Genomic DNA, 72,089 nt, shown 5'->3' with positions numbered 1-72,089 from the left:
GGAAATATCCTCAGATGAAATCTGGAAAGAAGTTTTCTGAGAAACTGCTTAGTGTTCTGTTAATTCATCTCACAGAGTAACATCTGTATTTCGTGGATCTCTTTGCTAGCTAAATTTCTGTTGAATCTGAGAACAGATGTTTCGGATCCCTTTGAAGACTCTAGGGCCAAAGGAAATATCCTCCGATAACAAAGAGAAAGAAGCTTTCTGAGAAACATCTTTGCGTTCTGTGAAATCATCGCACAGAGTTACAGCTTTCCCCTCAAGAAGCCTTTCGCTAAGACAGTTCTTGTGGAATTGGCAAAGTGATATTTGGAAGCCCATAGAGGGCTATGGTGAAAAAGGAAACATCCTCAGATGAAATCTGGAAAGAAGCTTCCTGAAAAACTGCTTAGTGTTCTGTTAATTCATCTCACAGAGTTATATCTGTATTTCGTGGATCTCTTTGCTAGCCTTATTTCTGTGGAATCTGAGAACAGATATTTCGGATCCCTTTGAAGACTATAGGGCCAAAAGAAATATCCTCCGATAACAAAGAGAAAGAAGCTTTCTGAGAAACTTCTTTGTGTTCTGTGAAATCATCTCACAGAGTTACAGCTTTCCCCTCAAGAAGCCTTTCGCTAAGACAGTTCTTGTGGAATTGGCAAAGTGATATTTGGAAGCCCATAGAGGGCTATGGTGAAAAAGGAAATATCCTCAGATGAAATCCGGAAAGAAGCTTTCTGAGAAACTGCTCTGTGATGTGTGTCTTCCACTCACAGAGTTACATCTGTATTTCGTGGATCTCTTTGCGAGCCTTATTTCTGTGGAATCTGAGAACAGATATTTCGGATCGCTTTGAAGACTATAGGGCCAAAGGAAATATCCTCCAATAACAAAGGGAAAGAAGCTTTCTGAGAAACTTCTTTGTGTTCTGTGAAATCATTTCACAGAGTTACAGCTTTCCCCTCAAGAAGCCTTTCGCTAAGACAGTTCTTGTGGAATTGGCAAAGTGATATTTGGAAGCCCATAGAGGGCTATGGTGAAAAAGGAAATATCCTCAGATGAAAACCGGAAAGAAGCTTTCTGAGAAACTGCTCTGTGATGTGTGACTTCCACTCACAGAGTTACATCTGTATTTCGTGGATCTCTTTGCTAGCATTATTTCTGTGAAATCTGAGAACAGATATTTCGGATCCCTTTGAAGACTCTAGGGCCAAAGGAAATATCCTCCGATAACAAAGGGAAAGAAGCTTTCTGAGAAACTTCTTTGTATTCTGTGAAATCATCTCACAGAGTTACAGCTTTCCCCTCAAGAAGCCTGTCGCTAAGACAGTTCTTGTGGAATTGGCAAAGTGATATTTGGAATCCCATAGAGGGCTCTGGTGAAAAAGGAAATATCCTCAGATGAAATCTGGAAAGAAGCTTTCAGAGAAACTGCTTAGTGTTCTGTTAATTCGTCTCACAGAGTTACATCTGTATTTCGTGGATCTCTTTGCTAGCCTTATTTCTGTGGAATCTGAGAACAGATATTTCGGATCCCTTTAAAGAGTATAGGGCCAAAGGAAATATCCTCCGATAACAAAGAGAAAGAAGCATTCTGAGAAACTTCTTTGTGTTCTGTGAAATCATCTCACAGAGTTACAGCTTTCCCCTCAAGAAGCCTTTCGCTAAGACAGTTCTTGTGGAATTGGCAAAGTGATATTTGGAAGCCCATAAAGGGTTATGGTGAAAAAGGAAATATCCTCAGATGAAATCCGGAAAGAAGTTTTCTGAGAAACTGCTTAGTGTTCTGTTAATTCATCTCACAGAGTTACATCTGTATTTCGTGGATCTCTTTGCTAGCCTTATTTCTGTTGAATCTGAGAACAGATGTTTCGGATCCCTTTGAAGACTCTAGGGCCAAAGAAAATATTCTCCGATAACAAAGAGAAAGAAGCTTTCTGAGAAACATCTTTGCGTTCTGTGAAATCATCGCACAGAGTTACAGCTTTCCCCTCAAGGAGCCTTTCGCTAAGACAGTTCTTGTGGAATTGGCAAAGTGATATTTGGAAGCCCATAGAGGGCTATGGTGAAAAAGGAAACATCCTCAGATGAAATCTGGAAAGAAGCTTCCTGAAAAACCGCTTAGTGTTCTGTTAATTCATCTCACAGAGTTATATCTGTATTTCGTGGATCTCTTTGCTAGCCTTATTTCTGTGGAATCTGAGAACAGATATTTCGGATCCCTTTGAAGACTATAGCCCCAAAGGAAATATCCTCCGATAACAAAGAGAAAGAAGCTTTCTGAGGAACTTCTTTGTGTTCTGTGAAATCATCTCACAGAGTTACAGCTTTCCCCTCAAGAAGCCTTTCGCTAAGACAGTTCTTGTGGAATTGGCAAAGTGACATTTGGAAGCCCATAGAGTGCTATGGTCAAAAAGGAAATATTCTCAGATGAAATCTGGAAAGAAGCTTTCTGAGAAACTGCTTAGTGTTCTGTTAATTCATCTCACAGAGTTACATCTGTATTTCGTGGATCTCTTTGCTAGCGTTATTTCTATGGAATCTGAGAACAGATATTTCGGATCCCTTTGAAGACTATAGGGCCAAAGGAAATATCCTCCGATAACAAAGAGAAAGAAGCTTTCTGAGAAACTTCTTTGTGTTCTGTGAAATCATTTCACAGAGTTACAGCTTTCTCCTCAAGAAGTCTTTCGCTAAGACAGTTCTTGTGGAACTGGCAAAGTGATATTTGAAAGCCCATAGAGGGCTATGGTGAAAAAGGAAATATCCTCAGATGAAATCTTGAAAGAAGCTTTCTGAGAAACTGCTCTGTGATGTGTGACTTCCACTCACAGAGTTACACCTGTATTTCGTGGATCTCTTTGTCAGCCTTATTTCTGTGGAATCTGAGAACAGATATTTCGGATCCCTTTGAAGACAATAGGGTCAAAGGAAATATCCTCCGATGAAAAAGAGAAAGAAGCTTTCTGAGAAACTTCTTTGTGTTCTGTGAAATCACCTCACAGAGTTACAGCTTTCCCATCAAGAAGCCTTTCACTAAGACACTTCTTGTGGAATTGGCAAAGTGATATTTGGAAGCCCGTAGAGGGCTATGGTGAAAAAGGAAATATCCTCAGATGATATCTGGAAAGAAGCTTTCTGAGAAACTGCTTAGTGTTCTGTTAATTCATCTCACAGAGTTACATCTGTATTTCGTGGATCTCTTTGCTGGCCTTATTTCTGTGGTATCTGAGAATAGATATTTCGGATCCCTTTGAAGACTATAGGGCCAAAGGAAATATCCTCCGATAACAAAGAGAAAGAAGCTTTCTGAGAAACTACTTTGTGTTCTGTGAAATCATCTCACAGAGTTACAGCTTTCCCCTCAAGAAGCCTTTCGCTAAGACAGTTGTTGTGGAATTGGCAAAGTGACATTTGGAAGCCCATAGAGGGCTATGGTGAAAAAGGAAATATCCTCAGATGAAATCTGGAAAGAAGCTTTCTGAGAAACTGCTCTGTGATGTGTGACTTCCACTCACGGAATTACATCTGTATTTCGTGGATCTCTTTGCTGGCCTTATCTCTGTGGAATCTGAGAACAGATATTTCGGATCCCTTTGAAGACTCTAGGGCCAAAGGAAATATCCTCCGATAACAAAGAGATAGAAGCTTTCTGAGAATCTTCTACGTGTTCTGTGAAATCATCTCACAGAGTTACAGATTTCCCCTCAAGAAGACTTTCGCTAAGAGAGTTCTTGTGGAATTGGCAAAGTGATATTTGGAAGCCCATATTGGGCTATGGTGAAAAAGGAAATATCCTCAGATGAAATCTGGAAAGCAGCTTTCTGAGAAACTGCTTAGTGTTCTGTTAATTCATCTCACAGAGTTACATCTGTATTTCGTGGATCTCTTTGCTAGCCTTATTTCTGTGGAATCTGAGAACAGATATTTCGGATCCCTTTCAAGACTATAGGGCCAAAAGGAAATATCCTCCGATAACAAAGAGAAAGAAGCTTACTGAGAAACTTCTTTGTGTTCTGTGAAATCATCTCACAGAGTTACAGCTTTCCCCTCAAGAAGCCTTTCGCTAAGACAGTGGTTGTGGAATTGGCAAAGTGATATTTGGAAGCCCATAGAGGGCTGTGGTGAAAAAGCAAATATCCTCAGATGAAATCTGGAAAGAAGCTTTCTGAGAAACTGCTCTGTGATGTGTCACTTCCACTATCAGTGTTACATCAGTATTTCGTGGATCTCTTTGCTATCCTTTTTTTCTGTGGATTCTGAGAACAGATATTTCGGATCCCTTTGAAGACTATAGGGCCAAAGGAAATATCCTTCGATAACAGAGAGAAAGAAGCTTTCTGAGAAACTTCTTTGTGTTCTGTGAAATCATCTCACAGAGTTACAGCTTTCGCCTCAAGAAGCCTTTCGCTAAGACAGTTCTTGTGGAATTAGCAAAGTGATATTTGGAAGCCCATAGAGGGCTATGTTGAAAAAGGAAATAGCCTCAGATGAAATCTGGAAAGAAGCTTTCTGAGAATCTGCTTAGTGTGGTGTTAATTCATCTCACAGAGTTACATCTGTATTTCGTGGATCTCTTTGCTAGCCTTATTTCTGTGGAATCTGAGAACAGACATTTCGGATCCCTTTGAAGACTCTAGGGCCAAAGGAAATATCCTCCGATAACAAAGAGAAAGAAGCTTTCTGAGAAACTTCTTTGTGTTCTGTGAAATCATCTCACAGAATTACAGCTTTCCCCTCAAGAAGCCTTTCGCTAAGACAGTTCTTGTGAAATTCGCCAAGTGATATTTGGAAGCCCATGGAGGCCTATGGTGAAAAAGGAAATATCCTCAGATGAAATCTGGAAAGAAGCTTTCTGAGAAACTGCTCTGTGATGTGTGACTTCCACTCACAGAGTTACATCTGTATTTCGTGGATCTCTTTGCTAGCCTTATTTCTGTGGAATCTCAGAACAGATATTTTGGATCCCTTTGAAGCCTATAGGGCCAAAGGAAATATCCTCCGAAAACAAAGAGAAAGAAGCATTCTGAGAAATTTCTTTGTGTTCTGTGAAATCATCTCACAGAGTTACAGCTTTCCCCTCAAAGAGCCTTTCGCTAAGAGAGTTCTTGTGGAATTGGCAAAGTGATATTTGGAAGCCCATAGTGGGCTATGGTTAAAAAGGAAATATCCTCAGATGAAATCTGGAAAGAAGCTTTCTGAGAAACTGCTCTGTGATGTGTGACTTCCACTCACAGAGTTACATCTGTATTTCGTGGATCTCTTTGCTAGCCTTATTTTTGTGGAATCTGAGAACAGATATTTCGGATCCCTTTGAAAACTATAGGGCCAAAGGAAATATCCTCCGATAACAAAGAGAAAGAAGCTTTCTGAGAAACTTCTTTGTGTTCTGTGAAATCATCTCACAGAGTTACAGCATTCCCCTCAAGAAGACTTTCGCTAAGACAGTTCTTGTGGAATTGGCAAAGTGATATTTGGAAGCCCATAGAGGGCTATGTTGAAAAAGGAAATATCCTCCGATGAAATCTGGAAAGAAGCTCTCTGAGAAACTGCTCTGTGATGTGTGACTTCCACTCACAGTGTTACATCTGTATTTTGTGGATCTCTTTGCTAGCCTTATTTCTGTGAAATTTGAGAACAGATATTTCGGATCCCTTTGAAGAGTATAGGGCCAAAGGAAATATCCTCCGATAACAAAGAGAAAGAAGCTTTCTGAGAAACTTCTTTGTGTTCTGTGGAATCATCTCACAGAGTTACAGCTTTCCCCTCCAGAAGCCTTTCGCTAAGACAGTTCTTGTGGAATTGGCAAAGTGATATTTGGAAGCCCATAGAGGGCTATGGGGAAAAAGGAAATATCCTCAGATGAAATCTGGAAAGAAGCTTTCTGAGAAACTGCTTAGTGTTCTGTTAATTCATCTCACAGTGTTACATCTGTATTTCGTGGATCTCTTTGCTAGCCTTATTTCTGTGGAATCTGAGAACAGATATTTCGGATCCCTTTGAAGACTTTAGGTCCAAAGGAAATGTCCTCCGATAACAAAGAGAAAGAAGCTTTCTGAGAAACTTCTTTGAGTTCTGTGAAATCATCTCACAGAGTTACAGCTTTCCCCTCAAGAAGCCTTTCGCTAAGACAGTTCTTGTGGAATTGGCAAAGTGATATTTGGAAGCCCATAGAGGGCTATGGTGAAAAAGGAAATATCCTCAGATGAAATGCGGAAAGAAGATTTCTGAGAAACTGCTCTGTGATGTGTGACTTCCACTCACAGAGTTACATCTGTATTTCGTGGATCTCTTTGCGAGCCTTATTTCTGTGGAATCTGAGAACAGATATTTCGGATCGCTTTGAAGACTATAGGGCCAAAGGAAATATCCTCCAATAACAAACGGAAAGAAGCTTTCTGAGAAACTTCTTTGTGTTCTGTGAAATCATTTCACAGAGTTACAGCTTTCCCCTCAAGAAGCCTTTCGCTAAGACAGTTCTTGTGGAATTGGCAAAGTGATATTTGGAAGCCCATAGAGGGCTATGGTGAAAAAGGAAATATCCTCAGATGAAATCCGGAAAGAAGCTTTCAGAGAAACTGCTTAGTGTTCTGTTAATTCATCTCACAGAGTTACATCTGTATTTCGTGGATCTCTTTGCTAGCCTTATTTCTGTGGAATCTGAGAACAGATATTTCGGATCCCTTTGAAGACTATAGGGCCAAAGGAAATATCCTCCGATAACAAAGAGAAAGAAGCATTCTGAGAAACTTCTTTGTGTTCTGTGAAATCATCTCACAGAGTTACAGCTTTCCCCTCAAGAAGCCTTTCGCTAAGACAGTTCTTGTGGAATTGGCAAAGTGATATTTGGAAACCCATAAAGGGTTATGGTGAAAAAGGAAATATCCTCAGATGAAATCTGGAAAGAAGTTTTCTGAGAAACTGCTTAGTGTTCTGTTAATTCATCTCACAGAGTTACATCTGTATTTCGTGGATCTCTTTGCTAGCCTTATTTCTGTTGAATCTGAGAACAGATATTTCGGATCCCTTTGAAGACTCTAGGGCCAAAGGAAATATCCTCCGATAACAAAGAGAAAGAAGCTTTCTGAGAAACATCTTTGCGTTCTGTGAAATCATCGCACAGAGTTACAGCTTTCCCCTCAAGAAGCCTTTCGCTAAGACAGTTCTTGTGGAATTGGCAAAGTGATATTTGGAAGCCCATAGAGGGCTATGGTGAAAAAGGAAACATCCTCAGATGAAATCTGGAAAGAAGCTTCCTGCAAAACTGCTTAGTGTTCTGTTAATTCATCTCACATAGTTATATCTGTATTTCGTGGATCTCTTTGCTAGCCTTATTTCTGTGGAATCTGAGAACAGATATTTCGGATCCCTTTGATGACTCTAGGGCCAAAGGAAATATCCTCCGATAACAAAGAGAAAGAAGCTTTCTGAGAAACTTCTTTGTGTTCTGTGAAATCATCTCACAGAGTTACAGCTTTCCCCTCAAGAAGCCTTTCGCTAAGACATTTCTTGTGGAATTGGCAAAGTGATATTTGGAAGCCCATAGAGGGCTATGGTGAAAAAGGAAATATCCTCAGATGATATCCGGAAAGAAGCTTTCTGAGAAACTGCTCTGTGATGTGTGACTTCCACTCACAGAGTTACATCTGTATTTCGTGGATCTCTTTGCGAGCCTTATTTCTGTGGAATCTGAGAACAGATATTTCGGATCCCTTTGAAGACTATAGGGCCAAAGGAAATATCCTCCAATAACAAAGGGAAAGAAGCTTTCTGAGAAACTTCTTTGTGTTCTGTGAAATCATTTCACAGAGTTACAGCTTTCCCCTCAAGAAGCCTTTCGCTAAGACAGTTCTTGTGGAATTGGCAAAGTGATATTTGGAATCCCATAGAGGGCTATGGTGAAAAATGAAATATCCTCAGATGAAATCTAGAAAGAAGCTTTCTGAGAAACTGCTTAGTGTTCTGTTAATTCATCTCACAGAGTTACATCTGTATTTCGTGGATCTCTTTGCTAGCCTTATTTCTTTGGAATCTGAGAACAGATATTTCGGATCCCTTTGAAGACTATAGGGCCAAAGGAAATATCTCCCGATGACAAAGAGAAAGAAGCTTTCTGAGAAACTACTTTGTGTTCTGTGAAATCATCGCACAGAGTTACAGCATTCCTCTCAAGAAGCCTTTCGCTAAGACAGTTCTTGTGGAATTGGCAAAGTGATATTTGGAAGCCCATAGAGGGCAATGGGGAAAAAGGAAATATCCTCAGATGAAATCTGGAAAGAAGCTTTCTGAGAAACTGCTTAGTGTTCTCTTAATTCATCTCACAGTGTTACATCTGCATTTCGTGGATCTCTTTGCTAGCCTTATTTCTGTGGAATCTGAGAACAGATATTTCGGATCCCTTTGAAGACTTTAGGGCCAAAGGAAATATCCTCCGATAACAAAGAGAAAGAAGCTTTCTGAGAAACTTCTTTGTGTTCTGTGAAATCATCTCACAGAGTTACAGCTTTCCCCTCAAGAAGCCTTTCGCTAAGACAGTTCTTGTGGAATTGGCAAAGTGATATTTGGAAGCCCATAGAGGGCTATGGTGAAAAAGGAAATATCCTCAGATGAAATCCGGAAAGAAGCTTTCTGAGAAACTGCTCTGTGATGTGTGACTTCCACTCACAGAGTTACATCTGTATTTCGTGGATCTCTTTGCTAGCCTTATTTCTGTGAAATCTGAGAACAGATATTTCGGATCCCTTTGAAGACTCTAGGGCCAAAGGAAATATCCTCTGATAACAAAGAGAAAGAAGCTTTCTGAGAAACTTCTTTGTGTTCTGTGAAATCATCTCACAGAGTTACAGCTTTCCCCTCAAGAAGCCTTTCGCTAAGACAGTTCTTGTAGGATTGGCAAAGTGATATTTGGAAGCCCCTAGAGGGCTATGGTGAAAAAGGAAATATCCTCAGATGAAATCTGGAAAGAAGCTTTCAGAGAAACTGCTTAGTGTTCTGTTAATTCATCTCACAGAGTTACATCTGTATTTCGTGGATCTCTTTGCTAGCCTTATTTCTGTGGAATCTGAGAACAGATATTTCGGATCCCTTTGAAGACTATAGGGCCAAAGGAAATATCCTCCGATAACAAAGAGAAAGAAGCATTCTGAGAAACTTCTTTGTGTTCTGTGAAATAATCTCACAGAGTTACAGCTTTCCCCTCAAGAAGCCTTTCGCTAAGACAGTTCTTGTGGAATTGGCAAAGTGATATTTGGAAGCCCATAAAGGGTTATGATGAAAAAGGAAATATCCTCAGATGAAATCTGGAAAGAAGTTTTCTGAGAAACTGCTTAGTGTTCTGTTAATTCATCTCACAGAGTAACATCTGTATTTCGTGGATCTCTTTGCTAGCTAAATTTCTGTTGAATCTGAGAACAGATGTTTCGGATCCCTTTGAAGACTCTAGGGCCAAAGGAAATATCCTCCGATAACAAAGAGAAAGAAGCTTTCTGAGAAACATCTTTGCGTTCTGTGAAATCATCGCACAGAGTTACAGCTTTCCCCTCAAGAAGCCTTTCGCTAAGACAGTTCTTGTGGAATGGGCAAAATGATATTTGGAAGCCCATAGAGGGCTATGGTGAAAAAGGAAACATCCTCAGATGAAATCTGGAAAGAAGCTTCCTGAAAAACTGCTTAGTGTTCTGTTAATTCATCTCACAGAGTTATATCTGTATTTCGTGGATCTCTTTGCTAGCCTTATTTCTGTGGAATCTGAGAACAGATATTTCGGATCCCTTTGAAGACTATAGGGCCAAAAGAAATATCCTCCGAAAACAAAGAGAAAGAAGCTTTCTGAGAAAATTCTTTGTGTTCTGTGAAATCATCTCACAGAGTTACAGCTTTCCCCTCAAGAAGCCTTTCGCTAAGACAGTTCTTGTGGAATTGGCAAAGTGATATTTGGAAGCCCATAGAGGGCTATGGTGAAAAAGGAAATATCCTCAGATGAAATCCGGAAAGAAGCTTTCTGAGAAACTGCTCTGTGATGTGTGTCTTCCACTCACAGAGTTACATCTGTATTTCGTGGATCTCTTTGCGAGCCTTATTTCTGTGGAATCTGAGAACAGATATTTCGGATCGCTTTGAAGACTATAGGGCCAAAGGAAATATCCTCCAATAACAAAGGGAAAGAAGCTTTCTGAGAAACTTCTTTGTGTTCCGTGAAATCATTTCACAGAGTTACAGCTTTCCCCTCAAGAAGCCTTTCGCTAAGACAGTTCTTGTGGAATTGGCAAAGTGATATTTGGAAGCCCATAGAGGGCTATGGTGAAAAAGGAAATATCCTCAGATGAAAACCGGAAAGAAGCTTTCTGAGAAACTGCTCTGTGATGTGTGACTTCCACTCACAGAGTTACATCTGTATTTCGTGGATCTCTTTGCTAGCATTATTTCTGTGAAATCTGAGAACAGATATTTCGGATCCCTTTGAAGACTCTAGGGCCAAAGGAAATATCCTCCGATAACAAAGGGAAAGAAGCTTTCTGAGAAACTTCTTTGTATTCTGTGAAAACATCTCACAGAGTTACAGCTTTCCCCTCAAGAAGCCTGTCGCTAAGACAGTTCTTGTGGAATTGGCAAAGTGATATTTGGAATCCCATAGAGGGCTCTGGTGAAAAAGGAAATATCCTCAGATGAAATCTGGAAAGAAGCTTTCAGAGAAACTGCTTAGTGTTCTGTTAATTCGTCTCACAGAGTTACATCTGTATTTCGTGGATCTCTTTGCTAGCCTTATTTCTGTGGAATCTGAGAACAGATATTTCGGATCCCTTTAAAGAGTATAGGGCCAAAGGAAATATCCTCCGATAACAAAGAGAAAGAAGCATTCTGAGAAACTTCTTTGTGTTCTGTGAAATCATCTCACAGAGTTACAGCTTTCCCCTCAAGAAGCCTTTCGCTAAGACAGTTCTTGTGGAATTGGCAAAGTGATATTTGGAAGCCCATAAAGGGTTATGGTGAAAAAGGAAATATCCTCAGATGAAATCCGGAAAGAAGTTTTCTGAGAAACTGCTTAGTGTTCTGTTAATTCATCTCACAGAGTTACATCTGTATTTCGTGGATCTCTTTGCTAGCCTTATTTCTGTTGAATCTGAGAACAGATGTTTCGGATCCCTTTGAAGACTCTAGGGCCAAAGAAAATATTCTCCGATAACAAAGAGAAAGAAGCTTTCTGAGAAACATCTTTGCGTTCTGTGAAATCATCGCACAGAGTTACAGCTTTCCCCTCAAGGAGCCTTTCGCTAAGACAGTTCTTGTGGAATTGGCAAAGTGATATTTGGAAGCCCATAGAGGGCTATGGTGAAAAAGGAAACATCCACAGATGAAATCTGGAAAGAAGCTTCCTGAAAAACCGCTTAGTGTTCTGTTAATTCATCTCACAGAGTTATATCTGTATTTCGTGGATCTCTTTGCTAGCCTTATTTCTGTGGAATCTGAGAACAGATATTTCGGATCCCTTTGAAGACTATAGCCCCAAAGGAAATATCCTCCGATAACAAAGAGAAAGAAGCTTTCTGAGGAACTTCTTTGTGTTCTGTGAAATCATCTCACAGAGTTACAGCTTTCCCCTCAAGAAGCCTTTCGCTAAGACAGTTCTTGTGGAATTGGCAAAGTGACATTTGGAAGCCCATAGAGGGCTATGGCGAAAAAGGAAATATCCTCAGATGAAATCTGGAAAGAAGCTTTCTGAGAAACTGCTTAGTGTTCTGTTTATTCATCTCACAGAATTACATCTGTATTTCGTGGATCTCTTTGCTAGCGTTATTTCTATGGAATCTGAGAACAGATATTTCGGATCCCTTTGAAGACTATAGGGCCAAAGGAAATATCCTCCGATAACAAAGAGAAAGAAGCTTTCTGAGAAACTTCTTTGTGTTCTGTGAAATCATTTCACAGAGTTACAGCTTTCTCCTCAAGAAGTCTTTCGCTAAGACAGTTCTTGTGGAACTGGCAAAGTGATATTTGAAAGCCCATAGAGGGCTATGGTGAAAAAGGAAATATCCTCAGATGAAATCTTGAAAGAAGCTTTCTGAGAAACTGCTCTGTGATGTGTGACTTCCACTCACAGAGTTACATCTGTATTTCGTGGATCTCTTTGTCAGCCTTATTTCTGTGGAATCTGAGAACAGATATTTCGGATCCCTTTGAAGACAATAGGGTCAAAGGAAATATCCTCCGATGAAAAAGAGAAAGAAGCTTTCTGAGAAACTTCTTTGTGTTCTGTGAAATCACCTCACAGAGTTACAGCTTTCCCATCAAGAAGCCTTTCACTAAGACACTTCTTGTGGAATTGGCAAAGTGATATTTGGAAGCCCGTAGAGGGCTATGGTGAAAAAGGAAATATCCTCAGATGATATCTGGAAAGAAGCTTTCTGAGAAACTGCTTAGTGTTCTGTTAATTCATCTCACAGAGTTACATCTGTATTTCGTGGATCTCTTTGCTGGCCTTATTTCTGTGGTATCTGAGAATAGATATTTCGGATCCCTTTGAAGACTATAGGGCCAAAGGAAATATCCTCCGATAACAAAGAGAAAGAAGCTTTCTGAGAAACTACTTTGTGTTCTGTGAAATCATCTCACAGAGTTACAGCTTTCCCCTCAAGAAGCCTTTCGCTAAGACAGTTGTTGTGGAATTGGCAAAGTGACATTTGGAAGCCCATAGAGGGCTCTGGTGAAAAAGGAAATATCCTCAGATGAAATCTGGAAAGAAGCTTTCAGAGAAACTGCTTAGTGTTCTGTTAATTCGTCTCACAGAGTTACATCTGTATTTCGTGGATCTCTTTGCTAGCCTTATTTCTGTGGAATCTGAGAACAGATATTTCGGATCCCTTTAAAGAGTATAGGGCCAAAGGAAATATCCTCCGATAACAAAGAGAAAGAAGCATTCTGAGAAACTTCTTTGTGTTCTGTGAAATCATCTCACAGAGTTACAGCTTTCCCCTCAAGAAGCCTTTCGCTAAGACAGTTCTTGTGGAATTGGCAAAGTGATATTTGGAAGCCCATAAAGGGTTATGGTGAAAAAGGAAATATCCTCAGATGAAATCCGGAAAGAAGTTTTCTGAGAAACTGCTTAGTGTTCTGTTAATTCATCTCACAGAGTTACATCTGTATTTCGTGGATCTCTTTGCTAGCCTTATTTCTGTTGAATCTGAGAACAGATGTTTCGGATCCCTTTGAAGACTCTAGGGCCAAAGAAAATATTCTCCGATAACAAAGAGAAAGAAGCTTTCTGAGAAACATCTTTGCGTTCTGTGAAATCATCGCACAGAGTTACAGCTTTCCCCTCAAGGAGCCTTTCGCTAAGACAGTTCTTGTGGAATTGGCAAAGTGATATTTGGAAGCCCATAGAGGGCTATGGTGAAAAAGGAAACATCCTCAGATGAAATCTGGAAAGAAGCTTCCTGAAAAACCGCTTAGTGTTCTGTTAATTCATCTCACAGAGTTATATCTGTATTTCGTGGATCTCTTTGCTAGCCTTATTTCTGTGGAATCTGAGAACAGATATTTCGGATCCCTTTGAAGACTATAGCCCCAAAGGAAATATCCTCCGATAACAAAGAGAAAGAAGCTTTCTGAGGAACTTCTTTGTGTTCTGTGAAATCATCTCACAGAGTTACAGCTTTCCCCTCAAGAAGCCTTTCGCTAAGACAGTTCTTGTGGAATTGGCAAAGTGACATTTGGAAGCCCATAGAGGGCTATGGTGAAAAAGGAAATATCCTCAGATGAAATCTGGAAAGAAGCTTTCTGAGAAACTGCTTAGTGTTCTGTTTATTCATCTCACAGAATTACATCTGTATTTCGTGGATCTCTTTGCTAGCGTTATTTCTATGGAATCTGAGAACAGATATTTCGGATCCCTTTGAAGACTATAGGGCCAAAGGAAATATCCTCCGATAACAAAGAGAAAGAAGCTTTCTGAGAAACTTCTTTGTGTTCTGTGAAATCATTTCACAGAGTTACAGCTTTCTCCTCAAGAAGTCTTTCGCTAAGACAGTTCTTGTGGAACTGGCAAAGTGATATTTGAAAGCCCATAGAGGGCTATGGTGAAAAAGGAAATATCCTCAGATGAAATCTTGAAAGAAGCTTTCTGAGAAACTGCTCTGTGATGTGTGACTTCCACTCACAGAGTTACATCTGTATTTCGTGGATCTCTTTGTCAGCCTTATTTCTGTGGAATCTGAGAACAGATATTTCGGATCCCTTTGAAGACAATAGGGTCAAAGGAAATATCCTCCGATGAAAAAGAGAAAGAAGCTTTCTGAGAAACTTCTTTGTGTTCTGTGAAATCACCTCACAGAGTTACAGCTTTCCCATCAAGAAGCCTTTCACTAAGACACTTCTTGTGGAATTGGCAAAGTGATATTTGGAAGCCCGTAGAGGGCTATGGTGAAAAAGGAAATATCCTCAGATGATATCTGGAAAGAAGCTTTCTGAGAAACTGCTTAGTGTTCTGTTAATTCATCTCACAGAGTTACATCTGTATTTCGTGGATCTCTTTGCTGGCCTTATTTCTGTGGTATCTGAGAATAGATATTTCGGATCCCTTTGAAGACTATAGGGCCAAAGGAAATATCCTCCGATAACAAAGAGAAAGAAGCTTTCTGAGAAACTACTTTGTGTTCTGTGAAATCATCTCACAGAGTTACAGCTTTCCCCTCAAGAAGCCTTTCGCTAAGACAGTTGTTGTGGAATTGGCAAAGTGACATTTGGAAGCCCATAGAGGGCTATGGTGAAAAAGGAAATATCCTCATGTGAAATCTGGAAAGAAGCTTTCTGAGAAACTGCTCTGTGATGTGTGACTTCCACTCACGGAATTACATCTGTATTTCGTGGATCTCTTTGCTGGCCTTATCTCTGTGGAATCTGAGAACAGATATTTCGGATCCCTTTGAAGACTCTAGGGCCAAAGGAAATATCCTCCGATAACAAAGAGATAGAAGCTTTCTGAGAATCTTCTACGTGTTCTGTGAAATCATCTCACAGAGTTACAGATTTCCCCTCAAGAAGACTTTCGCTAAGAGAGTTCTTGTGGAATTGGCAAAGTGATATTTGGAAGCCCATATTGGGCTATGGTGAAAAAGGAAATATCCTCAGATGAAATCTGGAAAGCAGCTTTCTGAGAAACTGCTTAGTGTTCTGTTAATTCATCTCACAGAGTTACATCTGTATTTCGTGGATCTCTTTGCTAGCCTTATTTCTGTGGAATCTGAGAACAGATATTTCGGATCCCTTTCAAGACTATAGGGCCAAAAGGAAATATCCTCCGATAACAAAGAGAAAGAAGCTTACTGAGAAACTTCTTTGTGTTCTGTGAAATCATCTCACAGAGTTACAGCTTTCCCCTCAAGAAGCCTTTCGCTAAGACAGTGGTTGTGGAATTGGCAAAGTGATATTTGGAAGCCCATAGAGGTCTGTGGTGAAAAAGCAAATATCCTCAGATGAAATCTGGAAAGAAGCTTTCTGAGAAACTGCTCTGTGATGTGTCACTTCCACTATCAGTGTTACATCAGTATTTCGTGGATCTCTTTGCTATCCTTTTTTTCTGTGGATTCTGAGAACAGATATTTCGGATCCCTTTGAAGACTATAGGGCCAAAGGAAATATCCTTCGATAACAGAGAGAAAGAAGCTTTCTGAGAAACTTCTTTGTGTTCTGTGAAATCATCTCACAGAGTTACAGCTTTCGCCTCAAGAAGCCTTTCGCTAAGACAGTTCTTGTGGAATTAGCAAAGTGATATTTGGAAGCCCATAGAGGGCTATGTTGAAAAAGGAAATAGCCTCAGATGAAATCTGGAAAGAAGCTTTCTGAGAATCTGCTTAGTGTGGTGTTAATTCATCTCACAGAGTTACATCTGTATTTCGTGGATCTCTTTGCTAGCCTTATTTCTGTGGAATCTGAGAACAGACATTTCGGATCCCTTTGAAGACTCTAGGGCCAAAGGAAATATCCTCCGATAACAAAGAGAAAGAAGCTTTCTGAGAAACTTCTTTGTGTTCTGTGAAATCATCTCACAGAATTACAGCTTTCCCCTCAAGAAGCCTTTCGCTAAGACAGTTCTTGTGAAATTCGCCAAGTGATATTTGGAAGCCCATGGAGGCCTATGGTGAAAAAGGAAATATCCTCAGATGAAATCTGGAAAGAAGCTTTCTGAGAAACTGCTCTGTGATGTGTGACTTCCACTCACAGAGTTACATCTGTATTTCGTGGATCTCTTTGCTAGCCTTATTTCTGTGGAATCTCAGAACAGATATTTTGGATCCCTTTGAAGCCTATAGGGCCAAAGGAAATATCCTCCGAAAACAAAGAGAAAGAAGCATTCTGAGAAATTTCTTTGTGTTCTGTGAAATCATCTCACAGAGTTACAGCTTTCCCCTCAAAGAGCCTTTCGCTAAGAGAGTTCTTGTGGAATTGGCAAAGTGATATTTGGAAGCCCATAGTGGGCTATGGTTAAAAAGGAAATATCCTCAGATGAAATCTGGAAAGAAGCTTTCTGAGAAACTGCTCTGTGATGTGTGACTTCCACTCACAGAGTTACATCTGTATTTCGTGGATCTCTTTGCTAGCCTTATTTTTGTGGAATCTGAGAACAGATATTTCGGATCCCTTTGAAATCTATAGGGCCAAAGGAAATATCCTCCGATAACAAAGAGAAAGAAGCTTTCTGAGAAACTTCTTTGTGTTCTGTGAAATCATCTCACAGAGTTACAGCATTCCCCTCAAGAAGACTTTCGCTAAGACAGTACTTGTGGAATTGGCAAAGTGATATTTGGAAGCCCATAGAGGGCTATGTTGAAAAAGGAAATATCCTCCGATGAAATCTGGAAAGAAGCTCTCTGAGAAACTGCTCTGTGATGTGTGACTTCCACTCACAGTGTTACATCTGTATTTTGTGGATCTCTTTGCTAGCCTTATTTCTGTGAAATTTGAGAACAGATATTTCGGATCCCTTTGAAGACTATAGGGCCAAAGGAAATATCCTCCGATAACAAAGAGAAAGAAGCTTTCTGAGAAACTTCTTTGTGTTCTGTGGAATCATCTCACAGAGTTACAGCTTTCCCCTCAAGAAGCCTTTCGCTAAGACAGTTCTTGTGGAATTGGCAAAGTGATATTTGGAAGCCCATAGAGGGCTATGGGGAAAAAGGAAATATCCTCAGATGAAATCTGGAAAGAAGCTTTCTGAGAAACTGCTTAGTGTTCTGTTAATTCATCTCACAGTGTTACATCTGTATTTCGTGGATCTCTTTGCTAGCCTTATTTCTGTGGAATCTGAGAACAGATATTTCGGATCCCTTTGAAGACTTTAGGTCCAAAGGAAATGTCCTCCGATAACAAAGAGAAAGAAGCTTTCTGAGAAACTTCTTTGTGTTCTGTGAAATCATCTCACAGAGTTACAGCTTTCCCCTCAAGAAGCCTTTCGCTAAGACAGTTCTTGTGGAATTGGCAAAGTGATATTTGGAAGCCCATAGAGGGCTATGGTGAAAAAGGAAATATCCTCAGATGAAATGCGGAAAGAAGATTTCTGAGAAACTGCTCTGTGATGTGTGACTTCCACTCACAGAGTTACATCTGTATTTCGTGGATCTCTTTGCGAGCCTTATTTCTGTGGAATCTGAGAACAGATATTTCGGATCCCTTTGAAGACTATAGGGCCAAAGGAAATATCCTCCGATAACAAAGAGAAAGAAGCATTCTGAGAAACTTCTTTGTGTTCTGTGAAATCATCTCACAGAGTTACAGCTTTCCCCTCAAGAAGCCTTTCGCTAAGACAGTTCTTGTGGAATTGGCAAAGTGATATTTGGAAACCCATAAAGGGTTATGGTGAAAAAGGAAATATCCTCAGATGAAATCTGGAAAGAAGTTTTCTGAGAAACTGCTTAGTGTTCTGTTAATTCATCTCACAGAGTTACATCTGTATTTCGTGGATCTCTTTGCTAGCCTTATTTCTGTTGAATCTGAGAACAGATGTTTCGGATCCCTTTGAAGACTCTAGGGCCAAAGGAAATATCCTCCGATAACAAAGAGAAAGAAGCTTTCTGAGAAACATCTTTGCGTTCTGTGAAATCATCGCACAGAGTTACAGCTTTCCCCTCAAGAAGCCTTTCGCTAAGACAGTTCTTGTGGAATTGGCAAAGTGATATTTGGAAGCCCATAGAGGGCTATGGTGAAAAAGGAAACATCCTCAGATGAAATCTGGAAAGAAGCTTCCTGCAAAACTGCTTAGTGTTCTGTTAATTCATCTCACATAGTTATATCTGTATTTCGTGGATCTCTTTGCTAGCCTTATTTCTGTGGAATCTGAGAACAGATATTTCGGATCCCTTTGATGACTCTAGGGCCAAAGGAAATATCCTCCGATAACAAAGAGAAAGAAGCTTTCTGAGAAACTTCTTTGTGTTCTGTGAAATCATCTCACAGAGTTACAGCTTTCCCCTCAAGAAGCCTTTCGCTAAGACATTTCTTGTGGAATTGGCAAAGTGATATTTGGAAGCCCATAGAGGGCTATGGTGAAAAAGGAAATATCCTCAGATGAAATCCGGAAAGAAGCTTTCTGAGAAACTGCTCTGTGATGTGTGACTTCCACTCACAGAGTTACATCTGTATTTCGTGGATCTCTTTGCGAGCCTTATTTCTGTGGAATCTGAGAACAGATATTTCGAATCGCTTTGAAGACTATAGGGCCAAAGGAAATATCCTCCAATAACAAAGGGAAAGAAGCTTTCTGAGAAACTTCTTTGTGTTCTGTGAAATCATTTCGCAGAGTTACAGCTTTCCCCTCAAGAAGCCTTTCGCTAAGACAGTTCTTGTGGAATTGGCAAAGTGATATTTGGAATCCCATAGAGGGCTATGGTGAAAAATGAAATATCCTCAGATGAAATCTAGAAAGAAGCTTTCTGAGAAACTGCTTAGTGTTCTGTTAATTCATCTCACAGAGTTACATCTGTATTTCGTGGATCTCTTTGCTAGCCTTATTTCTTTGGAATCTGAGAACAGATATTTCGGATCCCTTTGAAGACTATAGGGCCAAAGGAAATATCTCCCGATGACAAAGAGAAAGAAGCTTTCTGAGAAACTACTTTGTGTTCTGTGAAATCATCGCACAGAGTTACAGCATTCCTCTCAAGAAGCCTTTCGCTAAGACAGTTCTTGTGGAATTGGCAAAGTGATATTTGGAAGCCCATAGAGGGCAATGGGGAAAAAGGAAATATCCTCAGATGAAATCTGGAAAGAAGCTTTCGGAGAAACTGCTTAGTGTTCTCTTAATTCATCTCACAGTGTTACATCTGTATTTCGTGGATCTCTTTGCTAGCCTTATTTCTGTGGAATCTGAGAACAGATATTTCGGATCCCTTTGAAGACTTTAGGGCCAAAGGAAATATCCTCCGATAACAAAGAGAAAGAAGCTTTCTGAGAAACTTCTTTGTGTTCTGTGAAATCATCTCACAGAGTTACAGCTTTCCCCTCAAGAAGTCTTTCGCTAAGACAGTTCTTGTGGAATTGGCAAAGTGATATTTGGAAGCCCATAGAGGGCTATGGTGAAAAAGGAAATATCCTCAGATGAAATCCGGAAAGAAGCTTTCTGAGAAACTGATCTGTGATGTGTGACTTCCACTCACAGAGTTACATCTGTATTTCGTGGATCTCTTTGCTAGCCTTATTTCTGTGAAATCTGAGAACAGATATTTCGGATCCCTTTGAAGACTCTAGGGCCAAAGGAAATATCCTCTGATAACAAAGAGAAAGAAGCTTTCTGAGAAACTTCTTTGTGTTCTGTGAAATCATCTCACAGAGTTACAGCTTTCCCCTCAAGAAGCCTTTCGCTAAGACAGTTCTTGTAGGATTGGCAAAGTGATATTTGGAAGCCCCTAGAGGGCTATGGTGAAAAAGGAAATATCCTCAGATGAAATCTGGAAAGAAGCTTTCAGAGAAACTGCTTAGTGTTCTGTTAATTCATCTCACAGAGTTACATCTGTATTTCGTGGATCTCTTTGCTAGCCTTATTTCTGTGGAATCTGAGAACAGATATTTCGGATCCCTTTGAAGACTATAGGGCCAAAGGAAATATCCTCCGATAACAAAGAGAAAGAAGCATTCTGAGAAACTTCTTTGTGTTCTGTGAAATAATCTCACAGAGTTACAGCTTTCCCCTCAAGAAGCCTTTCGCTAAGACAGTTCTTGTGGAATTGGCAAAGTGATATTTGGAAGCCCATAAAGGGTTATGATGAAAAAGGAAATATCCTCAGATGAAATCTGGAAAGAAGTTTTCTGAGAAACTGCTTAGTGTTCTGTTAATTCATCTCACAGAGTAACATCTGTATTTCGTGGATCTCTTTGCTAGCTGAATTTCTGTTGAATCTGAGAACAGATGTTTCGGATCCCTTTGAAGACTCTAGGGCCAAAGGAAATATCCTCCGATAACAAAGAGAAAGAAGCTTTCTGAGAAACATCTTTGCGTTCTGTGAAATCATCGCACAGAGTTACAGCTTTCCCCTCAAGAAGCCTTTCGCTAAGACAGTTCTTGTGGAATTGGCAAAGTGATATTTGGAAGCCCATAGAGGGCTATGGTGAAAAAGGAAACATCCTCAGATGAAATCTGGAAAGAAGCTTCCTGAAAAACTGCTTAGTGTTCTGTTAATTCATCTCACAGAGTTATATCTGTATTTCGTGGATCTCTTTGCTAGCCTTATTTCTGTGGAATCTGAGAACAGATATTTCGGATCCCTTTGAAGACTATAGGGCCAAAAGAAATATCCTCCGATAACAAAGAGAAAGAAGCTTTCTGAGAAACTTCTTTGTGTTCTGTGAAATCATCTCACAGAGTTACAGCTTTCCCCTCAAGAAGCCTTTCGCTAAGACAGTTCTTGTGGAATTGGCAAAGTGATATTTGGAAGCCCATAGAGGGCTATGGTGAAAAAGGAAATATCCTCAGATGAAATCCGGAAAGAAGCTTTCTGAGAAACTGCTCTGTGATGTGTGTCTTCCACTCACAGAGTTACATCTGTATTTCGTGGATCTCTTTGCGAGCCTTATTTCTGTGGAATCTGAGAACAGATATTTCGGATCGCTTTGAAGACTATAGGGCCAAAGGAAATATCCTCCAATAACAAAGGGAAAGAAGCTTTCTGAGAAACTTCTTTGTGTTCTGTGAAATCATTTCACAGAGTTACAGCTTTCCCCTCAAGAAGCCTTTCGCTAAGACAGTTCTTGTGGAATTGGCAAAGTGATATTTGGAAGCCCATAGAGGGCTATGGTGAAAAAGGAAATATCCTCAGATGAAAACCGGAAAGAAGCTTTCTGAGAAACTGCTCTGTGATGTGTGACTTCCACTCACAGAGTTACATCTGTATTTCGTGGATCTCTTTGCTAGCATTATTTCTGTGAAATCTGAGAACAGATATTTCGGATCCCTTTGAAGACTCTAGGGCCAAAGGAAATATCCTCCGATAACAAAGGGAAAGAAGCTTTCTGAGAAACTTCTTTGTATTCTGTGAAATCATCTCACAGAGTTACAGCTTTCCCCTCAAGAAGCCTGTCGCTAAGACAGTTCTTGTGGAATTGGCAAAGTGATATTTGGAATCCCATAGAGGGCTCTGGTGAAAAAGGAAATATCCTCAGATGAAATCTGGAAAGAAGCTTTCAGAGAAACTGCTTAGTGTTCTGTTAATTCGTCTCACAGAGTTACATCTGTATTTCGTGGATCTCTTTGCTAGCCTTATTTCTGTGGAATCTGAGAACAGATATTTCGGATCCCTTTAAAGAGTATAGGGCCAAAGGAAATATCCTCCGATAACAAAGAGAAAGAAGCATTCTGAGAAACTTCTTTGTGTTCTGTGAAATCATCTCACAGAGTTACAGCTTTCCCCTCAAGAAGCCTTTCGCTAAGACAGTTCTTGTGGAATTGGCAAAGTGATATTTGGAAGCCCATAAAGGGTTATGGTGAAAAAGGAAATATCCTCAGATGAAATCCGGAAAGAAGTTTTCTGAGAAACTGCTTAGTGTTCTGTTAATTCATCTCACAGAGTTACATCTGTATTTCGTGGATCTCTTTGCTAGCCTTATTTCTGTTGAATCTGAGAACAGATGTTTCGGATCCCTTTGAAGACTCTAGGGCCAAAGAAAATATTCTCCGATAACAAAGAGAAAGAAGCTTTCTGAGAAACATCTTTGCGTTCTGTGAAATCATCGCACAGAGTTACAGCTTTCCCCTCAAGGAGCCTTTCGCTAAGACAGTTCTTGTGGAATTGGCAAGGTGATATTTGGAAGCCCATAGAGGGCTATGGTGAAAAAGGAAACATCCTCAGATGAAATCTGGAAAGAAGCTTCCTGAAAAACCGCTTAGTGTTCTGTTAATTCATCTCACAGAGTTATATCTGTATTTCGTGGATCTCTTTGCTAGCCTTATTTCTGTGGAATCTGAGAACAGATATTTCGGATCCCTTTGAAGACTATAGCCCCAAAGGAAATATCCTCCGATAACAAAGAGAAAGAAGCTTTCTGAGGAACTTCTTTGTGTTCTGTGAAATCATCTCACAGAGTTACAGCTTTCCCCTCAAGAAGCCTTTCGCTAAGACAGTTCTTGTGGAATTGGCAAAGTGACATTTGGAAGCCCATAGAGGGCTATGGCGAAAAAGGAAATATCCTCAGATGAAATCTGGAAAGAAGCTTTCTGAGAAACTGCTTAGTGTTCTGTTAATTCATCTCACAGAGTTACATCTGTATTTCGTGGATCTCTTTGCTAGCGTTATTTCTATGGAATCTGAGAACAGATATTTCGGATCCCTTTGAAGACTATAGGGCCAAAGGAAATATCCTCCGATAACAAAGAGAAAGAAGCTTTCTGAGAAACTTCTTTGTGTTCTGTGAAATCATTTCACAGAGTTACAGCTTTCTCCTCAAGAAGTCTTTCGCTAAGACAGTTCTTGTGGAACTGGCAAAGTGATATTTGAAAGCCCATAGAGGGCTATGGTGAAAAAGGAAATATCCTCAGATGAAATCTTGAAAGAAGCTTTCTGAGAAACTGCTCTGTGATGTGTGACTTCCACTCACAGAGTTACATCTGTATTTCGTGGATCTCTTTGTCAGCCTTATTTCTGTGGAATCTGAGAACAGATATTTCGGATCCCTTTGAAGACAATAGGGTCAAAGGAAATATCCTCCGATGAAAAAGAGAAAGAAGCTTTCTGAGAAACTTCTTTGTGTTCTGTGAAATCACCTCACAGAGTTACAGCTTTCCCATCAAGAAGCCTTTCACTAAGACACTTCTTGTGGAATTGGCAAAGTGATATTTGGAAGCCCGTAGAGGGCTATGGTGAAAAAGGAAATATCCTCAGATGATATCTGGAAAGAAGCTTTCTGAGAAACTGCTTAGTGTTCTGTTAATTCATCTCACAGAGTTACATCTGTATTTCGTGGATCTCTTTGCTGGCCTTATTTCTGTGGTATCTGAGAATAGATATTTCGGATCCCTTTGAAGACTATAGGGCCAAAGGAAATATCCTCCGATAACAAAGAGAAAGAAGCTTTCTGAGAAACTACTTTGTGTTCTGTGAAATCATCTCACAGAGTTACAGCTTTCCCCTCAAGAAGCCTTTCGCTAAGACAGTTGTTGTGGAATTGGCAAAGTGACATTTGGAAGCCCATAGAGGGCTATGGTGAAAAAGGAAATATCCTCAGATGAAATCTGGAAAGAAGCTTTCTGAGAAACTGCTCTGTGATGTGTGACTTCCACTCACGGAATTACATCTGTATTTCGTGGATCTCTTTGCTGGCCTTATCTCTGTGGAATCTGAGAACAGATATTTCGGATCCCTTTGAAGACTCTAGGGCCAAAGGAAATATCCTCCGATAACAAAGAGATAGAAGCTTTCTGAGAATCTTCTACGTGTTCTGTGAAATCATCTCACAGAGTTACAGATTTCCCCTCAAGAAGACTTTCGCTAAGAGAGTTCTTGTGGAATTGGCAAAGTGATATTTGGAAGCCCATATTGGGCTATGGTGAAAAAGGAAATATCCTCAGATGAAATCTGGAAAGCAGCTTTCTGAGAAACTGCTTAGTGTTCTGTTAATTCATCTCACAGAGTTACATCTGTATTTCGTGGATCTCTTTGCTAGCCTTATTTCTGTGGAATCTGAGAACAGATATTTCGGATCCCTTTCAAGACTATAGGGCCAAAAGGCAATATCCTCCGATAACAAAGAGAAAGAAGCTTACTGAGAAACTTCTTTGTGTTCTGTGAAATCATCTCACAGAGTTACAGCTTTCCCCTCAAGAAGCCTGTCGGTAAGACAGTTCTTGTGGAATTGGCAAAGTGATATTTGGAATCCCATAGAGGGCTCTGGTGAAAAAGGAAATATCCTCAGATGAAATCTGGAAAGAAGCTTTCAGAGAAACTGCTTAGTGTTCTGTTAATTCGTCTCACAGAGTTACATCTGTATTTCGTGGATCTCTTTGCTAGCCTTATTTCTGTGGAATCTGAGAACAGATATTTCGGATCCCTTTAAAGAGTATAGGGCCAAAGGAAATATCCTCCGATAACAAAGAGAAAGAAGCATTCTGAGAAACTTCTTTGTGTTCTGTGAAATCATCTCACAGAGTTACAGCTTTCCCCTCAAGAAGCCTTTCGCTAAGACAGTTCTTGTGGAATTGGCAAAGTGATATTTGGAAGCCCATAAAGGGTTATGGTGAAAAAGGAAATATCCTCAGATGAAATCCGGAAAGAAGTTTTCTGAGAAACTGCTTAGTGTTCTGTTAATTCATCTCACAGAGTTACATCTGTATTTCGTGGATCTCTTTGCTAGCCTTATTTCTGTTGAATCTGAGAACAGATGTTTCGGATCCCTTTGAAGACTCTAGGGCCAAAGAAAATATTCTCCGATAACAAAGAGAAAGAAGCTTTCTGAGAAACATCTTTGCGTTCTGTGAAATCATCGCACAGAGTTACAGCTTTCCCCTCAAGGAGCCTTTCGCTAAGACAGTTCTTGTGGAATTGGCAAAGTGATATTTGGAAGCCCATAGAGGGCTATGGTGAAAAAGGAAACATCCTCAGATGAAATCTGGAAAGAAGCTTCCTGAAAAACCGCTTAGTGTTCTGTTAATTCATCTCACAGAGTTATATCTGTATTTCGTGGATCTCTTTGCTAGCCTTATTTCTGTGGAATCTGAGAACAGATATTTCGGATCCCTTTGAAGACTATAGCCCCAAAGGAAATATCCTCCGATAACAAAGAGAAAGAAGCTTTCTGAGGAACTTCTTTGTTTTCTGTGAAATCATCTCACAGAGTTACAGCTTTCCCCTCAAGAAGCCTTTCGCTAAGACAGTTCTTGTGGAATTGGCAAAGTGACATTTGGAAGCCCATAGAGGGCTATGGCGAAAAAGGAAATATCCTCAGATGAAATCTGGAAAGAAGCTTTCTGAGAAACTGCTTATTGTTCTGTTAATTCATCTCACAGAGTTACATCTGTATTTCGTGGATCTCTTTGCTAGCGTTATTTCTATGGAATCTGAGAACAGATATTTCGGATCCCTTTGAAGACTATAGGGCCAAAGGAAATATCCTCCGATAACAAAGAGAAAGAAGCTTTCTGAGAAACTTCTTTGTGTTCTGTGAAATCATTTCACAGAGTTACAGCTTTCTCCTCAAGAAGTCTTTCGCTAAGACAGTTCTTGTGGAACTGGCAAAGTGATATTTGAAAGCCCATAGAGGGCTATGGTGAAAAAGGAAATATCCTCAGATGAAATCTTGAAAGAAGCTTTCTGAGAAACTGCTCTGTGATGTGTGACTTCCACTCACAGAGTTACATCTGTATTTCGTGGATCTCTTTGTCAGCCTTATTTCTGTGGAATCTGAGAACAGATATTTCGGATCCCTTTGAAGACAATAGGGTCAAAGGAAATATCCTCCGATGAAAAAGAGAAAGAAGCTTTCTGAGAAACTTCTTTGTGTTCTGTGAAATCACCTCACAGAGTTACAGCTTTCCCATCAAGAAGCCTTTCACTAAGACACTTCTTGTGGAATTGGCAAAGTGATATTTGGAAGCCCGTAGAGGGCTATGGTGAAAAAGGAAATATCCTCAGATGATATCTGGAAAGAAGCTTTCTGAGAAACTGCTTAGTGTTCTGTTAATTCATCTCACAGAGTTACATCTGTATTTCGTGGATCTCTTTGCTGGCCTTATTTCTGTGGTATCTGAGAATAGATATTTCGGATCCCTTTGAAGACTATAGGGCCAAAGGAAATATCCTCCGATAACAAAGAGAAAGAAGCTTTCTGAGAAACTACTTTGTGTTCTGTGAAATCATCCAACAGAGTTACAGCTTTCCCCTCAAGAAGCCTTTCGCTAAGACAGTTGTTGTGGAATTGGCAAAGTGACATTTGGAAGCCCATAGAGGGCTATGGTGAAAAAGGAAATATCCTCAGATGAAATCTGGAAAGAAGCTTTCTGAGAAACTGCTCTGTGATGTGTGACTTCCACTCACGGAATTACATCTGTATTTCGTGGATCTCTTTGCTGGCCTTATCTCTGTGGAATCTGAGAACAGATATTTCGGATCCCTTTGAAGACTCTAGGGCCAAAGGAAATATCCTCCGATAACAAAGAGATAGAAGCTTTCTGAGAATCTTCTACGTGTTCTGTGAAATCATCTCACAGAGTTACAGATTTCCCCTCAAGAAGACTTTCGCTAAGAGAGTTCTTGTGGAATTGGCAAAGTGATATTTGGAAGCCCATATTGGGCTATGGTGAAAAAGGAAATATCCTCAGATGAAATCTGGAAAGCAGCTTTCTGAGAAACTGCTTAGTGTTCTGTTAATTCATCTCACAGAGTTACATCTGTATTTCGTGGATCTCTTTGCTATCCTTATTTCTGTGGAATCTGAGAACAGATATTTCGGATCCCTTTCAAGACTATAGGGCCAAAAGGAAATATCCTCCGATAACAAAGAGAAAGAAGCTTACTGAGAAACTTCTTTGTGTTCTGTGAAATCATCTCACAGAGTTACAGCTTTCCCCTCAAGAAGCCTTTCGCTAAGACAGTGGTTGTGGAATTGGCAAAGTGATATTTGGAAGCCCATAGAGGGCTGTGGTGAAAAAGCAAATATCCTCAGATGAAATCTGGAAAGAAGCTTTCTGAGAAACTGCTCTGTGATGTGTCACTTCCACTATCAGTGTTACATCAGTATTTCGTGGATCTCTTTGCTATCCTTTTTTTCTGTGGATTCTGAGAACAGATATTTCGGATCCCTTTGAAGACTATAGGGCCAAAGGAAATATCCTTCGATAACAGAGAGAAAGAAGCTTTCTGAGAAACTTCTTTGTGTTCTGTGAAATCATCTCACAGAGTTACAGCTTTCGCCTCAAGAAGCCTTTCGCTAAGACAGTTCTTGTGGAATTAGCAAAGTGATATTTGGAAGCCCATAGAGGGCTATGTTGAAAAAGGAAATAGCCTCAGATGAAATCTGGAAAGAAGCTTTCTGAGAATCTGCTTAGTGTGGTGTTAATTCATCTCACAGAGTTACATCTGTATTTCGTGGATCTCTTTGCTAGCCTTATTTCTGTGGAATCTGAGAACAGACATTTCGGATCCCTTTGAAGACTCTAGGGCCAAAGGAAATATCCTCCGATAACAAAGAGAAAGAAGCTTTCTGAGAAACTTCTTTGTGTTCTGTGAAATCATCTCACAGAATTACAGCTTTCCCCTCAAGAAGCCTTTCGCTAAGACAGTTCTTGTGAAATTCGCCAAGTGATATTTGGAAGCCCATGGAGGACTATGGTGAAAAAGGAAATATCCTCAGATGAAATCTGGAAAGAAGCTTTCTGAGAAACTGCTCTGTGATGTGTGACTTCCACTCACAGAGTTACATCTGTATTTCGTGGATCTCTTTGCTAGCCTTATTTCTGTGGAATCTCAGAACAGATATTTTGGATCCCTTTGAAGCCTATAGGGCCAAAGGAAATATCCTCCGAAAACAAAGAGAAAGAAGCATTCTGAGAAATTTCTTTGTGTTCTGTGAAATCATCTCACAGAGTTACAGCTTTCCCCTCAAAGAGCCTTTCGCTAAGAGAGTTCTTGTGGAATTGGCAAAGTGATATTTGGAAGCCCATAGTGGGCTATGGTTAAAAAGGAAATATCCTCAGATGAAATCTGGAAAGAAGCGTTCTGAGAAACTGCTCTGAGATGTTGGACTTCCCCTCAGAGTTACATCTGTATTTCGTGGATTTCCTTGCTAGCCTTACCTGTGGAATCTAAGAACAGATATTTCGGATCCCATCGAAGACACTAGGGCCAAAGGAAATATCCTCCGATAACAAAGAGAAAGAAGCTTTCTGAGAAACTTCTTTGTGTTCTGTGAAATCATCTCACAGAGTTACAGACTGCGCCTCAAGAAGCCTTTCGCTAAGACAGTTTTTGTGGAATTGGCAAAGTGATATTTGGAAGCCCTTAGAGGGATATGGTGAAAAAGGAAATATCCTCAGATGAATTCTGGAAAGAAGCTTTCTGAGAAACTGCTCTGTGATGTGTCACTTCCACTTACAGAGTTACATCTGTATTTCGCGAATCTCTTTGCTAGCCTTTTTTCTGTGGTATCTTAGAACAGATATTTCGGATCCCTTTGAAGACTATAGGGCCAAAGGAAATATCCTCCGATAACAAAGACAAAGAAGCTTTCTGAGAAACTTCATTGTTTTCTGTGTAATCATCTCACAGAGTTACAGCTTTCCCCTCAAGAAGCCTTTCGCTAAGACAGTTCTTGTGGAATTGGCAAAGTGATATTTGGAAGCCCATAGAGGGCTATGGTGAAGAAGGAAATATCTTCAGATGAAATCCGGAAAGAAACTTTCTGAGAAACTGCTTAGTGTTCTGTTTATTCATCTCACAGAGTTACATCTGTATTTCGTGGATCTCTTTGCTAGCCTTATTTCTGTGGAATCTGCGAACAGATATTTCAGATCACTTTGAAGACTATAGGGTCAAAGGAATTATCCTCCGATAACAAAGAGAAAGAAGGTTTCTGAGACACTTCTTTGTGTTCTGTGAAATCCCCTCACAGACTTACAACTTTCCCCTCAAGAAGCCTTTCGCTAAGACAGTTCTTGTGGAATTGGCAAAGTGATATTTGGAAGCCCATAGCTGGCTATGGTGAAAAAGGAAATATCCTCCGGTGAAATCCGGAAAGAAGCTTTCTGAGAAACTGCTTAGTGTTCTGTTAATTCATCTCACAGAGTTACATCTGTATTTCGTGGATCTCTTTGCTAGCCTTATTTCTGTGGAATCTGAGAACAGATATTTCGGATCCCTTTGAAGACTCTAGGGCCAAAGGAAATATCCTCCGATAAAAAAGAGAAAGAAGCTTTCTGAGAAACTTCTTTGTGTTGTGTGAAATCAACTCACAGAGTTACAGCTTTCCTCTCAAGAAGCCTTTCGCTAAGACAGTTCTTGTGGAATTGGCAAAGTGATATTTGGAAGCCCTTAGAGGCCTATGGTGAAATAGGAAATATCCTCAGATGAAATCTGGAAAGAAGCTTTCTGAGAAACTGCTTAGTGTTCTGTTAATTCATCCCACAGAGTTACATCTGTATTTCGTGGATCTCTTTGCTAGCCTTATCTGTGGAATCTGAGAACAGATATTTCGGATCGCTTTGAAGACACTAGTGCCAAAGGAAATATCCTCCGATAACAAAGAGAAAGAAGCTTTCAGAGAAACTTCTTTGTGTTCTGTGAAATCATCTCACAGAGTTACAGGTTTCCCCTCAAGAATCCTTTCGCTAAGACAGTTCTTCTGGAATTGGGAAAGTGATATTTGGAAGCCCATAGAGGGCTATGGTGAAAAAGGAAATCTCCTCAGATGAAATCCGGTAAGAAGCTTTCTGAGAAAATGCTTAGTGTTCTGTTAATTCATCTCACAGAGTTACATCTGTATTTCGTAGATCTCTTTGCTAGCCTTATTTCTGTGGAATCTGAGAACAGATATTTCGGATCCCTTTGAATACTCTAGGGCCAAAGGAAATATCCTCCGATAACAAAGAGAAAGAAGCTTTCTGAGAAACTTCTTTGTGCTCTGTGAAAGAATCTCACAGAGTTACAGCTTTCCCCTCAGGAAGCCTTTCTCTAAGACAGTTCTTGTGGAATTGGCAAAGTGATATTTGGAAGCCCATAGAGGGCTATGGTCAACAAGGAAATATCCTCAGATGAAATCCGGAAAGAAGCTTTCTGAGAAACTGCTTAGTGTTCTGTTAATTCATCCCAAAAAGTTACATCTGTATTTCGTGGATCTCTTTGCTAGCATTATTTCTGTGGAATCTGAGAACAGATATTTCGGATCGCTTTGAAGAATATTGGGCCAAAGCAAATATCTTCCGATAACAAAGAGAAAGAATCTTTCAGAGAAACTTCTTTGTGTTCTGTGAAATCATCTCACAGAGTTACAGCTTTCCCCTCAAGAAGCCCTTCACTAAGACAGTTCTTGTGGAATTGGCAGAGTGATATTTGGAATCCCATAGAGGGCTATGGTGAAAAAGGAAATATCCTCAGATGAAATCCGGAAACAAGCTTTCTGAGAAACTGCTTAGTGTTGTGTTAATTCATCTCACAGAGTTACATCTGTATTTCGTGGATCTCTTTGCTATCCTTATTTCTGTGGAATCTGAGAACAGATATTTCGGATCCCTTTGAAAACTCTAGGGCCAAAGGAAATATCCTCCGATAACAAAGAGAAAGAAGCTTTCTGAGAAACTTCTTTGTGTTCTGTGAAATCATCTCACAGAGTTACAGCTTTCCCCTCAAGAATCCTTTCGCTAAGACAGTTCTTGTGGAAATGGGAAAGTGATATTTGGAAGCCCATAGAGGGCTGTGTTGAAAAAGGAAATATCCTCAGATGAAATATGGAAAGAAGCTTTCTGAGAAATTGCTCTGTGATGTGTGACTTCCACTCTCAGAGTTACATGTGTATTTCGTGGATCTCTTTGCTAGCCTTATTTCTGTGGAATTTGAGAACAGATATTTCGGATCCCTTTGAAGACTACTGGGCCAAAGGAAATATTCTCCGGTAACAAAGAGAAAGAAGCTTTCTGAGAAACTTCTTTGTGTTCTGTGAAATCATGCCACAGAGCTACAGCTTTCCCCGCAAGAAGCCTTTCAGTAAGAGAGTTCTTGTGGAATTGGAAACGTGATATTTGAAAGCCCATAGAGGGCTATGGTGAAAAAGGAAATATCCTCAGATGAAATCTGGAAAGAAGCTTTCTGAGAAACTGCTTAGTGTTCTGTTAATTCATTTCACAGAGATACATCTGTATTTCGTGGATCTCTTTGTTAGCCTTATTTCTGTGGAATCTGAGAAAAGATATTTCGGGTCCCTTTGAAGACTCTAGGGCCAAAGGAAATACCCTCCGATTACAAAGAGAAAGAAGCTTTCAGAGAAACTTCTTTGTGTTCTGTGAAATCATCTCACAGAGTTACAGCTTTCCCCTCAAGAAGCCTTTCGCGACGTCAGTTCTTGTGGAATTGGCAAAGTGATATTTCGAAGCCCATAGAGGGCTATGGTGGAAAAGGTAATATCCTCAGATGAAATCTGGAAAGAAGGGTTATGAGAAACTGCTCTGTGATGTGTGACTTCCACTCACAGAGTTACATCTGTATTTCGTGGATCTCTTTGCTAGCCTTATTTCTGTGGAAACTGAGAACAGATATTTCGGACCCCTTTGAAGGCTACAGGGCCAAAGGAAATATACTCCGATAACGAAGAGAAGGAAGCTTTCTGAGAAACTTCCTTGTGTTCTGTGAAAGAATCACACAGAGTTACAGCTTTCCCCTCAGGAAGCCTTTCTCTAAGAGAGTTCTTGTGGAATTGGCAAAGTGATATTTGGAAGCCCATAGAGGGCTATGGTGAAAAAGGAAATCTCCTCAGATGAAATCCGGAAAGAAGCTTTCTGAGAAACTGCTTAGTGTTCTGTTAATTCATCTCACAGAGTTACATCTGTATTTCGTGGATCTCTTTGCTAGCCTTATTTCTGTGGAATCTGAGAACAGATATTTCGGATCCCTTTGAAGACTCTAGGGCCAAAGGAAATATCTTCCGATAACAAAGAGAAAGAATCTTTCAGAGAAACTTCTTTGTGTTCTGTGAAATCATCTCACAGAGTTACAGCTTTCCCCTCAAGAAGCCTTTCACTAAGACAGTTCTTGTGGAATTGGCAAAGTGATATTTGGAAGCCCTTAGAGGGCTATGGTGAAAAAGGAAATATCCTCCGATGAAATTCGAAAAGAAGTTTTCTGAGAAACTGCTTAGTGTTCTGTTAATTCATCTCACAGAGATACATCTGTATTTCGTGGATCTCTTTGCTAGCCTTATTTCTGTGCTATCTGAGAACAGATATTTCGGATCCCTTTGAAGACTATTGGGCCAAAGGAAATATCCTCCGATAACAAGGAAAAAGAAGCTTTCTGAGAAACTTCTTTGTGTTCTGTGAAATCATGCCACAGAGTTACAGCTTTCCCCTAAAGAAGCCTTTCGCTAAGACAGTTCTTGTGGAATTGGCAAAGTGATATTTGGAAGCCCATAGAGGGCTATGGTGAAAAAGGAAATATCCTCAGATGAAATCTGGAGAGAAGCTTTCTGAGAAACTGCTCTGTGATGTGTGACTTCAACTCACAGAGTTACATCTGTATTTCGTGGTCTCTTTGCTATCCTTATATCTGTGCAATCTGAGAACAGATATTTCGGATCCCTTTGAAGACTATTGGACCAAAGGAAATATCTTCCGATATAAAAGAGAAAGAAGCTTTCTGAGAAACTTCTTTGTGTTCTGTGAAATCATGTCACAGAGTTACAGCTTTCCGCTCAAGAAGCGTTTCGCTAAGACAGTTCTTGTGGAATTGGCAAAGTGGTATTTGGAAGCCCAAAGAGGGCATTGGTGAAAAAGGAAATATCCTCAGATGAAATCTGGAAAGAAGCTTTCTGAGAAACTGTCTAGTGTTCTGTTAATTCATCTCACCGAGTTACATCTGTATTTCGTGGATCTTTTTGCTAGCCTTATTTCTCTGGGATCTGAGAACAGATATTTCGGATCTCTTTGAAGACTCTAGGGCCAAAGGAAATATCCTCCGATAACAAAGAGAAAGAAGCTTTCTGAGAAACTTCTTTGTGTTCTGTGAAATCATCTCACAGAGTTACAGCTTTCCCCTCAAGAAGCCTTTCGCTAAGACAGTTCTTGTGGAATTGGCAAAGTGATATTTGGAGGCCCATACAGGGATATGGTGAAAAAGGATATATCCTCAGATGAAATCTGGAAAGAACGTTTCTGAAAAACTGCTCTGTGATGTGTGACTTCCACTCACAGAGTTACATCTGTATTTCGTGGATGTCTTTGCTAGCCTTATTTCTGTGGAATCTGAGAACAGATATTTCGGATCCCTTTGAAGACTCTAGGGCCAAAGGAAATATCCTCGGATAACAAAGAGAAAGAAGCTTTCTGAGAAACTTCTTTGTGTTCTGTGAAATCATGTCACAGAGTTACAGCTTTCCCCTCAAGAAGCCTTTCGCTAAGACAGTTCTTGTGGAATTGGCAAAGTGATATTTGGAAGCCCATAGAGGACTATGGTGAAAAAGGAAATATCCTCAGATGAAATCTGGAAAGAAGCTTTCTGAGAAACTGCACTGTGATGTGTGCCTTCCACTCACAGAGTTACTTCTGTATTTCGTTTATCTCTTTGCTAGCCTTATCTGTGGAATCTGAGAACAAATATTTCGGATCCCTTTGAAGACTATAGGGCCGAAGGAAATATTCTCCAATAACAAAGAGAAAGAAGCTTTCTGAGAAACTTCTTTGTGTTCTGTGAAATCACCTCACGGAATTACAGCTTTCCCCTCAAGAAGCCTTTCGCTAAGAGAGTTCTTGTGGAATTGGCAAGGTGATATTTGGAAGCCCATAGAGGGCTATGGTGAAAAAGGAAATATCCTCAGATGAAACCTGGAAAGAAGCTTTCTGAGAAACTGCTCTGTGATGTGTGTCTTCCACTCACAGAATTACATCTGTATTTCGTGGATCTCTTTGCTAGCCTTATTTCTGTGGAATATGAGAACAGATATTTCGGATCCCTTTGAAGACTATATGGCCGAAGGAAATATCCTCCGATAACAAAGAGAAAGAAGGTTTCTGAGAACCTTCTTTGTGTTCTGTGAAATCACCTCACAGAATTACAGCTTTCCCCTCAAGAAGCCTTTCGCTAAGACAGTTCTTGTGGAATTGGCAAAGTGATATTTGGAAGCCCATAGAGGGCTATGGTCAAAAAGGAAATATCCTCAGATGAAATCCGGAAAGAAGTTTTCTGAGAAACTGCTTAGTGTTCTGTCTATTCATCTCACAGAGTTACATCTGTATTTCTTGGATCTCTTTGCTAGCCTTATTTCTGTGGAATCTGAGAACAGATATTTCGGATCTCTTTGAATACTATAGGGCCAAAGGAAATATCCTCCGATAACAAAGAGAAAGAAGCTTTCTGAGAAACTTCTTTGTGTTCTGTGAAATCATCTCACAGAGTTACAGCTTTCCCCTCAAGAAGCCTTTCGCTAAGACAGTTCTTATGGAATTGACAAAGTGTTATTTGGAAGCCCATGCAGGGCTATGGTGAAAAAGGAAATATCCTCAGATGAAATCCGGAAAGAAGCTTTCTGAGAAACTGTTTAGTGTTCTGTTAATTCATCTCACAGAGTTACATTTGTATTTCGTGGATCTCTTTGCTAGCCTTTTTTCTGTGGGATCTGAGAACAGATATTTCGGATCCCTTTGAAGACTCTAGGGCCAAAGGAAATATCCTCCGATAACAAAGAGAAAGAAGCGTTCTGAGAAACTTCTTTGTGTTCTGTGAAATTATCTCACAGAGATACAGCTTTCCCCTCAAGAAGCCTTTCGCTAAGACAGTTCCTGTGGAAATGGCAAAGTGATATTTGGAAGACCATAGAGGGCTACGGTAAAAAGGAAATATCCTGAGATGAAATCCGGAAAGAAGCTTTCTGAGAAACTGCTCTGTGATGTGTCACTTCCACTCACAGAGTTACATCTGTATTTCGTGGATCTCTTTGCTAGCCTTTTTTCTGTGGAATCTGAGAACAGATATTTCAGATCCCTTTGAAGATTATAGGGCCAAAGGAAATATGCTCCGATAACAAAGAGAAAGAAGCTTTCTGAGAAACTTCTTTGTGTTCTGTGAAATCATCTCACAGAGTTACAGCGTTCCCCTCAAGTAGCCTTTCGCTATGACAGTTCTTGTGGAATTGGCAAAGTGATATTTGGAAGCCCATAGGGGGCTATGGTGAAAAAGGATATATCCAAAGATGATATGCGGAAAGAAGATTTCTGAGAATCTGCTTAGGGTTCTGTTAATTCATCTCATAGAGTTACATCTGTATTTCGTGGATCTCTTTGCTAGCCTTATTTCTGTGGGATCTGAGAACAGATATTTCGGATCCCTTTGAAGACTATAGGGCCAAAGGAAATATCCTCCGATAACAAAGAGAAAGAAGCTTTCTGAGAAACTTCTTTGTGTTCTGTGAAATCATCTCACAGAGTTACAGCTTTCCCCTCAAGAAGCCTTTTGCTAAGACAGTTCTTGTGGAATCGGCAAAGTGATATTTGGAAGCCCATAGAGGGCTATGGTCAAAAAGGAAATATCCTCAGATGAAATCCGGAAAGAAGTTTTCTGAGAAACTGCTTAGTGTTCTGTTAATTCATGTCAGAGAGTTACATCTGTATTTCGTGCATCTCTTTGCTAGCCTTATTTCTGTGAGATCTGAGAACAGATATTTCGGATCCCTTTGAAGACTAAAGGGCCAAAGGAAATATCCTCCGATAACAAAGAGAAAGAAGCTTTCTGAGAAACTTCTTTGTATTCTATGAAATCATCTCACAGAGTTACGGCTTTCCCCTCAGAAGCCTTTCGCTAAGACAGTTCTTGTGGAATTGGCAAAGTGATATTTGGAAGCCCTTAGAGGGCTATGGTGAAAAAGGAAATATGCTCAGATGAAATCTGGAAAGAAGCTTTCTGAGAAACTGCTCTGTGATGTGCAACTTCCACTCACAGAGTTACATCTGTATTTCGTGGATCTCTTTGCTAGCCTTTTTTCTGTGGAATCTGAGAACAGATATTTCGGATCCCTTTGAAGAGTATAGGGACAAAGGAAATATCCTCCGATAACAAAGAGAAAGAAGGTTTCTGAGAAACTTCTTTGTGTTCTGTGAAATCATCTCACAGAGTTACTGCTTTCCCCTCAAGAAGCCTTTCGCTAAGACAGTTCTTGTGGAATTGGCAAAGTGATATTTGGAAGCCCATAGAGGGCTATGGTGAAAAAGGAAATATCCTCAGATGAAATCTGGAAAGAAGCCTTCTGAGAATGCGCTTAGTGTTGTGTTAATTCATCTCACAGAGTTACATCTGCATTTAGTGGATCTCTTTGCTAGCCTTATTTCTGTGGAATCTGAGAACAGACATTTCGGATCCCTTTGAAGACTCTAGGGCCAAAGGAAATATCCTCTGATAACAAAGAGAAAGAAGCTTTCTGAGGAACTCCTTAGTGTTCTGTTAATTCATCTCACAGAGTTACATCTGTATTTCGTGGATCTCTTTGCTAGCCTGTTTTCTGTGGGATCTGAGAACAGGTCTTTCGGATCCCTTTGAAGACACTAGGGAAAAAGGAAATATCCTCCGATAAGAAAGAGAAAGAAGCTTTCTGAGAAACTTCTTTGTGTTCTGTGAAATAATCTCACAGAGATACAGCTTTCCCCTCAAGAAGCCTTTCGCTAAGACAGTTCATGTGGAATTGGCAAAGTGATATTTTGAAGCCCATAGAGGGCTAAGGTGAAAAAGGAAATATCCTCAGATGAAATCAGGAAAGAAGCTTTCTGAGAAACTGCTCTGTGATGTGTGACTTCCACTCAACGAGATACATCTGTATTTCGTGGATCTCTTTCCTAGCCTTATTTCTGTGGGATCTGAGAACAGATATTTCGGATCCCTTTGAAGACTGTAGGGCCAAAGGAATTATCCTCCGATAACAAAGAGAAAGAAGCTTTCTGAGATACTTCTTTGTGTTCTGTGAAATCATGTCACAGAGTTACAGCTTTCCCCTCAAAAAGGCTTTCTCTAAGACAGTTCTTGTGGAATTGGCAAAGTGATATTTGGAAGACCATAGAGGGCTATGGTGAAAAAGGAAATATCCTCAGATGAAATCCGGAAAGCAGCTTTCTGAGAAACTGCTTAGTGTTCTGTTAATTCATCTCACAGAGTTACATCTGTACTTCGTGGATCTCTTTGCTAGACTTATTTCTGTGGAATCTGAGAACAGATATTTCGGATGCCTTTTAATACTATGTGGCCAAAGGAAATATCCTCCGATAACAAAGAGAAAGAAGCTTTCTGAGAAACTTCTTTTTTTTCTGTGAAATCATCTCACAGAGTTACAGCTTTCCCCTCAAGAAGCCTTTCGCTAAGACAGTTCTTGTGGAATTGGCAAAGTGATATTTGGAAGCCCATAGAGGGCTAAGGTGAAAAAGGAAATATCCTCAGATGAACTCTGGAAAGAAGCTTTCTGAGAAACTGCTCTGTGATGTGTGACTTCCACTCAACGAGTTACATCTGTATTTCGTGGATCTCTTTGCTAGCCTTATTTCTGTGGAATCTGAGAACAGACATTTCGGATTCCCTCGAAGATTATAGGGCCAAAGGAAGTATCCTCCGATAACAAAGAGAAAGAAGCTTTCTGAGAAACTTCTTTGTGTTCTGTGAAATCATCTCACACAGTTACAGCTTTCCCCTCAAGAACCTTTGGCTAAGACAGTTCTTGTGGAATTGGGAAAGTGATATTTGGAAGCCCATAGAGGGCTATGGTGAAAAAGGAAATATCCTCAGATTAAATCCGGAAAGAAGCTTTCTGAGAAACTGCTAAGTGTTCTGTTAATTCATCTCACAGAGTTACATCTGTATTTCGTGGATCTCTTTGCTAGCATTTTTTCTGTGGAATCTGAGAAAAGGTATTTCGGATCCCTTTGAAGACTCTTGGGAAAAAGGAAATATCCTCCGATAAGAAAGAGAAAGAAGCTTTCTGAGAAACTTCTTTGTGTTCTGTGAAATAATCTCACAGAGATACAGCTTTCCCCTCAAGAAGCCTTTCGCTAAGACAGTTCTTGTGGAATTGGCAAAGTGATATTTCGAAGACCACAGAGGGCTACGGTAAAAAGGAAATATCCTGAGATGAAATCTGGAAAGAAGCTTTCTGAGATACTGCTCTGTGATGTGTGACTTCCACTCACAGAGTTACATCTGTATTTCGTGGATCTCTTTGCTAGCCTTTTTTCTGTTCAATCTGAGAACAGATATTTCGGATCCCTTTGAAGACTATAGGGCCAAAGGAAATATCCTCCGATAACTAAGAGAAAGAAGCTTTCTGAGAAACTTCTTTGTGTTCTGTGAAATCAACTCACAGAGTTACAGCTTTCCGCTCAAGAAGACTTTCGCTAAGACAGTTCTTGTGGAGTGAGCAAAGTGATATTTTGAAGCCCATCGAGGGCTATGGTGAAAAAGGAAATATCCTCAGATGAAATCTGGAAAGAAGCTTTCTGAGAATCTGCTTAGTGTTGTGTTAATTCATCTAACAGAGTTACAACTGTATTTAGTGGATCACTTTGCTAGCCTTATTTCTGTGGAATCTGAGAACAGACATTTCGGATCCCTTTGATGACTCTAGGGCCAAAGGAAATATCCTCCGATAACAAAGTGAAAGAAGCTTTCTGAGAAACTTCTTTGTGTTCTGTGAAATCATCTCACAGAGTTACAGCTTTCCCCTCAAAGAGCCTTTCGCTAAGACAGTTGTTGTGTAATTGGCAAAGTGATATTTGGAAGCCCATAGTGGGCTATGTTTAAAAAGGAAATATCCTCACATAAAATCTGGAAAGAAGCTTTCTGAGAAACTGCTCTGTGATGTGTGACTTCCACTCACAGAGTTACATCTGCATTTCGTGGATCTCTTTGCTAGTCTTATTTCTGTGTAATCTGAGAACAGATATTTCGGATCCCTTTGAAGACTATAGGTCCAAAGGAAATATCCTCTGATAACAAAGAGAAAGAAGCTTTCTGAGAAACTTCTTTGTGTTCTGTGAAATCATCTCACAGAGTTACAACTGTCCCCTCAGGAAGCCTCTCGCTAAGACAGTTCTTGTGTAATGGGCAAAGTGATATTTGGAAGCCCTTAGAGGGCTATGGTGAAAAAGGAAATATCCTCAGATGACATACGGAAAGATGCTTTCTGAGAAACTGCTTAGTGTTCTGTTAATTCATCTCACAGAGTTACATCTGTATTTCGTGGATCTCTTTGCTAGCCTTATTTCAGTGGAATCTAAGAACAGATATTTCGGATCCCTTTGAAGACTATAGGGCCAAAGGAAATATCCTCTGATAACAAAGAGAAAGAAGCTTTCTGAGAAACTTCCTTGTGTTCTGTGAAATCATCTCACAGAGTTACAGCTTTCCCCTCAAGAAGCCTTTCGCTATGACAGTTCTTGTGGAATTGGCAAAGTGATATTTGGAAGCCCATAGAGGGCTATGGTGAAAAAGGAAATATCCTCAGATGAAATCCGGAAAGAAGCTTTGTGAGAAACTGCTTATTGTTCTGTAAATTCATCTCACAGAGTTACATCTGTATTTCGTGGATCTCTATGCTAGCCTTATTTCTGTGGGATCTGGGAACAGATATTTCGGATCCCTTTGAAGACTATAGGGCCAAAGGAAATATGCTCCAATAACAAAGAGAAAGAAGCTTTCTGAGAAACTTCTTTGTGTTCTGTGAAATCATGTCACAGAGATACAGCTTTCCCCCCAGGAAGCATTTCGCTAAGACAGTTCTTGTGGAATTGGCAAAGTGATATTTGGAAGCCCATAGAGGGCTAAGGTGAAAAAGGAAATATCCTCAGATGAAATCTGGAAAGAGGCTTTCTGAGAATCTGCTTAGTGTTTTTTTAATTCATATAACAGAGTTACATCTGTATTTAGTGGATCTCTTTGCTAGCCTTATTTCTGTGGAATCTGAGTACAGATATTTCGGATCCCTTTGAAGACTCTAGGGCCAAAGGAAATATCCTCCGATAACAAAGAGAAAGAAGCTTTCTGACAAACTTCTTTGTGTTCTGTGAAATCTTCTCACAGAATTACAGCTTTCCCCTCAAGAAGCCTTTCGCTAAGACAGTCCTTGTGGAATTGGCATAGTGATATTTGGAAGCTCATGGAGGGCTAAGGTGAAAAAGGTAATATCCTCAGATGAAATCTGGAAACAAGCTTTCTGAGAAACTGCTCTGTGATGTGTGACTTCCACTCAACGAGTTACATCTGTATTTCGGGGATCTCGTTGCTAGCCTTATTTCTGTGGAATCTGAGAACAGATATTTCGGATCCCTTTAATACTATATGGCTAAAGGAAATAACCTCCGATAACAAAGAGAAAGAAGCTTTCTGAGAAACTTCTTTGTGTTCTCTGAAATCATCTCACAGAGTTACAGCGTTCCCCTCAAGAAGCCTTTCGCTAAGACAGTTGTTGTGGAATAGGCAAAGTGATATTTGGAAGCCCATAGAGGGCTATGATGAAAAAGGAAATATACTCAGATGAAATCTGGAAAGAAGCTTTCTGAGAAACTGCTCTGTGATGTGTGACTTCAACTCACAGAGTTACATCTGTATTTCGTGGCTCTCTTTGCTAGCCTTATTTCTGTGTGATATGAGAACAGATATTTCGGATCCCTTTGAAGACTATAGGGCCAAAGGAATTATCCCCCTATAACAAAGAGAAAGAAGCTTTCTGAGAAACTTCTTTGTGTTCTGTGAAATCATGTCACAGAGTTACAGCTTTCCCCTCAAAAAGCCTTTCGCTAAGACAGTTCTTGTGGAATTGGCAAAGTGATATTTGGAAGCTCATAGAGGGCTATGGTGAAAAAGGAAATATCCTCAGATGAAATCCGGAAAGAAGCTTTCTGAGAAACTGCTTAGTGTTCTGTTAATTCATCTCACAGAGTTACATCTGTATGTCGTGGATCTCTTTGCTAGCCTTATTTCTGTGGAATCTGAGAACAGATATTTCGGATCCCTTTTAATACTATATGGCCAAAGGAAATATCCTCCGATAACAAAGAGAAAGAAGCTTTCTGAGAAACTTCTTTGTGTTCTGTGAAATCATCTCACAGAGATACAGCTTTCCCCTCAAGAAGCCTTTCGCTAAGACAGTTCTTTTGGAAATGGCAAAGTGATATTTGGAAGACCATAGAGGGCTACGGTAAAAAGGAAATATCCTGAGATGAAATCTGGAAAGAAGCTTTCTGAGAAACTGATCTGTGATGTGTCACTTCCACTCACAGAGTTACATCTGTATTTCGTGGATCTCTTTGCTAGACTTTTTTCTGTGCAATCTGAGAACAGATATTTCGGATCCCTTTGAAGACTATAGGGCCAAAGGAGTTTTCCCCGGATAACAAAGAGAAAGAAGCTTTCTGAGAAACTTCTTTGTGTTCTGTGAAATCATGTCACAGAGTTACAGCTTTCCCCTCAAAAAGGCTTTCGCTGGGACAGTTCTTGTGGAATTGGCAAAGTTATATTTGGAAGCCCATAGAGGGCTACGGTGAAAAAGGAAATATCCTCAGATGAAATCCGGAAAGAAGCTTTCTGAGAAACTGCTTAGTGTTCTGTTAATTCATCTCACAGAGTTACATCTGTGTTTCCTGGATCTCTTTGCTAGCCTTATTTCTGTGGAATCTGAGAACAGATATTTCGGATCCCTTTGAAGCCTATAGGGCCAAAGGAAATATCCTACGAAAACAAAGAGAAAGAAGCTTTCTGAGAAATTTCTTTGTGTTCTGTGAAATCATCTCGCAGAGTTACAGCCCTCCCCTCAAAGAGCCTTTCGCTAAGACAGTTCTTGTGGAATTGGCAAAGTGATATTTGGAAGCCCATAGTGGGCTATGGTTAAAAAGGAAATATCCTCAGATGAAATCTGGAAAGAAGCTTTCTCAGAAACTGCTCTGTGATGTGTCACTTCCATTCACAGAGTTACTTCTGTATTTAGTGGATCTCTTTGCTAGCCTTATATCTGTGGAATCTGAGAACAGATATTTCGGATCCCTTTGAAGACTATAGGGCCAAAGCAAATATCCTCCGATAACAAAGAGAAAGAAACTTTCTGAGAAACTTCTCTGTATTCTCTGAAATCATCTCACAGAGTTACAGCTTTCCCCTCAAGAAGCCTTTCGCGAAGACAGTTCTTGTGGTATTGGCAAAGTGATATTTGGAAGTCCATAGAGGGCTATGGTGAAAAAGGAAATATCCTCAGATGAAATCTGGAAAGAAACTTTCTGAGAAACTGCTCTGTGATGTGTCACTTCCACTAACAGTGTTACATCAATATTTCGTGGATCTCTTTTCTATTCTTTTTTCTGTGGATTCTGAGAACAGATATTTCGGATCCCTTTGAAGACTATAGGGCCAAAGGAAGTATCGTCCGATAACAAAGAGGAAGAAGCTTTCTGAGAAACTTCTTAGTGTTCTCTGAAATCATCTCACAGAGATACAGCTTTCCCCTCAAGAAGCCTTTCGCTAAGACAGTTCTTGTGGAATTGGCAAAGTGATATTTGGAAGATCATAGAGGGCTACGGTAAAAAGGAAATATCCTGAGATGAAATCTGGAAAGAAGCTTTCTGAGAAACTGCTCTGTGATGTGTCACTTTCACTCCCAGAGTTACATCTGTATTTCGTGGATCTCTTTTCTTGCATTTTTTCTGTGCAATCTGAGAACAGATATTTCGGATCCCTTTGAAGACTATAGGGCCAAAGGAATTATCCCCCGATAACAAAGAGAAAGAAGCTTTTTGAGAAACTTCTTTGTGTTCTGTGAAATCATGTCACAGAGTTACAGCTTTCCCCTCAAAAAGCCTTTCGCTAAGACAGTTCTCGTGGAATTTGCAAAGTGATATTTGGAACCACTAGAGGGCTATGGTGAAAAAGGAAATATCCTCAGATGAAATCCGGAAAGAAGCTTTCTGAGAAACTGCTTAGTGTTCTGTTAATTCATCTCACAGAGTTACATCTGTATTTCGTGGATCTCTTAGCTAGCTTTATTTCTGTGGAATCTGAGAACAGATATTTCGGATCCCTTTGACGACTATAGGGCCAAAGGAAATGTCCTCCGATAACAAAGAGAAAGAAGCTTTCTGAGAAACTTCTTTGTGTTCTGTGAAATCATCTCACAGAGTTACAGCTTTCCCCTCAAGAAGCCTTTCGCTATGACAGTTCTTGTGAAATTGGCAAAGTGATATTTGGAAGCCCATAGAGGGCTATGGTGAAAAAGGAAATATCCTCAGATGAAATCCGGAAAGAAGCTTTCTGTGAAACTGCTTATAGTTCGGTTAATTCATCTCACAGAGTTACATCTGTATTTCGTGGATCTCTTTGCTAGCCTTATTTCTGTGTGATCTGAGAACAAATATTACGGATCCCTTTGAAGACTACAGGGACAAAGGAAATATCCTCCGATAACAAAGAGAAAGAAGCTTTCTGAGAAACTTCTTTGTGTTCTGTGAAATCATCTCACAGTATTACAGCTTTCTCCTCAAGAAGCCTTTCGCTAAGACAGTTCTTGTGGAATTCGCAAAGTGATATTTGGAAGCCCATAGAGGCCTATGGTGAAAAAGGAAATATCCTCAGATGAAATCTGGAAAGAAGCTTTCTGAGAAACTGCTCTGTGATGTGTCACTTCCACTCACAGAGTTACATCTGTATTTCGTGGATCTCTTTGCCAGCCTTATTTCTGTGGAATCTGAGAACAGATATTTTGGATCCCTTTGAAGGCTATAAGGCCAAAGGAAATATCCTCCGAAAACAAAGAGAAAGAAGCTTTCTGAGAAATTTCTTTGTGTTCTGTGAAATCATCTCACAGAGTTACAGCTTTCCCCTCAAAGAGCCTTTCGCTAAGACAGTTCTTGTGGAATTGGCAAAGTGATATTTGGAAGCCCATATTATGCTATGGTTAAATAGGAAATATCCTCAGATGAAATCTGGAAAGAAGATTTCTGAGAAACTGCTCTGTGATGTGTCACTTCCATTCACAGAGTTACAACTGTATTTCGTGGATCTCTTAGATAGCTTTATTTCTGTGGAATCTGAGAACAGATATTTCGGATCCCTTTTAGTACTATATGGCCAAAGGAATTATCCTCCGATAACAAAGAGAAAGAAGCTTTCTGAGAAACTTCTTTGTGTTCTGTGAAATCATCTCACAGAGATACAGCTTTCCCCTCAAGAAGCCTTTCGCTAAGACAGTTCTTGTGGAATTGGCAAAGTGATATTTGGAAGACCATAGAGGGCTACGGTAAACAGGAAATATCCTGAGATGAAATCTGGAAAGAAGCTTTCTGAGAAACTGCTCTGTAATGTGTCACTTCCACTCACAGAGTTACATCTGTATTTCGTGGATCTCTTTGCTAGACTTTTTTCTGTGCAATCTGAGAACAGATATTTCGGATCCCTTTGAAGACTATAGGGCCAAAGGAAATATCCTCCGATAACAAAGAGAAAGAAACTTTCTGAGAAACTTCTTTGTGTTCTGTGAAATCGTCTCACAGAGTTACAGCTTTCCGCTCAAGAAGACTTTCGCTAAGACAGTTCTTGTGGAAATAGCAAAGTGATATTTGGAAGCCCATCGAGGGCTATGGTGAAAAAGGAAATATCCTCAGATGAAATCTGGAAAGAAGCTTTCAGAGAAACTGCTCTGTGATGTGTGACTTCCACTCAACTAGTTACATCTGTATGTCGTGGATCTCTTTGCTAGCCTTATTTCTGTGGAATCTGAGAACAGATATTTCGGATCCCTTTGAAGACTATTGGGCCAAAGGATATATCCTCCGATAACAAAGAGAAAGAAGCTTTCTGAGAAATTTTTGTGTTCTGTGAAATCATCTCACAGAGTTACAGCTATCCCCTCAAGAAGCCTTTCGCTAAGACAGTTCTTGTGGAATTGGCAAAGTGATATTTGGAAGCCCATAGAGGGCTATGGTGAAAAAGCAAATATCCTCAGATGAAATCTGGAAAGAAGCTTTCTGAGAAACTGCTCTGTGATGTGTCACTTCCACTAACAGTGTTACATCAGTATTTCGTGGATCTGTTTGCTATCCTTTTTTTCTGTGGATTCTGAGAACAGATATTTCGGATCCCTTTGAAGACTATAGGGCCAAAGGAAATATCCTCCGATAACAAAGAGAAAGAAGCTTTCTGAGAAACTTCTTTGTGTTCTGTGAAATCATCTCACAGAGTTACAGCTTTCCCCTCAAGAAGCCTTTCGCTAAGACAGTTCTTGTGGAATTGGCAAAGTGATATTTGGAAGCCCATAGAGGGCTATGGTGAAAAAGGAAATATCTTCACATGAAATCCGGAAAGAAGCTTTCTGAGAAATTGCTTAGTGTTCTGTTAATTCATCTCACAGAGTTACATCTGTATTTCGTGGATCTCTTTGCTAGCCTTTTTTCTGTGGGATCTGAGAACAGGTATTTCGGATCCCTTTGAAGACTCTAGGGCCTAAGGAAATATCCTCTGATAACAAAGACAAAGAAGCTTTCTGAGAAACTTCTTTGTGTTCTGTGAAATCATCTCACAGAGATACAGCCTCCCGCTCAAGAAGCCTTTCGCTAAGACAGTTCTTGTGGAATTGGCAAAGTGATATTTGGAAGCCCATAGAGGGCTAAGGTGAAAAAGGAAATATCCTCAGATGAAATCTGGAAAGAAGCTTTCTGAGAAACTGCTCTGTGATGTGTCACTTACACTAACCGTGTTACATCAGTATTTCGTGGATCTCTTTGCTATCCTTTTTTCTGTGGATCCTGAGATCAGATATATCGGATCCCTTTGAAGACTATAGGGCCAAACGAAATATCCTCTGATAACAAAGAGAAAGAAGCTTTCTGAGAAACTTCTTTGTGTTCTGTGAAATCATCTCACAAAGTTACAACTTTCACCTCAAGAAGCCATTCGCTAAGACAGTTCTTTTTGAATTGGCAAAGTGATATTTGGAAGCCCATAGAGGGCTAAGGTGAAAAAGGAAATATCCTCAGATGACATCTGGAAAGATGCTTTCTGAGAAACTGCTTAGTGTTCTGTTAATTCATCTCACAGAGCTACATCTGTATTTCGTGGATCTCTTTGCTAGCCTTATTTCTGTGGGATCTGAGAACAGATATTTCGGATCCCTTTGAAGACTCTAGGGCCAAAGGAAATATCCTCCGATAACAAAGAGAAAAAAGCTTTCTGAGAAACGCCTTTGTGTTCTGTGAAATCATCTCACAGAGGTACAGCTTTCCCCTCAAGAAGCCTTTCGCTAAGACAGTTCTTGTGGAATTGGCAAAGTGATATTTGGAAGCCCATAGAGGGCTAAGGTGAAAAAGGAAATATCCTCAGATGAAATCTGGAAAGAAGCTTTCTGAGAAACTGCTCTGTGATGTGTGACTTCCACTCACAGAGTTACATCTGTATTTCATGGATCTCTTTGCTAGCCTTATTTCTCTGGATCTGAGAATAGATATTTCGGATCCCTTTGAAGACTATAGGGCCAAAGGAAATATCCTCCGATAACAAAGAGAAAGAAGCTTTCTGAGAAACTTCTTTGTGTTCTGTGAAATCATCTCACAGAGTTACAGCTTTCCCCTCAAGAAGCCGTTCGCTATGACAGTTCTTGTGGAATTGGCAAAGTGATATTTGGAAGCCCATAGAGGGCTATGGTGAAAAAGGAAATATCCTCAGATGAAATCCGGAAAGAAGCTTTCGGAGAAACTGCTTAGTGTTCTGTTAATTCATCTCACAGAGTTACATCTGTATTTCGTGGATCTCTTAGCTAGCTTTATTTCTGTGGAATCTGAGAACAGATATCTAGGATCCCTTTTAGTACTATATGGCCAAAGAAATATCCTCCGATAACAAAGAGAAAGAAGCTTTCTGAGAAACTTCTTTGTGTTCTGTGAAATCATCTCACCGGGATACAGCTTTGCGCTCAAGAAGCCTTTCGCTAAGACAGTTCTTGTGGAATTGGCAAAGTGATATTTGGAAGACCATAGAGGGCTAAGGTAAAAAGGAAATATCCTTAGATGAAATGTGGAAAGAAGCTTTCTGAGAAACTGCTCTGTGATGTGTGACTTCCACTCACAGAGTTACATCTGCATTTCGTGGATCTCTTTGCTAGCCTTCTTTCTGTGGAATCTGAGAACAGATATTTCGGATCCCTTTGAAGACTATAGGGCCAAAGGAAATATCCTCTGATAACAAAGAGAAAGAAGCTTTCTGAGAAACTTCTTTGTGCTCTGTGAAATCATCTCACAGAGTTACAGCTTTCCCCTCAAGAAGCCTTTCGCTAAGACAGTTCTTGTGGAATAGGCAAAGTGATATTTGGAAGCCCATAGAGGGCTATGTTGAAAAAGGAAATATCCTCAGATGACATACGGAAACATGCTTTCTGAGAAACTGCTTAGTGTTCTGTTAATTCATCTCACAGAGGTACATCTGTATTTCCTGGATCTCTTTGCTAGCCTTATTTCTGTGGGATCTGAGAACAGATATTTCGGATCCCTTTGAAGACTATAGGGCCTAAGGAAATATCCTCCGATAACAAAGAGAAAGAAGCTTTCTGAGAAACTTCTTTGTGTTCTGTGAAATCATGTCACAGAGTTACAGCTTTCCCCCCAAGAAGCATTTCGCTAAGACAGTTCTTGTGGAATTGGCAAAGTGATATTTGGAAGCCCATAGAGGGCTATGTTGAAAAAGGAAATATCCTTATATGAAATCTGGAAAGAAGCTTTCTGAGAAACTGCTCTGTGATGTGTCACTTCCACTAACAGTGTTACATCTGTATTTCGTGGATCTCTTTGCTATCCTTTTTTCTGTGGATTCTGAGAACAGATATTTCGAATCCCTTTGAAGACTATAGGGACAAAGGAAGTATCCTCCGATAACAAAGAGAAAGAAGCTTTCTGAGAAACTTCTTTGTATTCTGTGAAATCATCTCACAGAGTTACAGCTTTCCCCTCAAGAAGCCTTTAGCTAAGACAGTTCTTGTGGAATTGTCAAAGTGATATTTGGAAGCCCTTAGAGGGCTATGGTGAAAAAGGAAATATCATCAGATGAAAACTGGAAAGAAACTTTCTGAGAAACTGCTCTGTGATGTGGGACTTCCACTCACAGAGTTACATCTGTATTTCGTGGATCTCTTTGCTAGCCTTCTTTCTGTGGAATCTGAGAACAGATATTTAGGATCCCTTTGAAGAGTATAGGGCCAAAGGAAATATCCTCCGCTAACAAAGAGAAAGAAGCTTTCTGAGAAACTTCTTTGTATTCTGTGAAATCATCTCACAGGGTTACAACTTTCACCTCAAGAAGCCTTTCGCTAAGACAGTTCTTGTGGAATTGGCAAAGTGATATTTGGAAGCCCATAGAGGGCTATGGTGAAAAAGGAAATATCCTCAGCTGACATCCGGAAAGATGCTTTCTGAGAAACTGCTTAGTGTTCTGTTAATTCATCTCACAGAGTTACATCTGTATTTCTTGGATCTCTTTGCTAGCCTTATTTCTGTGGAATCTGAGAAGAGATATTTCGGATCGCTTTGAAGACTATAGGGCCAAAGGAAATATCCTCCGATAACAAAGAGAAAGAAGCTTTCTGAGAAACTTCTTTGTGTTCTGTGAAATCATCTTACAGAGTTACAGCTTTCCCCTCAAGAAGCCTTTCGCTAAGACAGTTTTTGTGGAATTGGCAAAGTGATATTTGGAATCCCATAGAGGGCTATGGTGAAAAAGGAAATATCCTCAGATGAAATCCGGAAAGAAGCTTTCTGAGAAACTGCTTAGTGTTCTGCTAATTCATCTCACAGAGTTACATCTGTATTTCGTGGATCTCTTTGCTAGCCTTTTTTCTGTGGGATATGAGAACAGATATTTCGGATCCCTTTTAGTACTATATGGCCAAAGGAAATATCCTCCGATTATAAAGAGAAAGAAGCTTTCTGAGAAACTTCTTTGTGTTCTGTGAAATCATCTCACAGAGATACAGCTTTCCCCTCAAGAAGCCTTTCGCTAAGACAGTTCTTGTGGAATTGGCAAAGTGATATTTGGAAGACCATAGAGGGCTAGGGTAAAAAGGAAATATCCTGAGATGAAATCTGGAAAGAAGCTTTCTGAGAAACTGCTCTGTGATGTGTCACTTCCACTCACAGAGTTACATCTGTATTTCGTGGATCTCTTTGCTAGATTTTTTTCTGTGCAATCTGAGAACAGATATTTCGGATCCCTTTGAAGACTATAGGGCCAAAGGAAATATCCTCCGATAACAAAGAGAAAGAAATTTTCTGAGAAACTTCTTTGTGTTCTGTGAAATCATCTCACAGAGTTACAGCTTTCCGCTCAAGAAGACTTTCGCTAAGACAATTCTTGTGGAATTAGAAAAGTCATATTTGGAAGCCCATCGAGGGCTATGGTGAAAAAGGAAATATCCTCAGATGAAATCTGGAAAGAAGCTTTCTGAGAATCTGCTTAGTGTTGTGTTAATTCATCTCACAGAGTTACATTTGTATTTAGTGGATCTCTTTGCTAGCCTTATTTCTGTGGAATCTGAGAACAGACATTGCGGATCCCTTTGAAGACTCTAGGCCCAAAGGAAATATCCTCCGATAACAAAGAGAAAGAAGCTTTCTGAGAAACTTCTTTGTGTTCTGTGAAATCATCTCACAGAGTTACAGCTTTCCCCTCAAGAAGCCTTTTGCTAAGACAGTTCTTGTGGAATTGGCAAAGTGATATTTGGGAGCCCATAGAGGGCTATGGTGAAAAAGGAAATATCCTCAGATGAAATCTGGAAAGAAGCTTTCTGAGAAACTGCTCTATGATGTGTCACTTCCACTCACAGAGTTACAACTGCATTTCGTGGATCTCTTTGCTAGCATTATATCTGTGGAATCTGAGAACAGATATTTCGGATCCCTTTGAAGACTATAGGGCCAAAGGAAATATCCTCTGATAATAAAGAGAAAGAAGCTTTTTGAGAAACTTCTTTGTGTGCTGTGAAATCATGTCACAGAGTTACAGCTTTCCCCTCAAAAAGCCTTTCGCTAAGACAGTTCTTGTGGAATTTGCAAAGTGATATTTGGAAGCCCATAGAGGGCTATGGTGAAAAAGGAAATATCCTCAGATGAAATCCGGAAAGAAGCTTTCTGAGAAACTGCTTAGTGTTCTGTTAATTCATCTTACAGAGTTACATCTGTATTTCGTGGATCTCTTAGCTAGCTTTATTTCTGTGGAATCTGAGAACAGATATTTCGGATCCCTTTTAGTACTATATGGCCAAAGGAAATATCCTCCGATAACAAAGAGAAAGGAGCTTTCTGAGAAACTTCTTTGTGTTCTGTGAAATCATCTCACAGAGATACAGCTTTCCCCTCAAGAAGCCTTTTGCTAAGACAGTTCTTGTGGAATTGGCAAAGTGATATTTGGGAGCCCATAGAGGGCTATGGTGAAAAAGGAAATATCCTCAGATGAAATCTGGAAAGAAGCTTTCTGAGAAACTGCTCTATGATGTGTCACTTCCACAAACAGTGTTACATCAGTATTTCGTGGATCTTTTTGCTATCCTTTTTTCTGTGGATCCTGAGAACAGATATTTCGGATCCCTTTGAAGACTATAGGGCCAAACGAAATATCCTCTGATAACAAAGAGAAAGAAGCTTTCTGAGAAACTTCTTTGTGTTCTGTGAAATCATCTCACAGAGTTACAACTTTCACCTCAAGAAGCCATTCGCTAAGACAGTTCTTGTGGAATTGGCAAAGTGATATTTGGAAGCCCATAGAGGGCTAAGTTGAAAAAGGAAATATCCTCAGATGACATCTGGAAAGATGCTTTCTGAGAAACTGCTTATTGTTCTGTTAATTCATCTCACGGAGTTACATCTGTATTTCGTGGATCTCTTTGCTAGCCTTATTTCTGTGGGATCTGAGAACAGATATTTCGGATCCCTTTGATGACTCTAGGGCCAAAGGAAATATCCTCCGATAACAAAGAGAAAGAAGCTTTCTGAGAAACGCCTTTGTGTTCTGTGAAATCATCTCACAGAGGTACAGCTTTCCCCTCAAGAAGCCTTTCGCTAAGACAGTTCTTGTGGAATTGGCAAAGTGATATTTGGAAGCCCATAGAGGGCTAAGGTGAAAAAGGAAATATCCTCAGATGAAATCTGGAAAGAAGCTTTCTGAGAAACTGCTCTGTGATGTGTGACTTCCACTCACAGAGTTACATCTGTATTTCGTGGATCTCTTTGCTAGCCTTATTTCTCTGGATCTGAGAATAGATATTTCGGATCCCTTTGAAGACTATAGGGCCAAAGGAATTATCCCCCGATAACAAAGAGAAGGAAGCTTTTTGAGAAACTTCTTTGTGTTCTGTGAAATCATGTCACAGAGTTACAGCTTTCCCCTCAAAAAGCCTTTCGCTAAGACAGTTCTTGTGGAATTGGCAAAGTGATATTTGGAAGCCCATAGAGGGCTATGGTGAAAAAGGAAATATCCTCTGATGAAATCCGGAAAGAAGCTTTCTGAGAAACTGCTTAGTGTTCTGTTAATTCATCTCACAGAGTTACATCTGTATTTCGTGGATCTCTTAGCTAGCTTTATTTCTGTGGAATCTGAGAACAGATATTTCGGATCCCTTTTAGTACTATATGGCCAAAGGAAATATCCTCCGATAACAAAGAGAAAGAAGCTTTCTGAGAAACTTCTTTGTGTTCTGTGAAATCATCTCACAGAGATACAGCTTTCCCCTCAAGAAGCCTTTCGCTAAGACAGTTCTTGTGGAATTGGCAAAGTGATATTTGGGAGCCCATAGAGGGCTATGGTGAAAAAGGAAATATCCTCAGATGAAATCTGGAAAGAAGCTTTCTGAGAAACTGCTCTATGATGTGTCACTTCCACAAACAGTGTTACATCAGTATTTCGTGGATCTCTTTGCTATCCTTTTTTCTGTGGATCCTGAGAACAGATATTTCGGATCCCTTTAAAGACTATAGGGCCAAACGAAATATCCTCTGATAACAAAGAGAAAGAAGCTTTCTGAGAAACTTCTTTGTGTTCTGTGAAATCATCTCACAGAGTTACAACTTTCACCTAAAGAAGCCATTCGCTAAGACAGTTCTTGTGGAATTGGCAAAGTGATATTTGGAAGCCCATAGAGGGCTAAGGTGAAAAAGGAAATATCCTCAGATGACATCTGGAAAGATGCTTTCTGAGAAACTGCTTATTGTTCTGTTAATTCATCTCACAGAGTTACATCTGTATTTCGTGGATCTCTTTGCTAGCCTTATTTCTGTGGGATCTGAGAACAGATATTTCGGATCCCTTTGAAGACTCTAGGGCCAAAGGAAATATCCTCCGATAACAAAGAGAAAGAAGCTTTCTGAGAAACGCCTTTGTGTTCTGTGAAATCATCTCACAGAGGTACAGCTTTCCCCTCAAGAAGCCTTTCGCTAAGACAGTTCTTGTGGAATTGGCAAAGTGATATTTGGAAGCCCATAGAGGGCTAAGGTGAAAAAGGAAATATCCTCAGATGAAATCTGGAAAGAAGCTTTCTGAGAAACTGCTCTGTGATGTGTGACTTCCACTCACAGAGTTACATCTGTATTTCGTGGATCTCTTTGCTAGCCTTATTTCTCTGGATCTGAGAATAGATATTTCGGATCCCTTTGAAGACTATAGGGCCAAAGGAATTAACCCCCGATAACAAAGAGAAGGAAGCTTTCTGAGAAACTTCTTTGTGTTCTGTGAAATCATCTCACAGGGATACAGCTTTGTCCTCAAGAAGCCTTTCGCTAAGACAGTTCTTGTGGAATTGGCAAAGTGATATTTGGAAGACCATAGAGGGCTACGATAAAAAGGAAATATCCTTAGATGAAATCTGGAAAGAAGCTTTCTGAGAAACTGCTCTGTGATGTGTCACATCCACTCACAGAGTTACATCTGTATTTCGTGGATCTCTTTGCTAGACTTTTTTCTGTGCAATCTGAGAACAGATATTTCGGATCCCTTTGAAGACTATAGGGCCAAAGGAAATATCCTCCGATAACAAAGAGAAAGAAACTTTCTGAGAAACTTCTTTGTGTTCTGTGAAATCATCTCACAGAGTTACAGCTTTCCCCTCCAGAAGCCTTTCGCTAAGACAGTTCTTGTGGAATGGGCAAAGTGATATTTGGAAGCCCATAGAGGGCTATGGTCAAAAAGAAAATATCCTCAGATGACATACGGAAGGATGCTTTCTGAGAAACTGCTTAGTGTTCTGTTAATTCATCTCACAGAGTTACATCTGTATTTCGTGGATCTCTTTGCTAGCCTTATTTCTGTGGGATCTGAGAACAGATATTTCGGATCCCTTTGAAGACTATAGGGCCAAAGGAAATATCCTCCGATAACAAAGAGAAAGAAGCTTTCTGAGAAACTTCTTTGTGTTCTGTGAAATCATCTCACAGAGTTACAGCTTTCCCCCCAAGAAGCATTTCGCTAAGACAGTTCTTGTGGAATTGGCAAAGTGATATTTGGAAACCCATAGACGGCTAAGGTGAAAAAGGAAATATCCTCAGATGAAATCTGGAAAGAAGCTTTCTGAGAAACTGCTCTGTGATGTGTGACTTCCACTCAACTAGTTATACCTGTATTTCGTGGATCTCTTTGCTAGCCTTATTTCTGTGGAATCTGAGAACAGATATTTCGGATCCCTTTGAAGACTATAGGGCCAAAGAAAATATCCTTCGATAACAGAGAGAAAGAAGCTTTCTGAGAAACTTCTTTGTGTTCTGCGCAATCATCTCACAGAGTTACAGCTTTCCCCTCAAGAAGCCTTTCGCTAAGACAGTTCTTGTGGAATTGGCAAACTGATATTTGGAAGCCCATAGAGAGCTATGGTGAAAAAGGAAAAATCCTCAGATGAAATCCGGAAAGAAGCTTTCTGAGAAACTGCTTAGTGTTCTGTTAATTCAACTCACAGAGTTACATCTGTATTTCGTGGATCTCTTTGCTAGCCTTTTTTCTGTGGGATATGAGAACAGGTATTTCGGATCCCTTTGAAGACTCTAGGGCCAAAGGAAATATCCTCCGATAACAAAGAGAAGGAGGCTTTCTGAGAAACTTCTTTGTGTTCTGTGAAATAATCTCACAGAGATACAGCTTTCCCTTCCAGAAGCCTTTCACTAAGACAGTTCTTGTGGAATTGGCAACGTGATATTTGGAAGACCATAGAGGGCTACGGTAAAAAGGAAATATCCTGAGATGAAATCTGGAAAGACGTTTTCTGAGAAACTGCTCTGTGATGTGTCACTTCCACTCACAGAGTTACATCTGTATTTCGTGGATCACTTTGCTAGCCTTTTTTCTGTGCAATCTGAGAACAGATATTTCGGATCCCTTTGAAGACTATAGGGCCAAAGGAAATATCCTCCGATAATAAAGAGAAAGAAGCTTTCTGAGAAACTTCTTTGTATTCTGTGAAATCATCTCACAGAGTTACAGCTTTCCCCTCAGGAAGCCTTTCGCTAAGACAGTGCTTGTGGAATTAGCAAAGTGATATTTGGAAGCCCATAGAGGGCTATGTTGAAAAAGGAAATATCCTCAGATGAAATCTGGAAAGAAGCTTTCTGAGAATCTGCTTAGTGTTGTGTTAATTCATCTCACAGAGTTACATCTGTATTTCGTGGATCTCTTTGCTAGCCTTATTTCTGTGGAATCTGAGAACAGACATTTCGGATCACTTTGAAGACTCTAGGGCCAAAAGAAATATCCTCCGATAACAAAGAGAAAGAAGCTTTCTGAGAAACTTCTATGTGTTCTGTGAAATCATCTCACAGAATTACAGCTTTCCCCTCAAGAAGCCTTTCGCTAAGACAGTTCTTGTGGAATTCGCAAAGTGATATTTGGAAGCCCATGGAGGCCTGTGGTGAAAAAGGAAATATCCTCAGATGAAATCTGGAAAGAAGCTTTCTGAGAAACTGCTCTGTGATGTGTGACTTCCACTCACAGAGTTACATCTGTATTTCGTGGATCTCTTTGCTAGCCTTATTTCTGTGGAATCTCAGAACAGATATTTTGGATCCCTTTGAAGCCTATAGGGACAAAGGAAATATCCTCCGAAAACAAAGAGAAAGAAGCTTTCTGAGAAATTTCTTTGTGTTCTGTGAAATCATCTCACAGAGTTACAGCTTTCCCCTCAAAGAGCCTTTCGCTAAGAGAGTTCTTGTGGAATTGGCAAAGTGATATTTGGAAGCCCATAGTGGGCTATGGTTAAAAAGGAAATATCCTCAGATGAAATCTGGAAAGAAGCTTTCTGAGAAACCGCTCTGTGATGTGCACTTCCAGTCACAGAGTTACAACTGTATTTCCTGGATCTCTTAGCTAGCCTTATATCTGTGGAATCTGAGAACAGATATTTCGGATCCCTTTGAAGACTATAGGGCCAAAGGAAATATCCTCCGATAACAAAGAGAAAGAAGCTTTCTGAGAAACTTCTTTGTATTCTGTGAAATCATCTCACAGAGTTACAGCTTTCCCCTCAAGAAGCCTTTCGCTAAGAGAGTTCTTGTGGAATTGGCAAACTGATATTTGGAAGCCCATAGATGGCTATGGTGAAAAAGGAAATATCCTCTGATGAAATCTGGAAAGAAACTTTCTGAGAAACTGCTCTGTGATGTGTGACTTCCACTCACAGAGTTACATCTGTATTTCGTGGATCCCTTTTCCAGCCTTATTTCTGTGGAATCTGAGAACAGATATTTCGGATCCCTTTGAAGACTATAGGGCCAAAGGAATTATCGTCCGATAACAAAGAGAAAGAAGGTTTCTGAGAAACTTCTTTGTGTTCTGTGAAATCATGTCACAGAGTTACAGCTTTCCCCTCAAGAAGCCTTTCGCTAAGACAGTTCTTGTGGAATTGGCAAAGTGATATTTGGAAGCCTATAGAGGGCTATGGTGAAAAAGGAAATATCCTCAGATGAAATCCGGCAAGAAGGTTTCTGAGAAACTGCTTAATGTTCTGTTAATTCATCTCACAGAGTTGCATCAGTACTTCGTGGATCTCTTTGCTAGCCTTATTTCTGTGGAATCTGAGAACAGATATTTCGGATCCCTCTTAATACTATATGGCTAAAGGAAATATCCTCCGATAACAAAGAGAAAGAAGCTTTCTGAGAAACTTCTTTGTGTTCTCTGAAATCATCTCACAGAGTTACAGCTTTCCCCTCAAGAAGCCTTTCGCTAAGACAGTTCTTGTGGAATTCGCAAAGTGATATTTGGAAGCCCATAGAGGGCTATGGTGAAAAAGGAAATATCCTGAGATGAAATCTGGAAGGAAGCTTTCTGAGAATCTGCTTAGTGTTGTGTTAATTCGTCTCACAGAGTTACTTCTGTATTTAGTGGATCTCTTTGCTAGCCTTATTTCTGTGGAATCTGAGAACAGAGATTTCGGATCCCTTTGAAGACTCTAGGTCCAAAGGAAATATCCTCAGATAACAAAGAGAAAGAAGCTTTCTGAGAAACTTCTTTGTGTTCTGTGAAATCATCTCACAGAATTACAGCTTTCCCCTCAAGAAGCCTTTCGCTAAGACAGTTCTTGTGGAATTCGCAAAGTGATATTTGGAAGCCCATAGAGGGCTATGGTAAAAAAGTAAATATCCTCAGATGAAATCCGGAAAGAAGCTTTCTGAGAAACTGCTCGGTGATGTGTGACTTCCACTCACAGACTTACATCTGTATTTCGTGGATCTCTCTGCTAGCCTTATTTCTGTGGAATCTGAGAACAGATACTTTGGATCCCTTCGAAGCCTTTAGGGCCAAAGGAAATATCCTCCGAAATCAAAGAGAAAGAAGCTCTCTGAGAAACTTCTTTGTGTTCTGTGAAATCATCTCACAGAGTTACAGCTTTCCCCTCAAGAAGCCTTACGCTATGACAGTTCTTGTGGAATTGGCAAAGTGATATTTGGAAGCCCATAGAGGGCTATGGTGAAAAAGGAAATATCCTCAGATGAAATCCGGAAAGAAGCTTTCTGAGAAACTGCTTATTGTTCTGTTAATTCATCTCACAGCGTTACATCTGTATTTCGTGGATCTCTTTGCTAGCCTTATTTCTGTGGAATCTGAGAACAGATATTTCGGATCCCTTTGAAGACTATAGGGCCAAAGGAATTATCCTCGATAACAAAGAGAAAGAAGCTTTCTGAGAAACTTCTTTGTGTTCTGTGAAATGATCTCACAGAGTTACAGCTTTCCCCTCAAGAAGCCTTTCGCCAAGACAGTTCTTGTGGAATTGGCAAAGTGATATTTGGAAGTCCATAGAAGGCTGTGGTGAAAAAGGAAATATCCTCAGATGAAATCTGGAAAGAAGCTTTCTGAGAAACTGCTTAGTGTTCTGTTAATTCATCTCACAGAGTTACGTCTGTATTTCGTGGATCTCTTTGCTAGCCTTATTTCTGTGGAATCTGAGAACAGATATTTCGGATCCCTTTGAAGACTATAGGGTCAAAGGAAATATCCTCCGATAGCAAAGAGAAAGAAGCTTTCTGAGAAACTTCTTTGTGTTCTGTGAAATCATCTCACAGAGTTACAGCTTTCCCCTCAAGAAGCCTTTCGCTAAGACAGTTCTTGTGGAATTGGCAAAGTGATATTTGGAAGCCCATAGAGGGCTATGGTGAAAAAGGAAATATCCTCAGATGAAATCTGGAAAGAAGCTTTCTGAGAAACTTCTCTGTGATGTGTGACTTCCACTCACAGAGTTACATCTGTATTTCGTGGATCTCTTTGCTAGCCTTATTTCTGTGGAATCTGAGAACAGATATTTCGGATCCCTTTGAAGACTATAGGGCCAAAGGAAATATCCTCCGATAACACAGAGAAAGAAGCTTTCTGTGAAACTACTTTGTGTTCTGTGAAATCATCTCACAGAGTTACAGGTTTCCCCTCAAGAAGCCTTTCGCTAAGACAGTTCTTCTGGAATTGGCAAAGTGATATTTGGAAGCCCATAGAGGGCTATGGTTAAAAAAGGAAATATCCTCAGATGAAATCTGGAAAGAAGATTTCTGAGAATCTGCTTAGTGTTCTGTTAATTCATCTCACAGAGTTACATCTGTATTTCGTGGATCTCTTTGCTAGCCTTATTTCTGTGGAATCTGAGAACAGATATTTCGGATCCCTTTGAAGATTATAGGGCCAAAGGAAATATCCTCCGATAACAAAGAGAAAGAAGGTTTCTGAGAAACTTCTTTGTGTTCTGTGAAATCATCTCACAGAGTTACAGCTTTCCCCTCAAGAAGCCTTTCGCTAAGACAGTTCTTGTGGAATTGGCAAAGTGATATTTGGAAGCCCATAGAGGGCTGTGGTGAAAAAGGAAATATCCTCAGATGAAATCCGGAAAGAAGCTTTCTGAGAAACTGCTTAGTGTTCTGTTAATTCATCTCACAGAGTTACATCTGTATTTCGTGGATCTCTTTGCTAGCCTTATTTCTGTGGGATCTGAGAACAGATATTTCGGATCCCTTTGAAGACTATAGGTCCAAAGGAATTATCCTCCGATAACAAAGAGAAAGAAGGTTTCTGAGAAATTTCTTTGTCTTCTGTGAAATCATGTCACAGAGGTACAGCTTTCCCCTCAAAAAGCCTTTCGCTAAGACAGTTCTTGTGGAATTGGCAAATTGATATTTGGAAGCCCATAGAGGGCTGTGGTGAAAAAGGAAATATCCTCAGATGAAATCCGGAAAGAAGATTTCTGACAAACTGCTTAATGTTCTGTTAATTCATCTCACAGAGTTACATCTGTATTTCGTGGATCTCTTTGCTAGCCTTATTTCTGTGCAATCTGAGAACAGATATTTCGGATCGCTTTGAAGACTATAGGGCCAAAGGAAATATCCTCCGATAACAAAGAGAAAGAAGCTTTCTGAGAAACTTCTTTGTGTTCTGTGAAATCATCTCACAGAGTTACAGCTTTCCCCTCAAGAAGCCTTTGGCTAAGACAGTTTTTGTGGAACTGGCAAAGTGATATTTGGAAGCCCATAGAGGGCTATGGTGAAAAAGGAAATATCCTCAGATGAAATCCGGAAAGAAGCTTTCTGAGAATCTGCTTAGTGTTGTGTTAATTCGTCTCACAGAGTTACTTCTGTATTTAGTGGATCTCTTTGCTAGCCGTTTTTCTGTGGAATCTGAGAACAGAGATTTCGGATCCCTTTGAAGACTCTAGGTCCAAAGGAAATATCCTCCAATAACAAAGAGAAGAAGCTTCCTGAGAAACTTCTTTGTGTTCTGTGAAATCATCTCACAGAATTACAGCTTTCCCCTCAAGAAGCCTTTCGCTAAGACAGTTCTTGTGGAATTCGCAAAGTGATATGTGGAAGCCCATAGAGGGCTACGGTAAAAAAGGAAATATCCTCAGATGAAATCCGGAAAGAAGCTTTCTGAGAAACTGCTCGGTGATGTGTGACTTCCACTCACAGAGTTACATCTGTATTTCGTGGATCTCTTTGCTAGCCTTATTTCTGTGGAATCTGAGAACAGATATTTTGGATCCCTTTGAAGCCTGTAGGGCCAAAGGAAATATCCTCCGAAATCAAAGAGAAAGAAGCTTTCTGAAAAACTTCTTTGTGTTCTGTGAAATCATCTCACAGAGTTACAGCTTTCCCCTCAAGAAGCCTTTCGCTAAGACAGTGGTTGTGGAATTGGCAAAGTGATATTTGGAAGCCCATAGAGGGCTGTGGTGAAAAAGCAAATATCCTCAGATGAAATCTGGAAAGAAGCTTTCTGAGAAACTGCTCTGTGATGTGTCACTTCCACTATCAGTGTTACATCAGTATTTCGTGGATCTCTTTGCTATCCTTTTTTTCTGTGGATTCTGAGAACAGATATTTCGGATCCCTTTGAAGACTATAGGGCCAAAGGAAATATCCTTCGATAACAGAGAGAAAGAAGCTTTCTGAGAAACTTCTTTGTGTTCTGTGAAATCATCTCACAGAGTTACAGCTTTCGCCTCAAGAAGCCTTTCGCTAAGACAGTTCTTGTGGAATTAGCAAAGTGATATTTGGAAGCCCATAGAGGGCTATGTTGAAAAAGGAAATAGCCTCAGATGAAATCTGGAAAGAAGCTTTCTGAGAATCTGCTTAGTGTGGTGTTAATTCATCTCACAGAGTTACATCTGTATTTCGTGGATCTCTTTGCTAGCCTTATTTCTGTGGAATCTGAGAACAGACATTTCGGATCACTTTGAAGACTCTAGGGCCAAAGGAAATATCCTCCGATAACAAAGAGAAAGAAGCTTTCTGAGAAACTTCTTTGTGTTCTGTGAAATCATCTCACAGAATTACAGCTTTCCCCTCAAGAAGCCTTTCGCTAAGACAGTTCTTGTGAAATTCGCCAAGTGATATTTGGAAGCCCATGGAGGCCTATGGTGAAAAAGGAAATATCCTCAGATGAAATCTGGAAAGAAGCTTTCTGAGAAACTGCTCTGTGATGTGTGACTTCCACTCACAGAGTTACATCTGTATTTCGTGGATCTCTTTGCTAGCCTTATTTTTGTGGAATCTGAGAACAGATATTTCGGATCCCTTTGAAAACTATAGGGCCAAAGGAAATATCCTCCGATAACAAAGAGAAAGAAGCTTTCTGAGAAACTTCTTTGTGTTCTGTGAAATCATCTCACAGAGTTACAGCATTCCCCTCAAGAAGACTTTCGCTAAGACCGTTCTTGTGGAATTGGCAAAGTGATATTTGGAAGCCCATAGAGGGCTATGTTGAAAAAGGAAATATCCTCCGATGAAATCTGGAAAGAAGCTCTCTGAGAAACTGCTCTGTGATGTGTGACTTCCACTCACAGTGTTACATCTGTATTTTGTGGATCTCTTTGCTAGCCTTATTTCTGTGAAATTTGAGAACAGATATTTCGGATCCCTTTGAAGACTATAGGGCCAAAGGAAATATCCTCCGAATACAAAGAGAAAGAAGCTTTCTGAGAAACTTCTTTTTGTTCTGAGAAATCATGTCACAGCGTTACAGCTTTCTCTTCAAGAAGCCTTTCGCTAAGACAGTTCTTGCGGAATTCGCAAAGTGATATGTGGAAGCCCATAAAGGGCTACGGTAAAAAAGGAAATATCCTCAGATGAAATCCGGAAAGAAGCTTTCTGAGAAACTGCTCGGTGATGTGTGACTTCCACTCACAGAGTTACATCTGTATTTCGTGGATCTCTTTGCTATCCTTATTTCTGTGGAATCTGAGAACAGATATTTTGGATCCCTTTGAAGCCTGTAGGGCCAAAGGAAATATCCTCCGAAATCAAAGAGAAAGAAGCTTTCTGAGAAACTTCTTTGTGTTCTGTGAAATCATCTCACAGAGTTACAGCTTTGCCCTCAAGAAGCCTTTCGCTATGACAGTTCTAGTGGAATTGGCAAAGTGATATTTGGAAGCCCATAGAGGGCTATGGTGAAAAAGGAAATATCCTCAGATGAAATCCGGAAAGAAGCTTTCTGAGAAACTGCTTATTGTTCTGTTAATTCATCTCACAGAGTTACATCTGTATTTCGTGGATCTCTTTGCTAGCCTTATTTCTGTGGAATCTGAGAACAGATATTTTGGATCCCTTTGAAGACTATAGGGCCAAAGGAAATATCCTCGATAACAAAGAGAAAGAAGCTTTCTGAGAAACTTCTTTGTGTTCTGTGAAATGATCTCACAGAGTTACAGCTTTCCCCTCAAGAAGCCTTTCGCTAAGACAGTTCTTCTGGAATTGGCAAAGTGATATTTGGAAGTCCATAGAGGGCTATGGTGAAAAAGGAAATATCCTCAGATGAAATCTGGAAAGAAGCTTTCTGAGAAACTGCTCTGTGATGTGTGACTTCCACTCACAGAGTTACATCTTTATTTCGTGGATCTCTTTCCTAGCCTTATTTCTGTGGAATCTGGAACAGATATTTCGGATCCCTTTGAAGACTATAGGGCCAAAGGAAATATCCTCCGATAACAAAGAGAATGAAGCTTTCTGAGAAACTTCTTTGTGTTCTGTGAAATCATCTCACAGATTTACAGCTTTCCCCTCAAGAAGCCATTCGCTAAGACAGTTCTTGTGGAAATGGCAAAGTGATATTTGGAAGCCCATAGAGGGCTATGGTGAAAAAGGAAATATCCTCAGATGAAATCTGGAAAGAAGCTTTCTGAGAAACTGCTTAGTGTTCTGTTAATTCATCTCACAGAGTTACATCTGTATTTCGTGGATCTCTTTGCTAGCCTTATTTCTGTGGCATCTGAGAACAGATATTTCGGATCCCTTTGAAGACTCTAGGGCCAAAGGAAATATCCTCCGATAACAAAGAGAAAGAAGCTTTCTGAGAAACTTCTTTGTGTTCTGTGAAATCATCTCACAGAGTTACAGCTTTCCCCTCAAGAAGCCTTTCGCTAAGACAGTGGTTGTGGAATTGGCAAAGTGATATTTGGAAGCCCATAGAGGGCTGTGGTGAAAAAGCAAATATCCTCAGATGAAATCTGGAAAGAAGCTTTCTGAGAAACTGCTCTGTGATGTGTCACTTCCACTATTAGTGTTACATCAGTATTTCGTGGATCTCTTTGCTATCCTTTTTTTCTGTGGATTCTGAGAACAGATATTTCGGATCCCTTTGAAGACTATAGGGCCAAAGGAAATATCCTTCGATAACAGAGAGAAAGAAGCTTTCTGAGAAACTTCTTTGTGTTCTGTGAAATCATCTCACAGAGTTACAGCTTTCGCCTCAAGAAGCCTTTCGCTAAGACAGTTCTTGTGGAATTAGCAAAGTGATATTTGGAAGCCCATAGAGGGCTATGTTGAAAAAGGAAATAGCCTCAGATGAAATCTGGAAAGAAGCTTTCTGAGAATCTGCTTAGTGTGGTGTTAATTCATCTCACAGTGTTACATCTGTATTTCGTGGATCTCTTTGCTAGCCTTATTTCTGTGGAATCTGAGAACAGATATTTCGGATCCCTTTGAAGACTTTAGGGCCAAAGGAAATGTCCTCCGATAACAAAGAGAAAGAAGCTTTCTGAGAAACTTCTTTGTGTTCTGTGAAATCATCTCACAGAGTTACAGCTTTCCCCTCAAGAAGCCTTTCGCTAAGACAGTTCTTGTGGAATTGGCAAAGTGATATTTGGAAGCCCATAGAGGGCTATGGTGAAAAAGGAAATATCCTCAGATGAAATCCGGACAGAAGATTTCTGAGAAACTGCTCTGTGATGTGTGACTTCCACTCACAGAGTTACATCTGTATTTCGTGGATCTCTTTGCGAGCCTTATTTCTGTGGAATCTGAGAACAGATATTTCGGATCGCTTTGAAGACTATAGGGCCAAAGGAAATATCCTCCAATAACAAACGGAAAGAAGCTTTCTGAGAAACTTCTTTGTGTTCTGTGAAATCATTTCACAGAGTTACAGCTTTCCCCTCAAGAAGCCTTTCGCTAAGACAGTTCTTGTGGAATTGGCAAAGTGATATTTGGAAGCCCATAGAGGGCTATGGTGAAAAAGGAAATATCCTCAGATGAAATCCGGAAAGAAGCTTTCAGAGAAACTGCTTAGTGTTCTGTTAATTCATCTCACAGAGTTACATCTGTATTTCGTGGATCTCTTTGCTAGCCTTATTTCTGTGGAATCTGAGAACAGATATTTCGGATCCCTTTGAAGACTATAGGGCCAAAGGAAATATCCTCCGATAACAAAGAGAAAGAAGCATTCTGAGAAACTTCTTTGTGTTCTGTGAAATCATCTCACAGAGTTACAGCTTTCCCCTCAAGAAGCCTTTCGCTAAGACAGTTCTTGTGGAATTGGCAAAGTGATATTTGGAAGCCCATAGAGGGCTATGGTGAAAAAGGAAATATCCTCAGATGAAATCTGGAAAGAAGCTTTCTGAGAAACTTCTCTGTGATGTGTGACTTCCACTCACAGAGTTACATCTGTATTTCGTGGATCTCTTTGCTAGCCTTATTTCTGTGGAATCTGAGAACAGATATTTCGGATCCCTTTGAAGACTATAGGGCCAAAGGAAATATCCTCCGATAACACAGAGAAAGAAGCTTTCTGTGAAACTACTTTGTGTTCTGTGAAATCATCTCACAGAGTTACAGGTTTCCCCTCAAGAAGCCTTTCGCTAAGACAGTTCTTCTGGAATTGGCAAAGTGATATTTGGAAGCCCATAGAGGGCTATGGTTAAAAAAGGAAATATCCTCAGATGAAATCTGGAAAGAAGATTTCTGAGAATCTGCTTAGTGTTCTGTTAATTCATCTCACAGAGTTACATCTGTATTTCGTGGATCTCTTTGCTAGCCTTATTTCTGTGGAATCTGAGAACAGATATTTCGGATCCCTTTGAAGATTATAGGGCCAAAGGAAATATCCTCCGATAACAAAGAGAAAGAAGGTTTCTGAGAAACTTCTTTGTGTTCTGTGAAATCATCTCACAGAGTTACAGCTTTCCCCTCAAGAAGCCTTTCGCTAAGACAGTTCTTGTGGAATTGGCAAAGTGATATTTGGAAGCCCATAGAGGGCTGTGGTGAAAAAGGAAATATCCTCAGATGAAATCCGGAAAGAAGCTTTCTGAGAAACTGCTTAGTGTTCTGTTAATTCATCTCACAGAGTTACATCTGTATTTCGTGGATCTCTTTGCTAGCCTTATTTCTGTGGGATCTGAGAACAGATATTTCGGATCCCTTTGAAGACTATAGGTCCAAAGGAATTATCCTCCGATAACAAAGAGAAAGAAGGTTTCTGAGAAATTTCTTTGTCTTCTGTGAAATCATGTCACAGAGGTACAGCTTTCCCCTCAAAAAGCCTTTCGCTAAGACAGTTCTTGTGGAATTGGCAAATTGATATTTGGAAGCCCATAGAGGGCTGTGGTGAAAAAGGAAATATCCTCAGATGAAATCCGGAAAGAAGATTTCTGACAAACTGCTTAATGTTCTGTTAATTCATCTCACAGAGTTACATCTGTATTTCGTGGATCTCTTTGCTAGCCTTATTTCTGTGCAATCTGAGAACAGATATTTCGGATCGCTTTGAAGACTATAGGGCCAAAGGAAATATCCTCCGATAACAAAGAGAAAGAAGCTTTCTGAGAAACTTCTTTGTGTTCTGTGAAATCATCTCACAGAGTTACAGCTTTCCCCTCAAGAAGCCTTTGGCTAAGACAGTTTTTGTGGAACTGGCAAAGTGATATTTGGAAGCCCATAGAGGGCTATGGTGAAAAAGGAAATATCCTCAGATGAAATCCGGAAAGAAGCTGTCTGAGAATCTGCTTAGTGTTGTGTTAATTCGTCTCACAGAGTTACTTCTGTATTTAGTGGATCTCTTTGCTAGCCGTTTTTCTGTGGAATCTGAGAACAGAGATTTCGGATCCCTTTGAAGACTCTAGGTCCAAAGGAAATATCCTCCAATAACAAAGAGAAGAAGCTTCCTGAGAAACTTCTTTGTGTTCTGTGAAATCATCTCACAGAATTACAGCTTTCCCCTCAAGAAGCCTTTCGCTAAGACAGTTCTTGTGGAATTCGCAAAGTGATATGTGGAAGCCCATAGAGGGCTACGGTAAAAAAGGAAATATCCTCAGATGAAATCCGGAAAGAAGCTTTCTGAGAAACTGCTCGGTGATGTGTGACTTCCACTCACAGAGTTACATCTGTATTTCGTGGATCTCTTTGCTAGCCTTATTTCTGTGGAATCTGAGAACAGATATTTTGGATCCCTTTGAAGCCTGTAGGGCCAAAGGAAATATCCTCCGAAATCAAAGAGAAAGAAGCTTTCTGAAAAACTTCTTTGTGTTCTGTGAAATCATCTCACAGAGTTACAGCTTTCCCCTCAAGAAGCCTTTCGCTAAGACAGTGGTTGTGGAATTGGCAAAGTGATATTTGGAAGCCCATAGAGGGCTGTGGTGAAAAAGCAAATATCCTCAGATGAAATCTGGAAAGAAGCTTTCTGAGAAACTGCTCTGTGATGTGTCACTTCCACTATCAGTGTTACATCAGTATTTCGTGGATCTCTTTGCTATCCTTTTTTTCTGTGGATTCTGAGAACAGATATTTCGGATCCCTTTGAAGACTATAGGGCCAAAGGAAATATCCTTCGATAACAGAGAGAAAGAAGCTTTCTGAGAAACTTCTTTGTGTTCTGTGAAATCATCTCACAGAGTTACAGCTTTCGCCTCAAGAAGCCTTTCGCTAAGACAGTTCTTGTGGAATTAGCAAAGTGATATTTGGAAGCCCATAGAGGGCTATGTTGAAAAAGGAAATAGCCTCAGATGAAATCTGGAAAGAAGCTTTCTGAGAATCTGCTTAGTGTGGTGTTAATTCATCTCACAGAGTTACATCTGTATTTCGTGGATCTCTTTGCTAGCCTTATTTCTGTGGAATCTGAGAACAGACATTTCGGATCACTTTGAAGACTCTAGGGCCAAAGGAAATATCCTCCGATAACAAAGAGAAAGAAGCTTTCTGAGAAACTTCTTTGTGTTCTGTGAAATCATCTCACAGAATTACAGCTTTCCCCTCAAGAAGCCTTTCGCTAAGACAGTTCTTGTGAAATTCGCCAAGTGATATTTGGAAGCCCATGGAGGCCTATGGTGAAAAAGGAAATATCCTCAGATGAAATCTGGAAAGAAGCTTTCTGAGAAACTGCTCTGTGATGTGTGACTTCCACTCACAGAGTTACATCTGTATTTCGTGGATCTCTTTGCTAGCCTTATTTTTGTGGAATCTGAGAACAGATATTTCGGATCCCTTTGAAAACTATAGGGCCAAAGGAAATATCCTCCGATAACAAAGAGAAAGAAGCTTTCTGAGAAACTTCTTTGTGTTCTGTGAAATCATCTCACAGAGTTACAGCATTCCCCTCAAGAAGACTTTCGCTAAGACAGTTCTTGTGGAATTGGCAAAGTGATATTTGGAAGCCCATAGAGGGCTATGTTGAAAAAGGAAATATCCTCCGATGAAATCTGGAAAGAAGCTCTCTGAGAAACTGCTCTGTGATGTGTGACTTCCACTCACAGTGTTACATCTGTATTTTGTGGATCTCTTTGCTAGCCTTATTTCTGTGAAATTTGAGAACAGATATTTCGGATCCCTTTGAAGACTATAGGGCCAAAGGAAATATCCTCCGAATACAAAGAGAAAGAAGCTTTCTGAGAAACTTCTTTTTGTTCTGAGAAATCATGTCACAGCGTTACAGCTTTCTCTTCAAGAAGCCTTTCGCTAAGACAGTTCTTGCGGAATTCGCAAAGTGATATGTGGAAGCCCATAAAGGGCTACGGTAAAAAAGGAAATATCCTCAGATGAAATCCGGAAAGAAGCTTTCTGAGAAACTGCTCGGTGATGTGTGACTTCCACTCACAGAGTTACATCTGTATTTCGTGGATCTCTTTGCTATCCTTATTTCTGTGGAATCTGAGAACAGATATTTTGGATCCCTTTGAAGCCTGTAGGGCCAAAGGAAATATCCTCCGAAATCAAAGAGAAAGAAGCTTTCTGAGAAACTTCTTTGTGTTCTGTGAAATCATCTCACAGAGTTACAGCTTTGCCCTCAAGAAGCCTTTCGCTATGACAGTTCTAGTGGAATTGGCAAAGTGATATTTGGAAGCCCATAGAGGGCTATGGTGAAAAAGGAAATATCCTCAGATGAAATCCGGAAAGAAGCTTTCTGAGAAACTGCTTATTGTTCTGTTAATTCATCTCACAGAGTTACATCTGTATTTCGTGGATCTCTTTGCTAGCCTTATTTCTGTGGAATCTGAGAACAGATATTTCGGATCCCTTTGAAGACTATAGGGCCAAAGGAAATATCCTCGATAACAAAGAGAAAGAAGCTTTCTGAGAAACTTCTTTGTGTTCTGTGAAATGATCTCACAGAGTTACAGCTTTCCCCTCAAGAAGCCTTTCGCTAAGACAGTTCTTCTGGAATTGGCAAAGTGATATTTGGAAGTCCATAGAGGGCTATGGTGAAAAAGGAAATATCCTCAGATGAAATCTGGAAAGAAGCTTTCTGAGAAACTGCTCTGTGATGTGTGACTTCCACTCACAGAGTTACATCTTTATTTCGTGGATCTCTTTCCTAGCCTTATTTCTGTGGAATCTGGAACAGATATTTCGGATCCCTTTGAAGACTATAGGGCCAAAGGAAATATCCTCCGATAACAAAGAGAAAGAAGCTTTCTGAGAAACTTCTTTGTGTTCTGTGAAATCATCTCACAGATTTACAGCTTTCCCCTCAAGAAGCCATTCGCTAAGACAGTTCTTGTGGAAATGGCAAAGTGATATTTGGAAGCCCATAGAGGGCTATGGTGAAAAAGGAAATATCCTCAGATGAAATCTGGAAAGAAGCTTTCTGAGAAACTGCTTAGTGTTCTGTTAATTCATCTCACAGAGTTACATCTGTATTTCGTGGATCTCTTTGCTAGCCTTATTTCTGTGGCATCTGAGAACAGATATTTCGGATCCCTTTGAAGACTCTAGGGCCAAAGGAAATATCCTCCGATAACAAAGAGAAAGAAGCTTTCTGAGAAACTTCTTTGTGTTCTGTGAAATCATCTCACAGAGTTACAGCTTTCCCCTCAAGAAGCCTTTCGCTAAGACAGTGGTTGTGGAATTGGCAAAGTGATATTTGGAAGCCCATAGAGGGCTGTGGTGAAAAAGCAAATATCCTCAGATGAAATCTGGAAAGAAGCTTTCTGAGAAACTGCTCTGTGATGTGTCACTTCCACTATTAGTGTTACATCAGTATTTCGTGGATCTCTTTGCTATCCTTTTTTTCTGTGGATTCTGAGAACAGATATTTCGGATCCCTTTGAAGACTATAGGGCCAAAGGAAATATCCTTCGATAACAGAGAGAAAGAAGCTTTCTGAGAAACTTCTTTGTGTTCTGTGAAATCATCTCACAGAGTTACAGCTTTCGCCTCAAGAAGCCTTTCGCTAAGACAGTTCTTGTGGAATTAGCAAAGTGATATTTGGAAGCCCATAGAGGGCTATGTTGAAAAAGGAAATAGCCTCAGATGAAATCTGGAAAGAAGCTTTCTGAGAATCTGCTTAGTGTGGTGTTAATTCATCTCACAGTGTTACATCTGTATTTCGTGGATCTCTTTGCTAGCCTTATTTCTGTGGAATCTGAGAACAGATATTTCGGATCCCTTTGAAGACTTTAGGGCCAAAGGAAATGTCCTCCGATAACAAAGAGAAAGAAGCTTTCTGAGAAACTTCTTTGTGTTCTGTGAAATCATCTCACAGAGTTACAGCTTTCCCCTCAAGAAGCCTTTCGCTAAGACAGTTCTTGTGGAATTGGCAAAGTGATATTTGGAAGCCCATAGAGGGCTATGGTGAAAAAGGAAATATCCTCAGATGAAATCCGGACAGAAGATTTCTGAGAAACTGCTCTGTGATGTGTGACTTCCACTCACAGACTTACATCTGTATTTCGTGGATCTCTTTGCGAGCCTTATTTCTGTGGAATCTGAGAACAGATATTTCGGATCGCTTTGAAGACTATAGGGCCAAAGGAAATATCCTCCAATAACAAACGGAAAGAAGCTTTCTGAGAAACTTCTTTGTGTTCTGTGAAATCATTTCACAGAGTTACAGCTTTCCCCTCAAGAAGCCTTTCGCTAAGACAGTTCTTGTGGAATTGGCAAAGTGATATTTGGAAGCCCATAGAGGGCTATGGTGAAAAAGGAAATATCCTCAGATGAAATCCGGAAAGAAGCTTTCAGAGAAACTGCTTAGTGTTCTGTTAATTCATCTCACAGAGTTACATCTGTATTTCGTGGATCTCTTTGCTAGCCTTATTTCTGTGGAATCTGAGAACAGATATTTCGGATCCCTTTGAAGACTATAGGGCCAAAGGAAATATCCTCCGATAACAAAGAGAAAGAAGCATTCTGAGAAACTTCTTTGTGTTCTGTGAAATCATCTCACAGAGTTACAGCTTTCCCCTCAAGAAGCCTTTCGCTAAGACAGTTCTTGTGGAATTGGCAAAGTGATATTTGGAAACCCATAAAGGTTTATGGTGAAAAAGGAAATATCCTCAGATGAAATCTGGAAAGAAGTTTTCTGAGGAACTGCTTAGTGTTCTGTTAATTCATCTCACAGAGTTACATCTGTATTTCGTGGATCTCTTTGCTAGCCTTATTTCTGTTGAATCTGAGAACAGATGTTTCGGATCCCTTTGAAGACTCTAGGGCCAAAGGAAATATCCTCCGATAACAAAGAGAAAGAAGCTTTCTGAGAAACATCTTTGCGTTCTGTGAAATCATCGCACAGAGTTACAGCTTTCCCCTCAAGAAGCCTTTCGCTAAGACAGTTCTTGTGGAATTGGCAAAGTGATATTTGGAAGCCCATAGAGGGCTATGGTGAAAAAGGAAACATCCTCAGATGAAATCTGGAAAGAAGCTTCCTGCAAAACTGCTTAGTGTTCTGTTAATTCATCTCACATAGTTATATCTGTATTTCGTGGATCTCTTTGCTAGCCTTATTTCTGTGGAATCTGAGAACAGATATTTCGGATCCCTTTGATGACTCTAGGGCCAAAGGAAATATCCTCCGATAACAAAGAGAAAGAAGCTTTCTGAGAAACTTCTTTGTGTTCTGTGAAATCATCTCACAGAGTTACAGCTTTCCCCTCAAGAAGCCTTTCGCTAAGACATTTCTTGTGGAATTGGCAAAGTGATATTTGGAAGCCCATAGAGGGCTATGGTGAAAAAGGAAATATCCTCAGATGAAATCCGGAAAGAAGCTTTCTGAGAAACTGCTCTGTGATGTGTGACTTCCACTCACAGAGTTACATCTGTATTTCGTGGATCTCTTTGCGAGCCTTATTTCTGTGGAATCTGAGAACAGATATTTCGGATCGCTTTGAAGACTATAGGGCCAAAGGAAATATCCTCCAATAACAAAGGGAAAGAAGCTTTCTGAGAAACTTCTTTGTGTTCTGTGAAATCATTTCACAGAGTTACAGCTTTCCCCTCAAGAAGCCTTTCGCTAAGACAGTTCTTGTGGAATTGGCAAAGTGATATTTGGAATCCCATAGAGGGCTATGGTGAAAAATGAAATATCCTCAGATGAAATCTAGAAAGAAGCTTTCTGAGAAACTGCTTAGTGTTCTGTTAATTCATCTCACAGAGTTACATCTGTATTTCGTGGATCTCTTTGCTAGCCTTATTTCTTTGGAATCTGAGAACAGATATTTCGGATCCCTTTGAAGACTATAGGGCCAAAGGAAATATCTCCCGATGACAAAGAGAAAGAAGCTTTCTGAGAAACTACTTTGTGTTCTGTGAAATCATCGCACAGAGTTACAGCATTCCTCTCAAGAAGCCTTTCGCTAAGACAGTTCTTGTGGAATTGGCAAAGTGATATTTGGAATCCCATAGAGGGCAATGGGGAAAAAGGAAATATCCTCAGATGAAATCTGGAAAGAAGCTTTCTGAGAAACTGCTTAGTGTTCTCTTAATTCATCTCACAGTGTTACATCTGTATTTCGTGGATCTCTTTGCTAGCCTTATTTCTGTGGAATCTGAGAACAGATATTTCGGATCCCTTTGAAGACTTTAGGGCCAAAGGAAATATCCTCCGATAACAAAGAGAAAGAAGCTTTCTGAGAAACTTCTTTGTGTTCTGTGAAATCATCTCACAGAGTTACAGCTTTCCCCTCAAGAAGCCTTTCGCTAAGACAGTTCTTGTGGAATTGGCAAAGTGATATTTGGAAGCCCATAGAGGGCTATGGTGAAAAAGGAAATATCCTCAGATGAAATCCGGAAAGAAGCTTTCTGAGAAACTGCTCTGTGATGTGTGACTTCCACTCACAGAGTTACATCTGTATTTCGTGGATCTCTTTGCTAGCCTTATTTCTGAGAAATCTGAGAACAGATATTTCGGATCCCTTTGAAGACTCTAGGGCCAAAGGAAATATCCTCTGATAACAAAGAGAAAGAAGCTTTCTGAGAAACTTCTTTGTGTTCTGTGAAATCATCTCACAGAGTTACA

The sequence above is a fragment of the Macaca nemestrina genome, chromosome X, assembly GCF_043159975.1.
Source record: "Macaca nemestrina isolate mMacNem1 chromosome X, mMacNem.hap1, whole genome shotgun sequence".
In the NCBI taxonomy this organism is placed as follows: Eukaryota; Metazoa; Chordata; class Mammalia; order Primates; family Cercopithecidae; genus Macaca; species Macaca nemestrina.
The sequence above is the reverse complement of the archived record's forward strand: the minus strand, read 5'-3'. Positions refer to the sequence as shown.